The sequence below is a fragment of the Physella acuta genome, unplaced genomic scaffold, assembly GCF_028476545.2.
Source record: "Physella acuta isolate Inbredline_101_S28 unplaced genomic scaffold, ASM2847654v3 ptg000471l, whole genome shotgun sequence".
Taxonomy (NCBI): Eukaryota; Metazoa; Mollusca; class Gastropoda; family Physidae; genus Physella; species Physella acuta.
Window position 1 is genome coordinate 799 of NW_026731990.1, and position 72,089 is coordinate 72,887.

Sequence of the window (72,089 nt, forward strand, 5' to 3'; positions counted from 1 at the left end):
AAATACAAGAAACTCAAAATATTAATAAAGAAAATAAGTTAATTTGATTATACTCTCGGCGACGGTGTGGTAGGATCAGAGGCGTAGAGAGGTGGGGGGCGGGGGGGGGGCGGACCGCACCGGATGACACCATTTAGGGGGGTAACACCAAGGCAAAAAATAACAAAATATATAGAGAAAAACTTGAGGAGGGGGGGGGGTGCAAATCGAAAGTTTGAGGCGGGGGTGCAAATCGAAAGTTTGAGTGGGGGTGCAAATCGAAAATTTGACAGTTTGTCCCCGGGAAGGGTCGCTATGCCTCTGGAGGTGACACCATTTAAGTGCCGCACCGGGTGACACCCGACCTCGCTACGCCACTGGGTACAATTTATAACAGCTAACCCGGAAGTTTTGAGTACGGACCCAGGCATTGTGTCTGTAGGACGTCCCTTAGTATCACATGGGTACCTGACTCACGTTATGAAAGCTAAGGCTACTGAGCATTGTGCTTACCACAGTAGGCCTATCCGCCTGTATGCTGATGTCAGTGAAACATTAACTCTACTTCATCTGCCCCAAGTGTTATTGGCACGATCGGGAAAAGTTAATCATGCTTGTATTCTTAAATAGTAAATACTGATAGAAAATAATATGATAAGTGAACAGTCGTAATATACTAATTATACTTTATAACTAAAAAGGGCCGTTTTCAAATGCGTATACTGAGTTCAGCTCTATTTTTAACACAGCTTACTCAAACACATATTATTATAGACTAGAAACAGTGTATTGACTATCGTACTAAATAAAAACATGTAATCACGAAGACATTTCTGCTAGGCTGCTTATGCCATTACTAAATATAATAATGAAACCTTTACTAGTACCAGTTACAGTTCCAGAGGTGGGGAATTTCCTGAACTATAAATAGAGTTTAAAAGAATTGCGACACTTCATCGACAACGCGAAACTTGGTATGCATAAATATTCCTTGTAAGCAATTTAAAGATAAGGAAGAATATCTATATTAAGAAACTTAAACAAAATAATGTTGTTTAATATAGTGGTTTGAAAACACAACCTAAACCAAATAAAATCTAATAAAGCTGAAATTGAAAAGCAATGTAATATCGTTAGGATGTCTGTGTAATTTTACAATACATGGAATACGATGTATACAAATTAATTGTGTGTTAAAAAGAAGTAACGCCGTTAACTGAGAAAAGCTATATATTGAGAGAAAATATGTTTCTTCCAGACTTTATTCTCCGGGGGGGGGGGGGGGGGCACTTTATATTTTCGGAGGTGGTGGGGGCGGACACTGGTACAAGTATGTTTTCTATATAAATTCCATTTCGTTTGGGAGGGGGTAGAATTTCCTGGAAGAAACACTCGTTACGTTGAGGGTTATAGTTCAAGGTCATGTTATGGGGGGGGGGGAGGTGTGGGGGATGGATAGGTATATTTTTGTTTACCGTAATGTAAATTAAAATATGTCTCCAGTCCGGAGATCGTCTTCTGTAGCCTGGCACAGACCGTGGTGAAAACAAAAGGTCCAATTCAAGGTATTCTATGTTTCTTTATTCTACACAAATCCAGTCCGTGGTGAAAACAAACCCAAAAGTCCAATTCAAGGTATTCTATAATGTTTCTTTATTCCACACAAATCAATCTCCTACTGCTGCCTAACTAGTCTATACAATATACTTTACTCCTATTTAACTAATCTTCAGTCCGACTCAACAATCTCCTAACAATATCTAACTACGACTTTTTCTTCATATGCCGAGGTCACAGAAACAAGTGAACTCTACTTCACTTGCCCCATGGACCGTCAGGTTTGAAAGGGAACTTTTACTGTTTCCTAAAGACAAGCAGAGGCGTAGCGACCGAATCCGGCGCCCGGGGCGAAATATACATTTTTGCACCCCTCCCCCCCCCCTTATTCTATTTATAGTTATTCTTGTCTTTGAAAAAGCCCCCCCCCCCCCCCCCCATTTAAATAAATAATTAAATTAGAAAGGTTTGTGGAGCTTCTTACCAGTTACTATCCCATTAGATATCTATTTCGACGCCACAAAATTGATATAGAAAACAGTTAAATCAATGTGAAAAGCATTGAAGTCGTTTATTTTTTTAGCTTTAACTATATATAATTTAATATTTCAGCTTAAAATGAGCTTAAAATGAGCTTTTCAATTATTTTTTCTACCCCTTTTGGCGCCCCCTTAGGGTCGGCGCCCGGGGCGGCCGCCCAACCCGCCCTCCCCTAGCTACGCCACTGTAGACAAGTACCAGGGGTTAAACATGACAGTACTACAGGTTTAACATGAAATCGCAAGAAGTTTAAGTAACGTGAAAATACCTCTGGTTTAACATGAAAGTGGCCGAGGTTTAACCAGAGCGTAGCACAAATATATTACCAGTAATCAGTATTTCTTATAGAAATATTTCTTTTAGAACGTTTGAAACTTTCAATAGGGGAAAAAAAGGGCGGGGGGGGGGGGGGTCGGATTTAAATTTTTGCGGAAGAGAAGGGGGGGGGGGGGGGTTGGCACCGTTCAAAAATATATTTTGCACTTGAATTATATTTCTTTTTTAGTGTGGGGTGTAATAAAAGTGTTTAGTATGTGGGAAGGGGGGGCTGTGCCCCTCGAAGAGATGCGTGAAAGAAACCGCTAGTAAGCACCTGTGTACGTCATACTAGGTTCAACTAATAATTTTTCACGAACCTTTAAAAAACACTCTATGTAGTTCAAAACTAGGCAGTAAAGGATTCCTATAAATAAGTAAACAAGGGTTAGAAAAACATAGTTTTGCTGATAGATTTTGACGTTTAATTAATTGCATAACTTTTAATCACTTTTCAACACTGAGAAATAACATTTTAACTTTTCCCCGATCTTTGTGTTTAATAGAACTTTAGAGAAGCTTTTCTGAACTAGAATCTTCTAGAAACGTTATTTAAAACCTGTAAAATACCTGCTTTCAAACTACGACATTAAATTCCCCTAAACACTGATGAAAATCGGGAAAATCCAAAGATGTTACGTGCTTGCTATTTTTAGAAGTTTCGGTTTCACTTAAACTTAATACTATAAAAGGCTTAATTCGCGTAAAATGAGTTTCAAATCCAGTCTTGAATTGAGATTGTGTGATATTTTCCTTCGTAGGAGAGTAGTAAGTTAATTTTGTGATTTATTTAAAAAAGTAGATACAAAATTTAAACATTTTTAAAAAAATAGTATTTCAGTATTACACATTTATTTTCTTTTCGTTTTTTGTGAGTGTTAAAATAACAATAAAAGCTTCATGATATATAGGCAACGAGCAAGAAAGTTGTTATAATTTCTAAATCAGCTTTGCATATTTGAAAACAAAAACAAAGAGCTGCTGTTAAATGATGCGCATTAATGATCATTTTAATTTAGAGAGAGTGGTTCCGTTGTAACGATAATGAGTTTCGTGGGGGTGTGGGGGTATGGGGGTGGGTGAGGGCAAGAAATACAATGTGTACTCATTAACATTTACACAAAAAATAATGTGAATTAGGTGAGCGTGGGTTTGTTTCAGACTTTTTTCCTATGGTGGCTTTTAAAATATCTAGCTGGGGGGGGGGGGGAGGGCGAAAAGTTATCAAAGTATATCTTTTCTATATATCTTTTCAACATGAATTATATATTTTTTCAATATGGTCTGCGATGAGTAGTGAGGGTGGGGGAGTGATTTTCACTGAAATGCCTTAATGAAAATAACTGTGACTTCGATTTATGTGCAAATCAAATCTATTATTTTTTAAAGATAAGTATATTAGAGGAATAAAAAGAGCTAAGTTTTTTTAAATTGTATAAATAGCCTCGTTTTGGTAACTTTTGTGATTTTTTCTTGTTCAATTTAAAGAGTTTTTTTAATTGTTTCTGATTATAGTTGAGTTGACATTCACGCGAAGAAAGAAAGAACTTACACGATGAACAACGGAACAGATGGCACCAGCAATATGAGGATAACGGCTAGCATCACAGACTCACCGCGTGTGCTGAGAAGGACGCCTGGCAGTGCTGCCGGAAGTGTGACCGTGGCGGCACCACAACCCGGCCAACCACCCCAGGAGTACACGGTGGTGAGGAATGATCAGGTGGATGGCAACCAGTCGGGGTCTAATATATCCGTACACCAAGGGTCAGCGGCCAACCATTCTAATGTTATTGGTACCATAACAATTAGGAATGTTCCAGAACAGAGTAATGGAATACCACACGTTCCAAATGGCACACCTCAAAGACCAACTTGCATACCCGAAGTTCCAAACCACATTCCACAAAGACCACCATGCCATTATGTTCCCAGCACGTTTCATATCACGGTTCAAAACCACAATGGAAAACAGTATGACTTCGATGTCCGGTCCACAGATTCCGTTGATGACCTCATGAGAAAGATTGCCGAGAGGGTGGGCGTTCCCTGCGAACAACAGAGGCTTGTATACGCTGGTAGAAACATGAACAGTGGCATGAGCCTCAGTCACTACAACATCCAGGACGGGAGTAAAGTATTTCTAACGTTAAGACTGAGAGGCGGATAGACATACATAAACATAAACTTAAGTTATGTTCCGATCTCTCGAAAAGAAAACATTAACCCTCAAATACACAAGTCGTTGTATCATGTGTATTAACTTCCTATCAACTTGCAGTGCGTAAATATTAATTAACAACAAATATTAGTATTTGTATTATTTTTGAAGTATTATTTGTGTTATTTTCCAATCGCTTGCAAAAAGTGCAACTTTAATCACAAATATACAATTGGTTGCATTGATTATGCCATGCTCTTTGTGCAAAACAAAAGATCTTTTATGGCAGCTCTTGCAAGGCTTTGAACTAGTTTAAAATGTTTTTCCGAAAAAATAATGTATATGTAGATAATTGAAATGACACTTTTAAACTCTACAAACTGAGTATTTTAAAAATATATTTTGCTAAATGTACTTAAGAATTTCTGATGGTTTATTTCTTTTGTATATGTCTTGTTTTATATTTTTACTTTTATTAGACACAATTCTATTTACAGTACTTTCAAGATTATGGTCTATTTCAGATACTTTACATAAACATACACACCATTAACATATTGAATTAACTGTGATTGCTGGACACATTTGTAAAAGACTTGACACACCGAAAACATTGTGTTTTATTTTAATAATTTATTCATCTCATCGTGAAAAATATTTTTTTTTGCAAATTTATTCTTATCATCATGAAATGTGTTTTATAACAATAGACTATTTTGTGTTTCAAATGCAAAGAGATGGTAAATAAAATTAAAATAGTTTTCGGAAAAACTGACTTATTTAAAAAGTCTTCGAAACTGACCTATATTAAATAATGGCGAAAACTATTCGACATAGACCTACACTTAAAACGTATATAATTTTGAAAGTTCTATTCCAATTACTTGTATTTGAAAATGTATAATTTTAATTTAAAAATATTTAAAGAAATTTAAACTCTTGAAAGTCAAAGTTACCTTTTTTAAAGTTTATCCGTGAAGCTTCTGTAAAATTTCATAATGTAATAAAAACAAAAATTATTATATTATTTGTAATTACGACCTTAAATTGGAAATGCTTATTAAGAAGATCATGTATTGTCAAAAATTATATTTTTAAAAACCATATCAATGCTTGAACAAGAATTAGGCCTATTTATTTAAATTAATATAACTACACTTGTTAATCATTTTTGCTTGACAAATTTTGATTGTATACATGTTGATAGACCAATTTAAGACACAGAATAAAATATTTAAAATTATTCAAATCAACATTATATTTTATCGCACAATTTTGCCTCAAATATTAAACGATGTATTGTTTGACTTTTATAAAAATGACATACACATGACACTACTCATTAGCCATCCAAATGACATAAGTTTTCATCTGTCCCTTGTAATCGAATTCGGTGACTTCAGCCACGAACGCAGTCATTTAATGTAATTTAATATAAAGATTTATCTTTAGACATAGTGATCCATTTGGTCGATGAAGTAGAATTCCTACGTTTCTTGACCTCGGTATACGAAATGATTGTGTGGTCATCACTATGCCTAGCCGCCTTTACTTTCCCCAAAGTAAGTCAGGTACTCACCAGAGCTGGGATCTGAACTCGAAACCTTCGGGTTAGTAGCCAAACCCCCTACCTTTAGACCACAGAGTACTTCATAACTTGATGTATTGTAGTCAAAAAAGTTTATCGTTAGCTAGCAATAACTTGTTTACTTTCTTAATGAAAACGTAACACCAGTTACGCAGTTCAAACACTTTGTTTATGATGATGTAGCTAAATTTATCTCATGAAATTTATTGGAAAACAATAGGCCATTTTACACGACACTACCGATAAAGTATTGTAAGACGTCTTGCAGAATTTGTTGACATATGGCCAAACACACTAATTGTGAAATAATTAAGATTTGAATAGACAATCTTTAGTAAGAATAGCAGCCAGTACACACTTTTTAGCACGTATTTCGCTTGAACAAATTTTGGACAAAATTGTAAGAATAGTTAAATGAGTCTTGGTGCGTGTGTGTACGTGTACGTGTACGTGTACGTGTGCGTGTACGTGTATGTGTTTGTGTGAGTATGTATGTGGTGTATGTGCATATGTGTGTGTGCGTGTGTGCTTGTGTCTGTGTGTGTATGTGTGTGTGTGTGTATACAAGCGTTCATCTAAATATTTGATCGGCCTGTATACATATTATTTTATTTGACTAGAGCTATCATTTTGTGGGCCATTCCCAGTCCATCTAAAACATTTAACTAGCAGGATATTGACTATATAGTTGGAGCGTATGGTGTGAATATTCCGAAAGTCTTAGCTTGGACCCCTGTGTACGAGTCTCAAGGACGTTCATGAGACCATCATGCTAGGAGGAGTATCTGACCGTTATTTGGAAAACTATGACATAGGAGTACCTGACCCATGTTTGAAAAAGTATGACAGATGAGCATAATGCTGACTACACTATCCAATCCTAGGTTGAGATATTTGAAACAGATGATCTCTTCTTCTGTTTTATGAACACACTGGCACGTCTTTATGGGTGGTTCAGTGCGTCGCGCAACATTTAAGACAAACATCCACAACATAGTTACAAAACAAAACTAAATGAAACAAAGGCTCATTAACACTGAAAGAGTTAAATACTATCTACACTACCTACACAACACGGGCTATTCTAAATATAAATACATAAGCTCGTACACAAACTAAGATACAGTGGCTATCTAACGGTACAGAACTAACCTACACTAACCTAGTGGGAGAACTGGACTAAACCGAGCCAATCTTACACGTTCTCATTTCTCATACAGCTTATATACAGCTTATATACCCGTAGACAAACATGTACAAACCGGACTGGCACAACTCACCACACGAAGATTGAACATGGAACGTACGGGACATGATACAAAGTATAAACAACATTCATTCCCTTTATCTCTCTTCAATCATTTACTACAATCTGCTCCAAGGATCATAGAAGGCAAGAAAGGGAAAAATACGAAGACGAGGATGATGATGATGATAACGATGATAATGATGTTTTATTAATGTACCGTTTATTATCTTCAACATATACATCAAATAAAAATAACACTTAAAGAAATAAATAGATGCACACAGAAATATTCATTCTAAGACAATCGTGTGACCTACTTAGGTCGAGTCAGGTTCTATTTTTATTTTGACATTGTATAATACCTTATATGGAATGATTGTGTAACTCCTGGGGTTTTTCCACTGACTTATTAAGGTGTCTAAGACATAGAAATTTTCCATTAAGATCTGATTGAATGATTCTGGTCAGATGACTATCCCAACCAATGGCTACATGAGTTGAGGATAATCTCCCCTGTGGCAGAAGTCTTTAATTGCACCGCACACTCGCCACACGTGGCAGTTTTACCTTGATCAGGCAGCCGTCCATATTGTCCGGCTATAGACTCTGACCATTTGAACGTGAGAGAACTTAAGTCCTGTGTGTGCTACGCTTTCTTAAGTTGATTTAGTCTTCTAGTATAATATTACTTGTCGCCAAGTAATTCTTGAAGCTATAGCAGTGTTGTGTGGCCTGTGGCTATTCTTTTAGGCAGTGTAGAAATCTGTGATAGTGTTTTTTCCTACACTCTGTAAGTTGGGTTTTGATATTTTATACATTAAATATTTTATCTAGTTTAACCTTGTGTTCTGCCACAACTGTGTTCGCTTATTAAAGGTTGTATGTAGATTGGATGAGTGTTAATTACAATAGTATCACTAGTTTTCCCTAGACATCGAGTTCGAGCCCTAGTGTGTCGTTGTGTTAGTGTTCATCCATTTAGGCCGTAAGGCATTTGCATATGACCCCGAAAAAAGAATCCGGGGACGTTCACCTTCTATCTGGCTGATAGATAGGGGACGTTACAAAGTGGGGGCTCGCCGAGATTTAATCTGTCGTTCCAGTTGTTGGTTATATCAGTAAGCACTAAGTTTAGTTTGATTTGGTTGTTTTTCTATCCAGTGCGCCGTGTTCTTACAGCGCGCGCAAGCCTAGTGGTATCTAGGTCAACAGCCAGACGTGTCACGATAAGAGGTCAAGTACACGGCCCAACGCTCAGTGTTAAGTTAGTGAATCTAGGCTTGTTGTGTTTTTGAAAGTTAGTGTTATGGAGTCTTTTTTGGCTAATCCCACTTTTGAGGAGGTCGAGAAGTTGAGTAGAAAAGTTTTGATTAGTGTCGTTAAGGAATTGAAATTGGATTATTCTGTTACGCAGAAGTCAGAGGTGTTGAGAGATAAAATTGTTGTTCATTTTATTAATGAAGGGGTATTTGATGAAAGTTTGTTGGCTGGTGTGTTACTCCGTGAGGAGAAAGTTGCTTTAGAGAAGGCATTAAAAGAACAGGAGTTAGAGGTTAAAATTGCCTTAGATAGGAGGAGGTTGGAATCAGAATTTGGTAAAGTTAGTGATGTTACTTCTCTGGTAGATCCAAAAAAGTTGTCGGTGGGGCAAGTGATTGCCAAATTCGGGAAATTAGTTCCTAAATTTGATGAAACAGATTTGGTCGTTTTCTTTAACTCATTTGAGAGTTTAGCGAAGACATGTGAATGGCCCGAAACTTCCATTACTGCTTTATTGAGCTCGGTCCTTACTGGGAAAGCTGCAAAAACATACCAGGCACTCTCTCACGACGTTCAAAATAACTATAGTTTGGTCAAGACTGCCATTTTGAAGGCCTACGAGCTGACGCCTGAGGCCTATCGGACAAAATTCCGAACACTCCGCAAGTTACCCACTCAATCATATGTGGAATTTCTCTTTGAAAAGGAGAAAATATTTTCAAGGTGGCTACACTCGGAGGAAGTTTCTGAGTTTGAGAAACTCAGGTCACTTATCCTAAGGGAAGAATTCCTATCGTCCCTGCCTGAAGAGATACGACTACACATACTGGATAACAAGATAATTGACATCCGGAAGGCTGCTGAGTCGGCTGACACATATATGTTGGTGCATAAGAAACCACCAGTGTCAGGAAACCGCCTCAACCCCGTGCTTCCCCTTTTTGGCAGCAATCCTCCTGTTGGCCAACACGTGAAGGCATCACAGTCCAGAGAGAAACCAAGATCAACTCTCAATCGTCGAGCAGTATGCCAGTTCTGCAAAAGGCCTGGTCATCTTGTCAAGGACTGTTACAAACGTCGTCAATATAACAGAGAGGTGGTGCGTACTTCTGCGCACTATGCTCTATCCCCTCAAGCAGCCAGTTCAACTATGAACTCTAGAATTCTAAAGGACTCTAACCCTAAGTGTCCGCAAGAAGGTAGTCAAATCCCCACACAATATGTGCAGTCACATTTTGACTGTTCTCGCCACCATCCAGTTTCTTCCGAGTCTACCGATCTCGAGGGATCGAGAAAAGTTGACTTTTCATCTTTTATTGCCGAAGCCATCATTAGCAAACCAGGTGATCCGTTGTCTCAGAAGAATATCACCGTCCTAAGAGACACAGGAGCGTCACAATCACTTCTTTAGAAAAGTTCAATGGACATTACACCTGAAACGAACACCGGAAGGATTTCCATTATCCAGGGAGTGGGGACAAAATCTACTGTAGTCCCTCTACACAAGTTTGCCCTGAAACATCATCTCGTCGAAGGTGAGGTCATTTTAGGTGTGATAGATAGTATTCCAGTCCCAGGAGTACACCTACTTCTAGGGAATGACCTTGCAGGAAGCAAAGTATACCCCTGTACGGTTTCAGACCCTTTGTCAACAGTTCCAGATAATGATAATGAACTGTATCCTGCATGCGCGGTGACAAGAAGCCAAACCAAACAATTGGCTGACACAACGTCTGAACCACACCTACCATCATCGTCAAGAAATTCGACTCCCAAACTGGAGTCTATGCTTCCAGAAAACACAAGCCTGGGCTTACCCCTGAGAATATCTCAGGAAGACATCATTAAAGCTCAACAAGTCGACGCGGAACTCAAAGCAACGGTCGAAAAATCTCTCTCATCTGACGATGGAGAATATTTCTCCGAGAACGGCCTCTTCTTTCGTCGCGCTATACCAGTGAATGCCTCACCAGCCGAACCATGGTTGGGTAAAAACCAGCTGTGGGTCCCTCCACCTTATCGGCATGAAATACTTAAGCTGGCACATGACCATCCAATGTCAGCGCACCCAGGAGTCTCTAAAACGACGGCGAAGATCAAAGAACTGTTCTTTTGGCCCAAAATGAGAAATGATGTGTCGCGTTACTGTAAAAGTTGCACAAACTGTCAGTTGGCCGGAAAGCCAAACCAGACAATTCCTAAGGCCCCTTTGAGTCCGATTCCTGTATTAGAAGAACCTTTTTCTAAAATCGTCATGGACTGTGTAGGTCCCTTGCCTAAAACCAAGGCGGGCAACGAGTACCTACTTACCTTTATGTGTTCAAGTACCCGTTTTCCCGAGGCGATTCCCTTACGGAACATTAAGGCAAAGACTGTAGTCAGAGCCATGACCCGGTTCTTCACTACCTTTGGATTACCTAGAATCGTGCAAACAGATCAAGGCAGCAACTTCACCAGTCACCATTTTCAGGAAGCACTAGCCAAGCTAGGCGTTACCCACATCACCAGCTCAGCCTACCACCCTCAGTCTCAAGGCGTACTTGAGAGGTTCCACCAAACCCTCAAAACCATGCTAAGAACGTTCGCTAACAGTAACACCCAATGGGATGAGACTGTTCCTTGGATTATTTTCGCTGCGAGGGACTGTGTCCAGGACTCTTTAGGCTACTCTCCTTTTCAACTTGTGTTTGGACATTCTGTCCGAGGTCCCCTGAAGCTGATCCACGAACAGTGGACAGGTACCAGCGTTCATCCTGTGGAAAACTTTGATGATTTTCACGTTCGACTGAAAGCCGTGTGCGAAATGGCTCACAAGAACTTAAGAAAGGCCCAAGTGAGAATGAAAGGACTGTATGATAAGAGTTCTTGTAAACGAACATTCAATCCAGGCGACAAAGTTCTTGTGCTAGTGCCTAATCTGAACAATGCGTTATCCTTGAGATATTGTGGACCCTTTACTGTACATTCAAAATTAAGTGATTTGAACTATGTTGTCAATACGCCCGACAGAAGAAAGAAACAGACAGAGTATCATGTTAATTCACTGAAAAAGTATTATGATAATTGTAACAATTTTCATTCCACAGCTAAAATTACTTTACCTGTATGTTCAAATGTTTCTGATGATGTGATACATGATAAATTGAAAACCCCAAAATTGGTAAATTCTTCCTTTTTAGACAATTTGAATGTCCACCTTATGCATTTGTCCACAGAGGAAAGCCATAGATTGTCTCAGTTATTTGAGACATTTCCCTCTATTTTTGGGGATGTCCCCAAAGAAGCGAAGGTTCCACCTCATGATGTAGACGTAGGTGACGCAAAACCCATCAAACAACACCCCTATAGAGTTAACCCGGAAAAAGCTGCTTTGATAAAAGATGAAATTGATTATATGCTCAAGAATGATATCATTGAGCCCAGTTTCAGCAACTGGAGTTCCCCATGTCTCCTAGTACCGAAAGACGGTGGATCTTTCAGGTTTGTGACCGACTTTAGGAAGGTAAATGCGCTCACCAAAGCTGATTCCTATCCATTACCTCGGATAGAAGACGTTATTGATAAAGTTGGTCAGGCTAAGATAATTTCCAAAATTGATTTACTTTCAGGATACTGGCAAATCCCCTTATCTGACCGTGCAAAAGAAATATCTGCTTTTGTAACCCCTAATGGTTTTTATAGATACAAACGTATGCCCTTTGGTATGCGAAATGCTGGTCAAACTTTCCAGAGGGTCATTAACTCTGTCATTGCTGACATAGACCAATGTGAGGCCTACATAGATGATATAGTTGTATTTTCTAATACTTTTGAAGAACATATTGTTCAGTTGACTAACCTTTTTAGAAAATTGTCTGAAGTGAATTTTACTGTAAACTTACATAAAAGTGATTTCTGTAAAGCTTCAATTACCTATTTGGGTTACCAAGTGGGAACGAACCAAGTTCGGCCCATTGAAGCTAAAGTAGATGCTATTGTAAGGTTACCACCTCCCAAAAATTGTAAAGAGATCAAAAAGTTCCTTGGGATGGCTGGTTACTATAGGCGGTTCTGTCAAAACTTTTCAGCTATAGCTGAACCCCTTACTGCATTATTGAAAAAGGGTGTTGAGTTTGAATGGTCAAATAAATGTCAAGAAGCTTTTTTAACCATTAAGTCATTTTTATCTAATGCTCCTGTTATGGCTGCACCAAATTTCAGCAAGCCCTTTAAACTTGCCATTGATGCTAGCAACTTAGCCATTGGCTCAGTCCTATTTCAAGAAGACAACATGGGAATTGACCATCCCATTGCCTTTTTTTCCAGGAAGTTAAATGAGAACCAAAAGAATTACTCTACTATTGAAAAAGAAGCTTTAGCTTTGGTTTTGTCATTACAACATTTTGAAGTCTATGTCTCTTCTTCAACCAATCCAGTCAGAGTGTTTTCTGACCATGATCCCCTGAAATTTACCTCTAAGTTAGGACAGACAAATCAAAGAATATTGAGATGGTGCTTATATTTCCAAAATTTTAATCTGGAAATTTCCCACATTAAGGGTAGTGATAATGTTGTGGCTGATTGTTTGTCAAGGATGTAAAATCTTATTGTACACATTGATCATGTGACATGTTTTGTGGTTCATTGAGACCATACACAAGTGTTGTGTTTTCACATGTAGATGAGTGGTTTGAGTTTTGAATTTTTCAAACTCCAATTCTGTTGAATATTTTGTTTATTTTCAGGTGAACCTTAATTAAAGGTGGTTTTTGATTATATGTAATCTTTTATAATAATATGTCTCATATGATTTAGTTGATATTGTAGCTAGTCATTGAAATAAAGGTCTTACCCTGGCGGGTTTACCACCTTTAATATCCACATGGAAATATTGTAATACCCTTTTTTGAGGGATTTTGATGTATAAGTACCTTTTGAAGGGTTACTTCCCTTTCACCAATTGTAAAAGTTTGAGTTACTTCCCTTTTGTGTTCAGGGATATTTTCATCTGGTATTATGATTTTGATTGCCTACATTTGTAAAACATTTTTTTTTGTATTTCATTGCCAGATTGGTTCCTTATGTATGCTTTTGTGGAACCTATCTGTCACTTCCAAAAAGGGAGGGGATGTGACCTACTTAGGTCGAGTCAGGTTCTATTTTTATTTTGACATTGTATAATACCTTATATGGAATGATTGTGTAACTCCTGGGGTTTTTCCACTGACTTATTAAGGTGTCTAAGACATAGAAATTTTCCATTAAGATCTGATTGAATGATTCTGGTCAGATGACTATCCCAACCAATGGCTACATGAGTTGAGGATAATCTCCCCTGTGGCAGAAGTCTTTAATTGCACCGCACACTCGCCACACGTGGCAGTTTTACCTTGATCAGGCAGCCGTCCATATTGTCCGGCTATAGACTCTGACCATTTGAACGTGAGAGAACTTAAGTCCTGTGTGTGCTACGCTTTCTTAAGTTGATTTAGTCTTCTAGTATAATATTACTTGTCGCCAAGTAATTCTTGAAGCTATAGCAGTGTTGTGTGGCCTGTGGCTATTCTTTTAGGCAGTGTAGAAATCTGTGATAGTGTTTTTTCCTACACTCTGTAAGTTGGGTTTTGATATTTTATACATTAAATATTTTATCTAGTTTAACCTTGTGTTCTGCCACAACTGTGTTCGCTTATTAAAGGTTGTATGTAGATTGGATGAGTGTTAATTACAATAGTATCACTAGTTTTCCCTAGACATCGAGTTCGAGCCCTAGTGTGTCGTTGTGTTAGTGTTCATCCATTTAGGCCGTAAGGCATTTGCATATGACCCCGAAAAAAGAATCCGGGGACGTTCACCTTCTATCTGGCTGATAGATAGGGGACGTTACAAAGTGGGGGCTCGCCGAGATTTAATCTGTCGTTCCAGTTGTTGGTTATATCAGTAAGCACTAAGTTTAGTTTGATTTGGTTGTTTTTCTATCCAGTGCGCCGTGTTCTTACAGCGCGCGCAAGCCTAGTGGTATCTAGGTCAACAGCCAGACGTGTCACGATAAGAGGTCAAGTACACGGCCCAACGCTCAGTGTTAAGTTAGTGAATCTAGGCTTGTTGTGTTTTTGAAAGTTAGTGTTATGGAGTCTTTTTTGGCTAATCCCACTTTTGAGGAGGTCGAGAAGTTGAGTAGAAAAGTTTTGATTAGTGTCGTTAAGGAATTGAAATTGGATTATTCTGTTACGCAGAAGTCAGAGGTGTTGAGAGATAAAATTGTTGTTCATTTTATTAATGAAGGGGTATTTGATGAAAGTTTGTTGGCTGGTGTGTTACTCCGTGAGGAGAAAGTTGCTTTAGAGAAGGCATTAAAAGAACAGGAGTTAGAGGTTAAAATTGCCTTAGATAGGAGGAGGTTGGAATCAGAATTTGGTAAAGTTAGTGATGTTACTTCTCTGGTAGATCCAAAAAAGTTGTCGGTGGGGCAAGTGATTGCCAAATTCGGGAAATTAGTTCCTAAATTTGATGAAACAGATTTGGTCGTTTTCTTTAACTCATTTGAGAGTTTAGCGAAGACATGTGAATGGCCCGAAACTTCCATTACTGCTTTATTGAGCTCGGTCCTTACTGGGAAAGCTGCAAAAACATACCAGGCACTCTCTCACGACGTTCAAAATAACTATAGTTTGGTCAAGACTGCCATTTTGAAGGCCTACGAGCTGACGCCTGAGGCCTATCGGACAAAATTCCGAACACTCCGCAAGTTACCCACTCAATCATATGTGGAATTTCTCTTTGAAAAGGAGAAAATATTTTCAAGGTGGCTACACTCGGAGGAAGTTTCTGAGTTTGAGAAACTCAGGTCACTTATCCTAAGGGAAGAATTCCTATCGTCCCTGCCTGAAGAGATACGACTACACATACTGGATAACAAGATAATTGACATCCGGAAGGCTGCTGAGTCGGCTGACACATATATGTTGGTGCATAAGAAACCACCAGTGTCAGGAAACCGCCTCAACCCCGTGCTTCCCCTTTTTGGCAGCAATCCTCCTGTTGGCCAACACGTGAAGGCATCACAGTCCAGAGAGAAACCAAGATCAACTCTCAATCGTCGAGCAGTATGCCAGTTCTGCAAAAGGCCTGGTCATCTTGTCAAGGACTGTTACAAACGTCGTCAATATAACAGAGAGGTGGTGCGTACTTCTGCGCACTATGCTCTATCCCCTCAAGCAGCCAGTTCAACTATGAACTCTAGAATTCTAAAGGACTCTAACCCTAAGTGTCCGCAAGAAGGTAGTCAAATCCCCACACAATATGTGCAGTCACATTTTGACTGTTCTCGCCACCATCCAGTTTCTTCCGAGTCTACCGATCTCGAGGGATCGAGAAAAGTTGACTTTTCATCTTTTATTGCCGAAGCCATCATTAGCAAACCAGGTGATCCGTTGTCTCAGAAGAATATCACCGTCCTAAGAGACACAGGAGCGTCACAATCACTTCTTTAGAAAAGTTCAATGGACATTACACCTGAAACGAACACCGGAAGGATTTCCATTATCCAGGGAGTGGGGACAAAATCTACTGTAGTCCCTCTACACAAGTTTGCCCTGAAACATCATCTCGTCGAAGGTGAGGTCATTTTAGGTGTGATAGATAGTATTCCAGTCCCAGGAGTACACCTACTTCTAGGGAATGACCTTGCAGGAAGCAAAGTATACCCCTGTACGGTTTCAGACCCTTTGTCAACAGTTCCAGATAATGATAATGAACTGTATCCTGCATGCGCGGTGACAAGAAGCCAAACCAAACAATTGGCTGACACAACGTCTGAACCACACCTACCATCATCGTCAAGAAATTCGACTCCCAAACTGGAGTCTATGCTTCCAGAAAACACAAGCCTGGGCTTACCCCTGAGAATATCTCAGGAAGACATCATTAAAGCTCAACAAGTCGACGCGGAACTCAAAGCAACGGTCGAAAAATCTCTCTCATCTGACGATGGAGAATATTTCTCCGAGAACGGCCTCTTCTTTCGTCGCGCTATACCAGTGAATGCCTCACCAGCCGAACCATGGTTGGGTAAAAACCAGCTGTGGGTCCCTCCACCTTATCGGCATGAAATACTTAAGCTGGCACATGACCATCCAATGTCAGCGCACCCAGGAGTCTCTAAAACGACGGCGAAGATCAAAGAACTGTTCTTTTGGCCCAAAATGAGAAATGATGTGTCGCGTTACTGTAAAAGTTGCACAAACTGTCAGTTGGCCGGAAAGCCAAACCAGACAATTCCTAAGGCCCCTTTGAGTCCGATTCCTGTATTAGAAGAACCTTTTTCTAAAATCGTCATGGACTGTGTAGGTCCCTTGCCTAAAACCAAGGCGGGCAACGAGTACCTACTTACCTTTATGTGTTCAAGTACCCGTTTTCCCGAGGCGATTCCCTTACGGAACATTAAGGCAAAGACTGTAGTCAGAGCCATGACCCGGTTCTTCACTACCTTTGGATTACCTAGAATCGTGCAAACAGATCAAGGCAGCAACTTCACCAGTCACCATTTTCAGGAAGCACTAGCCAAGCTAGGCGTTACCCACATCACCAGCTCAGCCTACCACCCTCAGTCTCAAGGCGTACTTGAGAGGTTCCACCAAACCCTCAAAACCATGCTAAGAACGTTCGCTAACAGTAACACCCAATGGGATGAGACTGTTCCTTGGATTATTTTCGCTGCGAGGGACTGTGTCCAGGACTCTTTAGGCTACTCTCCTTTTCAACTTGTGTTTGGACATTCTGTCCGAGGTCCCCTGAAGCTGATCCACGAACAGTGGACAGGTACCAGCGTTCATCCTGTGGAAAACTTTGATGATTTTCACGTTCGACTGAAAGCCGTGTGCGAAATGGCTCACAAGAACTTAAGAAAGGCCCAAGTGAGAATGAAAGGACTGTATGATAAGAGTTCTTGTAAACGAACATTCAATCCAGGCGACAAAGTTCTTGTGCTAGTGCCTAATCTGAACAATGCGTTATCCTTGAGATATTGTGGACCCTTTACTGTACATTCAAAATTAAGTGATTTGAACTATGTTGTCAATACGCCCGACAGAAGAAAGAAACAGACAGAGTATCATGTTAATTCACTGAAAAAGTATTATGATAATTGTAACAATTTTCATTCCACAGCTAAAATTACTTTACCTGTATGTTCAAATGTTTCTGATGATGTGATACATGATAAATTGAAAACCCCAAAATTGGTAAATTCTTCCTTTTTAGACAATTTGAATGTCCACCTTATGCATTTGTCCACAGAGGAAAGCCATAGATTGTCTCAGTTATTTGAGACATTTCCCTCTATTTTTGGGGATGTCCCCAAAGAAGCGAAGGTTCCACCTCATGATGTAGACGTAGGTGACGCAAAACCCATCAAACAACACCCCTATAGAGTTAACCCGGAAAAAGCTGCTTTGATAAAAGATGAAATTGATTATATGCTCAAGAATGATATCATTGAGCCCAGTTTCAGCAACTGGAGTTCCCCATGTCTCCTAGTACCGAAAGACGGTGGATCTTTCAGGTTTGTGACCGACTTTAGGAAGGTAAATGCGCTCACCAAAGCTGATTCCTATCCATTACCTCGGATAGAAGACGTTATTGATAAAGTTGGTCAGGCTAAGATAATTTCCAAAATTGATTTACTTTCAGGATACTGGCAAATCCCCTTATCTGACCGTGCAAAAGAAATATCTGCTTTTGTAACCCCTAATGGTTTTTATAGATACAAACGTATGCCCTTTGGTATGCGAAATGCTGGTCAAACTTTCCAGAGGGTCATTAACTCTGTCATTGCTGACATAGACCAATGTGAGGCCTACATAGATGATATAGTTGTATTTTCTAATACTTTTGAAGAACATATTGTTCAGTTGACTAACCTTTTTAGAAAATTGTCTGAAGTGAATTTTACTGTAAACTTACATAAAAGTGATTTCTGTAAAGCTTCAATTACCTATTTGGGTTACCAAGTGGGAACGAACCAAGTTCGGCCCATTGAAGCTAAAGTAGATGCTATTGTAAGGTTACCACCTCCCAAAAATTGTAAAGAGATCAAAAAGTTCCTTGGGATGGCTGGTTACTATAGGCGGTTCTGTCAAAACTTTTCAGCTATAGCTGAACCCCTTACTGCATTATTGAAAAAGGGTGTTGAGTTTGAATGGTCAAATAAATGTCAAGAAGCTTTTTTAACCATTAAGTCATTTTTATCTAATGCTCCTGTTATGGCTGCACCAAATTTCAGCAAGCCCTTTAAACTTGCCATTGATGCTAGCAACTTAGCCATTGGCTCAGTCCTATTTCAAGAAGACAACATGGGAATTGACCATCCCATTGCCTTTTTTTCCAGGAAGTTAAATGAGAACCAAAAGAATTACTCTACTATTGAAAAAGAAGCTTTAGCTTTGGTTTTGTCATTACAACATTTTGAAGTCTATGTCTCTTCTTCAACCAATCCAGTCAGAGTGTTTTCTGACCATGATCCCCTGAAATTTACCTCTAAGTTAGGACAGACAAATCAAAGAATATTGAGATGGTGCTTATATTTCCAAAATTTTAATCTGGAAATTTCCCACATTAAGGGTAGTGATAATGTTGTGGCTGATTGTTTGTCAAGGATGTAAAATCTTATTGTACACATTGATCATGTGACATGTTTTGTGGTTCATTGAGACCATACACAAGTGTTGTGTTTTCACATGTAGATGAGTGGTTTGAGTTTTGAATTTTTCAAATTCCAATTCTGTTGAATATTTTGTTTATTTTCAGGTGAACCTTAATTAAAGGTGGTTTTTGATTATATGTAATCTTTTATAATAATATGTCTCATATGATTTAGTTGATATTGTAGCTAGTCATTGAAATAAAGGTCTTACCCTGGCGGGTTTACCACCTTTAATATCCACATGGAAATATTGTAATACCCTTTTTTGAGGGATTTTGATGTATAAGTACCTTTTGAAGGGTTACTTCCCTTTCACCAATTGTAAAAGTTTGAGTTACTTCCCTTTTGTGTTCAGGGATATTTTCATCTGGTATTATGATTTTGATTGCCTACATTTGTAAAACATTTTTTTTTTGTATTTCATTGCCAGATTGGTTCCTTATGTATGCTTTTGTGGAACCTATCTGTCACTTCAAAAAAGGGAGGGGATGTGACCTACTTAGGTCGAGTCAGGTTCTATTTTTATTTTGACATTGTATAATACCTTATATGGAATGATTGTGTAACTCCTGGGGTTTTTCCACTGACTTATTAAGGTGTCTAAGACATAGAAATTTTCCATTAAGATCTGATTGAATGATTCTGGTCAGATGACTATCCCAACCAATGGCTACATGAGTTGAGGATAATCTCCCCTGTGGCAGAAGTCTTTAATTGCACCGCACACTCGCCACACGTGGCAGTTTTACCTTGATCAGGCAGCCGTCCATATTGTCCGGCTATAGACTCTGACCATTTGAACGTGAGAGAACTTAAGTCCTGTGTGTGCTACGCTTTCTTAAGTTGATTTAGTCTTCTAGTATAATATTACTTGTCGCCAAGTAATTCTTGAAGCTATAGCAGTGTTGTGTGGCCTGTGGCTATTCTTTTAGGCAGTGTAGAAATCTGTGATAGTGTTTTTTCCTACACTCTGTAAGTTGGGTTTTGATATTTTATACATTAAATATTTTATCTAGTTTAACCTTGTGTTCTGCCACAACTGTGTTCGCTTATTAAAGGTTGTATGTAGATTGGATGAGTGTTAATTACAATAGTATCACTAGTTTTCCCTAGACATCGAGTTCGAGCCCTAGTGTGTCGTTGTGTTAGTGTTCATCCATTTAGGCCGTAAGGCATTTGCATATGACCCCGAAAAAAGAATCCGGGGACGTTCACCTTCTATCTGGCTGATAGATAGGGGACGTTACAATCGGGATAACTACTGCTCGACTAAACGTCAAGCTAAAACATATTGTTATGTCTTTTGTTTGTAGACTGCTAACGACGAACAACATTACCCAGTGTTCTAATGCAAAATGTTATTCTGATATGCTGGTTAACCTTAATTGCAGTAAAATATAATATTACAGCAACAACAAATTTTTTTTTAAAAAAGCTAACAATAAAGATAATAAAATAAGACAAAAACGACGAGATAAAAACTCTTATACTTAATTTTTAGTTCAGCTGTCAACAAAGATAACATATTTTCATATATTTAAAAAGAAGTTGTTAGAATGGGGTAAAAACATATTCAATGTGAAAATATTTGAATGTCCGGTCTCTAAGCCAGTGTCCATCACGAAAATTTGATATTTTTGTGTCTTCATTTGGATGAGGCTACTAAATTTGAAAAATAAATGCATGCGTAAAAAATGTTTTTCTGTGTGCTTAAGCATTTGGATAAACAAATAATTTTATATATATATATATATATATATATATATATATATATATATATATATATATATATATATATATATACATACATATATGTATATATACATATATATATATATATATATATATATATATATATATATATATATATATATATATATATTTATATTTATATTTATATTTATATATATATGTTTACATTATACATACATGTATATGTATAGATATATTAAATATTAGCTGCATACCCGTGCTCCGACACGGGAAATCTTTTTAAATGTACCAACTATGGAACAGAACACAACTAAACACAAACACAAAAGAAAACACAAACACAACGCAAACACAAAAACAAAAGGAAACACAAACTCAAAAACAAAGCAAACACAAACACAACAAATAAGCACAAAAGAAAACACAAACACAACGCAAACACAAACACAACACAAACACACACAAAAACGCAAACACAACGCAAACACAATCGCAAAAAACACAAACGCAACAAAGTAACACAAAAGAAAACACAAACACAATCACAACGCAAAGTAAACACAAACACGCGCTTTTTTAAAATATTGCCTTTTTTTTAATGGATAGTTGGGGTATTATAGTCGTTTACTAAGTTGAATTAGGCGGTTCCGCCGTCGCCTCGGCGATTTAGCGCCCCTGGCTTAACTTTCAGCACTATGTATTTATGTTTGCATTTAAGTTGTGTTTATGTTATGCGTTTGTGTTTTCCTTTGTGTTTTTTGCGTTTCATTTGTGTTTGCAGTGTATTTGTGTTTGTTTTTTCTTTTGTATTTGCTTGTATCATTTATGTTTTATGTTTATGTTTTCTTGCATTTGCGTTTGCATTGGTTTTGTGTTGTGTTTGTGTTTTCTTTTGTTTTTGTGTTTGCGTTTTCTTTTGTGTTTGTTTTTGTGTTGTGTTTGTGTTGTGTTATGTTTGCGTTATGTTTGTGTTTTCTTTTTATTTGTGTTTAGTTTTGTTCTATTCCCAAGATGGTGCATTTAAAAAAGATTCACCGTGGCGTATGTATGTATAATACTTGAATGGTTGCAATATCACTAATTAACTGCCGTAATTAAATCGTTAATTTCTGTTATACTCACGGGTCGTAGTGTGGATTGCTGATACTGCACACATTGGGGAACAGCTGGCATTGCAGTTTTTCCTTCACTTTTGTTAGAAATAGAATGCAAAAAATCTTTTTAGTAGAGAATGTCTTACATTTTTTTTAAAGTCATTAGGTTCTTTAACCATTGCACTGGAAAATTGTAGTAAATAACATTTATTTTTTTCTTATTCAAGGAATTGTTTAAAATATGTTTTTTATATATTAAAATGTTCTTGCCTTTTTATAATAAATCAGAAACTTCATGACCCCTAAGTATGCTTCCTCGCGTTTTATATACATAGTGATCACCCATTATGCTCAATTGTTTTTAAGACTCATAATGCCGTTTTCGTTGTGTTGGTAATTGGAAAGAGCCACAACGGAAAACATTTTAGCATGAAAAAAAAAACGTGTTTCCAATAAATATGAGAAAATTAAACTGTATTAGTATAATTAGTCTGTATTTGCGCATTTTTCTGTTCGTACATTTTCCGTTGCGTCGGTTTCCTTTTGCGCAATTTTTGTGAACCAAGTCTAGCTAAGTATGAACAAAATTATTTTAAACTGAAAACTTACTCGTACAAGAAAACAGATCTCTTATTCCCGAGGTCCGTCACACGGCTCATGTTGTCTGTATACGTGGGGGGTGAAGGACAGGTTGGGGGAGGGCAGGTTGGGGGCGGGCAGGTTGGGGGCGGGCAGGTTGTGGGAGGGGGACAAGTAGAGGGAGGGGGACAGGTAGTGGGAGGGGGGCAGGTAGTCGGAGGTGGACAGGTAGTGGGAGGGGGACAGGTCGTGGGAGGGGGGCAGGTAGTGGGAGGGGGACAAGTAGTGGGAGGGGGGCAGGTAGAGGGAGGGGGACAGGTTGTGGTTGGCGGATCCGTTGTTGTTGGCGGATCGGTTGTGGTTGGCGGATCGGGTGTGGTTGGCGGATCGGGTGTGGTTGGCGGATCGGGTGTGGTTGGCGGATCGGGTGTGGTTGGCGGATCGGGTGTGGTTGGCGGATCGGGTGTGGTTGGCGGATCGGGTGTGGTTGGCGGATCGGGTGTGGTTGGCGGATCGGGTGTGGTTGGCGGATCGGGTGTGGTTGGCGGATCAGGTGTGGTTGGCGGATCGGGTGTGGTTGGCGGATCAGGTGTGGTTGGCCGATCGGGTGTGGTCGGCGGATCGGGTGTGGTTGGCGGATCGGGTGTGGTTGGCGGATCGGGTGTGGTTGGCGGATCGGGTGTGGTTGGCGGATCAGGTGTGGTTGGCGGATCGGGTGTGGTTGGCGGATCGGGTGTGGTTGGCGGATCGGGTGTGGTTGGCGGATCAGGTGTGGTTGGCGGATCGGGTGTGGTTGGCGGATCGGGTGTGGTTGGCGGATCGGGTGTGGTTGGAGGATCGGGTGTGGTTGGCGGATCGGGTGTGGTTGGCGGATCGGGTGTGGTAGGCGGATCGGGTGTGGTTGGTGGATCGGGTGTGGTTGGAGGATCGGGTGTGGTTGGCGGATCAGGTGTGGTTGGCGGATCGGGTGTGGTTGGCGGATTGGGTGTGGTGGGAGGACAGGGTATACAGGTTATGGACGGCGGACAGGGTGAGAATGGACCAGGTGTGGGGGGGCAATTGGGACAGGCTTTGCAGTTCTTGTCGTCAGCGCCTTCTGTAAACACAGGGAGGTATTAGAACGTGTGTTGTATATATAGTGTTGTTACATAAAATTACGACACTGTCAGTTATCCCCAGTTCAAATCGGAGTCAAGGGGCCTTATGACACATAAAATGTTGACACGTAATAGTTGATTGTGCTGGAGGAAATCCCTGGAATATTAAAGACAAGGAAAGAAAACGTTCCACATGACTGATGATGAATGTATAACCGTTCATTCAGTGGCGCAGCGAGGTCGGGTGTCACCCGGTGCGGCACTTAATGGTGTCACCCCCCCAGAGGCGTAGCGACCCTTCCCGGGGACAAACTTTCAAATTTTCGATTTGCACCCCCCCCCCCCTCAAATTTTCGATTTGCACCCCCCCCCCCCTTCAAACTTTCGATTTGCGCACCCCCCCCCCCTCAAGTTTTTCTCTATATATTTTGCTATTTTTTGCCTTGGTGTCACCCCCCTAAATGGTGTCACCCGGTGCGGTCCGCACCCCCCTCCCCCCCCCCCCTCGCTACGCCCCTGTGTTCATTATTAATAAAACATGCTAAAACATAAAAGCTTGTTATTGAAACGTTTTTTAATGAATTTTTTTTCAGTACTTTATTTGTTTTATTTACAACAGTTACATGACTAAAAACCATTGTCAAGTTTCAGTAGCGTACGCAGGGGGGGAGCAGGGGGAGCGGCCGCTCCCCCTCTGGCCATTTTCAGCAAAGTGGCGCCTTTTTGGAAACTTTTTAAACTCAAAGTTTTAAGCAATGATATTTGTTAAAAAAATATTTTTGGTCGTGCCGACCAAAAATATGTTTTTAACAAGATTTCTTTTAACAAGATTTCTTTTAACAAGATTTCTTTTCCTGCAGCAATTAAGCATTATTGTACTAGTCTAGTAGTGTCTACGTTTACAACACGTATTAACAGCTGCATCAGTTTGCCATTCTAAAAATAACCATTACGATGAATTGCAATGTTTAAAAAACCTCTACGGTAGTACTACTTGCAAGAGGGGTGTTAAGTTTAAGGCAACTGTATAATGTATTTGCTTACGAATAATTGAAGTAAAAAATGTTATACATAAAACTTCACACATAATTACTTTATATTTACAGTTTGAATCGTATGATTATTTTTTTTAAAATTACAATACATAAAACAAATACAACTGATGTGGCACCTCTATTTAAATTTACTTATGAGCAAACTGCGTAGTGGTGGGGAAATTTTGACAAGGTCAACAACGTTATTACGATGAAATAGTAGTATTCTTACAGTTTGGGCGATAGTGATTACGATTACAAATTATATGAAACAGTTACAACCCCCTCCCCCATGGACCCCTCTGTAAAACAAATATTGTCATAATATTTTAATACCACTGCTACTTATTTAAATTTATTTCTGTTATATATATATATATATATATATGCATGTAATATATATTTGTATAATATATATGTATGTTTCGAACAGTCATCTAAAAACTGACGCTATGTTAACTCTGAGTTGGTTATCTCCCCCCCCCCCCCACACACACACCTCACCACCACAATTGTGTAGAGCGACATTAATGTCACACCTAGGTATACACTGGGTTGGATAATTGACCTAAAGTGAACGGACAGTAGTGAATGAAGTTGAACCCAACCCCCCCCCCCCCAACCCACCCCGAACTGATCTGTTAAGTACACGTAGAAAAACGCGTAATAATGTACCAAAGTACCATGCCGCCAGTAAAACTCTGTGAATATTGTTTTTGCAATTACCAGTAAAAAGGTGTGTGATCAATACAGTGATCTAACCCACACCTATCACTATGTTAAAAAATGATCTTTAAAGAACACAAAGAAACAGTAGTTAATTAAAAATATATGATCTGAACGAAAACGCCCGTATATAGTTAAATGTAGGCTATTATTCCGAATGAATTTCTATTATATCGAAAAGCGTGCTTTTATACCAACTCTGATTTTAAAAACTTTCATTATGCTGTAACACTTTAGCATTTATGATGACGATATATTAAATTTTGATTATAGACAAAAACATTTTGTAAACACGAATAGTGTTAAACAATTTCATCATATTCTAAAGTAATTATTTATTTGTTTTGACATTTGTAATTAAATGTGTAGATATATACATATTTATATTAAGAGTGATTATTTCCCCTATTTCACTTGTCTTATTAAATAATTTTACAGGAATTATTATGTAAGAAATTTTTTTACAAGAATTACAAAACAGATTGTGTTACATTCATTGTTTTTGGTTGTAGTGTGTATATATATATATTTTTGTGTTTGTTTAGATTGATACAATTTTTGTTTTGTCTGCCTACATTGTGTTTTTTCTTATTTCTTCAGAGTGCTACTTTCAATTTATTTTACATCATAGCGAAGTAATGACATACAGCTAGTAATTATATATATATATATATATATATATATATATATATATATATATATATATATATATATATATATATATATATATATACACGTATATAGAACGTGTTAAAAATTCGGCGCCTTTTTTTGCTCTTTTCGCTCCCCCTACAACGAAAACCTGGATACGCCTCTGTCAAGTTTATAGCTAAAGTTTCAGTAAAATATTATGGGATGGCGTAGTCTAGTGGTAAAGAACTAGACTGCTGACCCGACTAAAAACCATTGCGCGCCTATTGAACGTGATGACGCGCTTTTGTCGTAGAACCCCCCCCCCCCCCTTTCGCTCCACGCCCAACACGGCCGTGATGACGCGAGTGGAGAGAACTGCCTACTAATTCGGTCCAAATTTTAATTAATTCATTACAAAATTAATTAGGAGACCAATAAGGTCACGATGCATTGTCTTCATGTCTTGACCCACGTACCAACTACGAACCGTATCTGTCAGTTAGAAGTGCCTGCAACTTCACACGGGCGTTTCGATCTAGACAGACAGACTGACGACAGACTGACTACAGAAGAGGAAGTGAGTTAAATAAAAGCTTGTAAAAAGTGTGACAGAAGCACATGGAAGGAGGTTAAATAATACATTGTAAAAAGAAAAAAAGTAATGATTTTCATATATACATAATTTTTATAAATATATATATGTATATATATATTTTTGCTGGTGGGGGGAGGGGTGAAGCATGTGTTCCAGTTCTGTCCCTGCATCCTTGTATTTTTATTGACAACGGACCATTTTAAAATGTGCAATACCGAGTTCAGCTCTATTGTTAAAACAGCAGAGACAAGCGCCGGGAAAAATAACACAATGAGGAAGTTCATTGAAGGTCTCATTGAATAAAAATATTTTGAATGACTCTAAACAGCAGGGCAGTAATGCTCTTTGTGATTGCAAGATATTTTTTTTCGAAATAGAATGGACGTTTTTTACAGCTACAAAGTGTGCATTGAGCCAAGAAACCGTAACGCAAACTAAAAATTAAGCACGAAAGCAATACCAGCACATAACTGACATTACAGATTTGATACACATAACTATTCATCTGAATATAAGGAATTCTTTATATATATATATATATATATATATATATATATATATATATATATATATATATATATATATATATATATATATATATATGTATAGATAAAGAATTCGAAACTAAAATGAAGAAATGATGCTTTATACAGTGATTGGAAAACACAACATAAAATAAATGTCATTTTTCCAATTCTAACTGACCAATTTCTCTGAAACTTTACGTGTCGGTCAAGAACCGATGCAATCTAACATCAAATGTTACTTTATTGGAAGATTTACTAAATTTGCAGAAGGAAAATTATTTTGCCAGTTCAATGTACGAATAATTTAAGCTAAATATTTTTTTTAAGTACAAAGAGGGGGTAGGGGATCACGCCGTGACGTAAATTTATTTATCCTATACATACTATATATATACATATATATATATATATATATATATATATATATATATATATATATATATATATATATATATTAGCCGTCCAGGCCAGGCCCTGCGCTAGTCTCCTGTTAAAAAACCTATCTGTAAAGGACCGTGCCTTGCGTTTTTATTAAGCCGTATGTACCAGCACCCGCATTTTCCGGGTTTAGGAAATATATTACTTTTCACATAAAATGGCTACTTGCAAGTATTTGCTTTTGTGTTTGCGTTTGCGTTTGCGTTTGTATTTGCGTTTGTATTTGTGTTTACGTTTGCTTTTGCTCTTGCGTTCTCTTTTGTGATTGTGTTTGCGTTTGTGTTTGGTTTGTGTTTCAGTTACGTTCTGTACAACATTATTAAGCTTTTAAAATTGTGTATTAAGAGAATCTTCTAGAAAAGTAATTTAAAACTTGTAACAAAAATACTTGCTTTGAAACTACCAATAAAATCATTCTTCATCCTGGGAAAATCCTAAAACATCAAACACAATTGTTATTTTTAGTAGTTTTGGTTGGCCTTTAAAGTAACAATAAAAAGGGAAGTAATACGGTTAAACTCAAATTTTAAAAACACTCTAACGTGATCTTGTGAACGTGTAAGATCTCCTCTTTACTGAGAAGCAGTAAGTTATTTTTTGTGGGTTTTTTTTAATATTAACATATAATTTTATATGTAAAAAAACAAATACTACGTGTGTTTTTTTTTATATTTTTGTTTACTTTTTTGTTTGTAAAAAGAAATATAAATAAATGCTGTATAGCATGTTCCATTGAATTAATTTTAATGATTTTTAATTAGGATTGTGTATAAGAAATTATGAGAACTATCTTTACGGTGATGTAAATTAATAACTACAAATATGAATGAGAAAAAAAAGGTCGCTTTTTTTAAAGATAAGTATAGTATAGGTAAATAAAAAAGCTACTTTATTTATAAATTACCTCTTTATTGCAATTGTTAATATCTTTTGTTCTTCAAGTTGAAGAAAGTTGTATTTTTATTTTCGTTACCATAGGTGTGTCGACATACAAAGAAAGAAAGAAGAAAATTACACAATGAACAAAAGGACAGATGGCTCCAGCAATATAAAAGCTGGCATCACAGACTCGCCGCGTGTGTTGAGAAGTATGCCTGGCATTGCTGCCGGAAGTGTGGCTGTGGCAACACCACAATACGACCATCCACATCAACTTAACACAGTGGTGAGCAAAAATGATCGAAGCACTGGTTACCAGTCCGTGTATCAAGGTTCATTTGCCAACTATGATAATGATATGGATACCATAACGATTGGGAATGTTAAAGATCAAAATCATGGAATCCCACAAGTTCCAAATCCTATTCCACAAAGGCCACTTGGCATACCGGAAGAATCAAATCATATTCCACAAAGGCCATCTGACATACCGGAAGAATCAAATCATGTTCCACAAAAGCCATCTAGCATACCGGAAGAATCAAATCATATTCCACAAAGGCCATCTAGCATACCGGAAGAATCAAATCATATTCCACAAAGGCCATCTGACATACCGGAAGAATCAAATCATATTCCACAAAGGCCATCTGGCATACCGGAAGAATCAAATCAAATTCCACAAAGGCCATCTGGGATACCGGAAGTATCAAATCATATTCCACAAAGACCAACAGGGCAACATATTCCCGGCACGTTTCAAATCACTGTTCAAAACATTTCAAAAACTTTTAACTTTGAGGTTCGTTCCACTGATTCCGTAGATGATCTCATGATGAAGATTCATGACAGAACGGGTATTCCCTCCGACCAACAGAGGCTTATGCACGTGGGAAAACAATTGACCAGCAAAATGACCCTTAGCCATTACAACATCAAGGAAGGAAGTGTAATTTTTATATTATTCAGAATGCGTGGAGCTTAGACCAGTGGCGTATGCGGGAGGGGGGGATAACCAACTCCGAATGAACATAGCGTCAGTTTTTAACTAACTATTCTAATTATACATATACAATTATACATAGATACTGATTCGGAAATATATTTAAATTTAAAAAAAATGACCCCCCCCCCCCCATTTGTTTTATTCTCTAATCATCTCGCAAAATAAAACAAGGTTTACGACAATATAGTAGATGTTGCAACGCTTTAAAATAATTTAAAATGTTTTTTTTTCAAGATCAAATTAAAAATATATTGATTAATCAAAAGACACTTTTATAAAATTGTTGGATATGTTGTTTATTTATTTATTTGCCAAATGCTGGATTATTGTTATTCTAAATGTCACATTTTTTCTTATCTTTAATAAACTTGTACTCATTGTTAGACATAAAATTATAAGCAAGATTCTATCATAGTTATGTTCTAATCTGTTATCAAAACCTAACGTGTTAAGAAACAAATATTATCTTGAAATATTTTGAAATAGTTCAGTACTATTTCAGACCTAAATTATTTGAAAATAAAATTTGTTTCTTAACATTGAAATAGGTTAAGTTTGGATATAATTTAATAAAATCTAACATCGGAATGGATTAAACTAGGATATTATAATTTAATTAGAACAAGATTTTACAATGTGGTTACGGAGAGTACGCTTACTAATTCAAAATATGTTCACTAATTGATAGGAAGGTTCCAAGCCAAGATGATAGTGCGTTTGCTAAACACTCAGGTGGCATGAGTAAGGTACCGAAGCACTCGTGAATTTTTTTTAATGTTCCCATCCAGACAGTAGACAGAGGGAAGTCTCAAAACACGTAAATGGCTCTAAATCATTGCTATATTTTGACGTTTGGTTTAGTTTTAATAATCTATTCATTTATTACTCATATGCGATTGACGCTAGAAATAAACCGGCTGATCTTTTTTATGAATCTGATTCAGAATAAGTGAATCAAGGGTTTTATGCGCCCATGCGACGCATACACATGGGCTGTGCCACCGCCACCCGTGCGCAGCGCAGTGCGCTGAAGGCCTATCCATATCTACACCGATGCGACGTATACACAAGGGAGGTTCTACCGCTCTGCTAGTCTAAATCTACAAAATCAAAGCTGATTCTGTCACGCTCTCTGTTAGCCACACCGTGAATTAAATTGTGTATTTGCAGATACGCTGTATAGGAATTTTAATTGCCAAGCTGTGTGGTCCATTCCAATCCAACAATCACACCGGAAATCTAAAGTCATCTCTATAATCGCGTTTAAAGTGACCACAAACTGACCTAGACTGGCGGCCTTCTATAACCTATACATTTTATACATTTTTTAAAGTACTTTGAGTAGTTTACAACTCTATGACGAGACACTAAAGTGATATTTTTAAGGAGATAGCTCAAGTGCCGTAAGCACCTGGAAAAATACCAAATTCTCAGGGGATGCCATTGGACATACATAATTTCTCGGTTTTATTTATTAATGGAATGTAACTGCGTACTGAGGTTAAACGTTTAATCTCCCACGTTTTGACAATACAAAAAATAAAGAAAGAAAACGTTTGTTCTAAAGAAAAATCATTTAAAATGTATAGGGAACTTTTTCTTAAGTAGGTGTGATAATTAATAAAAAACAATTTATAAATAAGATTTGCTTGATCGCTGATGCAAACAAAGCAAATAGGCTACTTCACGGGTAATCAGTGCCGTTCAGTAGTGCGTTGGTGTGTATTTTCTGATGCAAAGTTATTTTTAACATTTGTTGAATAGTTAAAGAGGTACAAAACATTACTGAAAAAACTCAAAGAGAGAGAAATGAAAACTGTTTCGACCTAAAGTCTTCAACGGTTAAAAAAAATTGAATAATTACTTTACTAAACTCTTGCTATCTAGAAAATTAATTTTAAAAAAAACTACCGCTTTAATTTATTTTTATTGCAAAAAAAAAGGTTTTATATCCGGAAGGTGAAGATTTAGTACTTACACAGTTAAACTGGCAAACTTACCACTATCTGCGATAGTCCACAGAAACACCGCCACCATCACCAAAGCTGCAATACTCTTCATTTCTAAAAGTAAATCATTAAAGTGGAATCGGTATCACAATGTAAATTATTTAAACTAAATGTCATTAGAATTTTATATTCCTCCTAAATATATTTGAAAATTCGTAATTTTAATTTAAAAAAAAATAAAGTTATTATTTTCTAAATTTGTCAGTAAAGCTCAAATCATACTACATCCATATCAGTAAAAGCAACGTGGATTATGTAAATCTGTCTTAATTAGATCGGATATTTAGAGATAAGATGCAGAGGAATTTTTCTTGCCAAACTGTGTGGTCCATTCACAATCCAACAAGATTTTATTTTGCTAGACATGGACTACTTTAAATTAAGGCAACAAAAAGTTGACTAGACTAATGCAAGAAAATACTATTTAATTAGCTATTTTATTAAACATTATGAGGAGAGCGTTTGCCAGTTTTATTTAAGCAATACGAAAACAAAATGCACTTTATACCACAGAAAAAAATGTAATAAAAAAAATTCATAAAAAACGTTTTAATAACAAGCTTTTATGTAATGATGCACTAAAAAGTAGAAAATAAATTATAGACTACTATTTAAATAACTATAAAGAAAAGCGTGGGTCACTTTAGTATCTATTGGATACCTTTACTAATGTTAAGGAAGACACCCACGCTTTTCTTTATAGTTATTTAAATAGTAGTCTATAATTTATTTTCTACTTTTTAGTGCATCATTACATAAAAGCTTGTTATTAAAACGTTTTTTATGAATTTTTTTTCAGTACTTTACATGTTTTATCTACAATAGAGTTACATGACTAAAAACCATTGCGCGCCTACTGAATATCACGTTCAGTAGGCGCGCAATGGTTTTTTGAACGCAGCCATTACGTGGTCGTGATGGCGCAGCTATTGATGACGCGTGTGGTGTGGTTGGCTAGACATGCCTACTAATTCGGTCCAAATTTTAATTAATTCATAAAAAATCAATTAGGCATCCAATTAAGTCAAATTTAGTTTCAGATTGCATTGTCTTCATGTCTTGACCCACGTGCCAACTGTGAATCGTGTCGGTCAAGTAGAACTGTCCGAATTTTCACTCCTGCGTTTCCGTCAAGACAGACTTACGACAGACAGAGGAAGTGAGTTAAATAAAAGCTTGTAAAAATGTAAAAAATAAAGACAACTTTTTAAAAACAGAACTTAAATGTTTTGAAAATTGTGATAATATTCTCATCTTTGTATCACCCTTCATCTATCATAGTTATCTAGAGCTGTTTACTATTTCTCACCAAAAAAAGTAGTTCTTTAGTTCCTATACATAGACAGTTCTCTATTTCATTGACTAGCTACATACTTCCGATTCCTAAAGTAGAAATAATGATTTTAACTTTCAGTGTTTTCTTTAAAATTTTAAACTACTTACTACACTGAAGTTCAAGTTTCAAATAAAGATGTGCGACCCAACCTATTATTTATAAACCGCTTTACATATATTTTTTTTTACACTTAATCGTTTTAAATCATGACTCGTTTGCTCCATATTGATGAGTTAATGTAGATGTAGATTGATACCACGAATAGCCACACTTTATGGCATAAACAGTTTAAAATTATAGTGTCATTATTCCCTGGCTTCAAGGCAAATCTGTACAAGTTTATAAGGTATGATAAACGTATTATATGGGACACAAGCAACAGAGAGATCATTCGACAGATTTGCAGGTAAAGGGAAATAGCCTTAAGCCATACATACATACATTATATAAATATATATATATATATATATATATATATATATATATATATATATATATATATATATAAATATATATATATATATATATATATATATATATATATATATATATATATATATATATATATATATACTTTTATAGAACTATAAACATTGTGTCTAAGTGTATGTAGGAAGTGGATAGTGTTTTGTGTGTGCGTGTGTGAGTGTGGTTGCCACGAGAGCCTTCTTATCTGTATCTGTGTTGTTGTTAATGATTATGTACGTGAGTATGTGTGCATGTACGTGAGAGTGTACGTGCGTGCGTGTGTGTGTTTGTGTGTGGGTAGGACAAAACGGAACAAATCTAGCAGTATCAGTCTTCAAGTGTTCACATACATACACACAGACAAACACACACACCACTGGCTATCTCCATGGACCCCGTCTGACAACGTGACGCGAAACAACCCATAACTGTTCCTGTATTGACTGCAAGTATTTTAAAAATAAGTAATCTCAAACATACGTATGACAAAACGAAACAAATCCGGTCTTATAGCTGAAGACATAAAGATCAGCGCGATACTATCTATAAGTGTATATGGTAAAAAATTTCAAAATATCGCTAAATTATTCTTTTGGTTGTAGTACAATCATGCCATTTTATATATTCATGATACTTTTTTTTTTTCTAAGTGGGTGTGAGGGTGTCGAAAAGCACCACCAGTTGTGAGGGTGGGTTTTCGTGGTTATAAGCATGTGTCTATTTTTATACCGTAATGTATACTGTAACACACTTCTAGTCCGGGGATCGTGCCGTGTTAACGTCTTCTTTAGAATCGTAGCCTGGCACAGTTTAGTGAAATCCAACACAAGTCCAATTCAAGATACGAGCTGACCCGCGCCGTAAGCAAACGCCGAGATTTAGTTGTTTTATTTTCTACTTTTCAGTAATTCATAATTTGTGAATTCAACGCTAGGCCTACCTATGCTGCGACAGAAAATATTTTGCTGTAAAACACTATCAGTAGCTGGTGAAGGACGATTATGCCCTCCCTCCCTCCCTTTCCCCCCACTCCACCGCCCTCGCCACCGCCCCCAACACCCCGCCCGCGTGAAAGCAGTCGCCCGTGAAGACAGTTTACTGAAGTCAGACAAAGATCAAGCAGAACGTGTTATTACCTACGCTTAGTTTCAAATCGTTTAAAAACTAAATTATCTGCCCCTAATAGCGATTGTAAATATCCGAGTGAACCACAGCTCACCAGACGTGGTGTCTCGCATGGTCCCCATGAAGAGAATGATATATATATATATATATATATATATATATATATATATATATATATATATATATATATACAGAGAGAGAGAGAGAGAGAGAGAGAGAGAGAGAGAGAGATTCAATAATGGTTCTTTATTTAACACACATCAATGTCCTACTCCTACCATAACTACGTCCTAAGTTTTACTGTCTACTACCTCTATCTAACTGCTCCATAACTCTACATATCTCCAGCTGTCTCTACAGCTACCTATCACAGACTCCTGACCCACGCTTCAGTGTCTGTCTGTCTGTCTGTCTGTCTGTCTGTCTGTCTGTCTGTCTGTCTGTCTGTCTGTCTGTCTGTCTGTCTGTCTGTCTGTCTGTCTGTCTGTCTGTCTGTCTGTCTGTCTGTCTGTCTGTCTGTCTGTCTGTCTGTCTGTCTGTCTGTCTGTCTGTCTGTCTGTCTGTCTGTCTGTCTGTCTGTCTGTCTGTCTGTCTGTCTGTCTGTCTGTCTGTCTGTCTGTCTGTCTGTCTGTCTGTCTGTCTGTCTGTCTGTCTGTCTGTCTGTCTGTCTGTCTGTCTGTCTGTCTGTCTGTCTGTCTGTCTGTCTGTCTGTCTGTCTGTCTGTCTGTCTGTCTGTCTGTCTGTCTGTCTGTCTGCTTGCCTGCCTGACATTTGTATCAGATCTTACAACTTCTGACACCATTGCAACAGCGTTTAATGGTTGGTAAAACTGTTTTGCGGGTTCGTGATATCACCGTGACAGTAATACTTCCTTGATGAACTTTGTAACTTTATTACAATTATGTGCACTTTGGAGTTGAAACAATAAATACTACATCTATATTTAGAATAATACAGATATAATCCACAAACGATCTGACCTAGTCACAGTTTACATTCTTCAATCGAGGCACACCTGTCAACCTTACAATCCCCGTTTTATACCGCTGTCTTCTTTCTGCAAAGCATTGCGCGTTGGGGAGGGGGGGGGGGGGGGTGGAGGGGGGCGGCTGAGTGGACGAATTTCACTTAACAATTAAATTTGTTTTTTTTTTTTACTATAAAAACCAATGTTTTAATGTATAAATCACGGAAGGACACACTACCAGCCGGCTTATTATATATATATATATATATATATATATATATATATATATATATATATATATATATATATATATATATATATATATATATATATATATATACGAGAAAAATGGCACGTTGAGGAAGGATACAACGGGCGCTAGGTGATAGTGCTGTCTATTTTCTCTTAACTAGAACCAAAACCAAAATCACCACCTTTATTCAATTTAACCGGAAACGAAAAATGACATGGGAAAACGGATTTTTATCCAGAATCGCTACTTTAAACGGATTTAAGCTTAATCTCCACGTAGTTACTGCACATTGATACTAAATATAGTTGTAGCCATACTCCTAAACCTTGCAACTAATCTCAATCATGACAAAGTTCGCATTTAGGCGACTCTACTTGCCCCCCCCCCCCCCTGCCCCCAAACACACCCCAAAGCACATCTACCGTCCCATTCAACGAAATAGAATGCATATAGAAAATATACTTCACCAGTGTACGCCCCTGCCAGAAAATTTAGTCCCCCGAAAATTTGAAGTACCCCCCCCCCTCAGGGGAGGAAAAGTCTAAAACTAAAAGTCGTTTTTTTAGGGGGAGGGATCAGACGTTCTATCGGGAGGGGGGGGGGTGGGTTAAATGGGCTTCGCCCCTACCCGAAGAGATACATGAAAGAAACTCTGTGTCTCGAACCCGTACCACCCTCATGGTATAAATTACACTATCATCTCAGCTATTTAGACACTGTGAATCTTTTGGAGAATAAAAGAGGTCATAAAGAAACTTAACTTACTCGAATAGGCCTTATTCTTTCAAATTAAATTTTATCCCAAATTAGCCAATTCCATAGCTAAACAAACAAAGATTTCAATAAAATAACTAAGTCCTGAAATAGCTTAGTATAGAAATTTATTATTGGAATAGTTTCTAGATCTATATAGGGTCTAGATCTAGATCTAAGTTGTTTTTTTTCCGTAGATCTGTAGATCTTGATCTAGATCTAGATCTAGAATATCTAGACCTAGAATCCAAATAGATAAATTAAAATTTATAAGTTAAGGTCGTGAAAAGTGTATTGTATACATTTCATAGCGTACGTAAATCTAAATCAAACTTGAATGAAATAGTTTATTTCTTTATATTCTAAAATCAGAAGATGACGCCATTAGTTTGGTGTTCTTTCTTAGTGAAAACATTTGTGACGTCATTGAAAAATATGCCTTTTTTCTTATTTACATAAAATTTTGTTTACACATTTAAAACATCTAACATATTGTTCTCAACAAAAGTCCGTATCAAGTTCTCCATAAATCGCTGAAGATACTTATATGATAGCATGTGAAAATATTTTGTGGACAGAGAGAGAGAGAAAGAGAGAGAATTGTGCACAAGGACTTTTATAGATTAGGATTACCTTCAGATATTGTGTCACATTTGAGAGTTTTTGAAATACATTGACAATATATTTTCTCGGACGTCCGCGTTAGATGCTTAAAGATTATTTCAGCTCAAAATGATTCAACCAGCAGAATAGTGATAATATCGTGATGTAATATAGTGATGTAATATAACAATATAATATAGTGATGTAATATAGTGATGTAATATAACAATCTAATATAGTGATGTAATATAACAATCTAATATAATAATGTAATGTAGTGAATGTAAATATAACAATCTAATAAAGTGAATGAAAAATAACAATCTAATAAAGTGATGTAACATAGAGAATGTAATATAATAATCTAATTTTGTGATGTAATATAACAATTTAAAATAGTGATGAAATATAGTGAATGTAAATATAACAATCTAATATAGTGATGTAATATAACAATCTAATATAGTGATGTAATATAGTGGATGTAAAATAACAATCTAATGTAGTGATGTAATATAGTGAATGTAAAATAACAATCTAATGTAGTGATGTAATATAGTGAATGTAAAATAACAATCTAATGTAGTGATGTAATATAACAATCTTATAAAGTGATGTGATATAGTGAATTTAAAATAACAATCTAATATAGTGATGTATTTTAGTGAATATAATATAACAATTTTTTAAAATGATGTAATATAACTATCTAATATAGTGATGTAATATAGTGAATGTAAATATAACAATCTAATATAGTGATGTAATATAACAATGTAATATAGTGATGTAATATAACAATCTAATATAGTGATGAAATAAAGTGATGTAATGTAGTGGTGTAGTTTACTGATATAATATAGTTAAATGATAAGAATCTAATACAGTGATTTAATATTGTAATGTAATATAATAATCTAAAATAGTGATGTAATATAGTGAATGAAATATAACAATCTAATGTAGTGATGTAACATGGTGCTATAGTATAAAAATATAATAAAGTAATATAGTTATGTTATGTAGTGGTATAGTATAGTAATACAATATAATATAGTGATATGATATAAGAATCTAACATAGTGATGTAATATAGTTATGTAATGTGGTGATGTAGTATAGTGATATAATATAGTGATATGGTATAAGAATCTATTATAGCTATGTAATGTAACAATTTAATATAGTCATCTAATATAGCAATGTCAAATATAGTGATGTAAAATAGTGAATGTAATACAACAATCTAATATAGTCATGTAGTATAGTGATGTAATATAGTGATGTAATATATTTATGTAGTTAAATTACGATGTAATAGAGATATAATATACTTATGAAAAAAAGTGTTGCAATATTGTGATGTTATATAAAAATGTATTAGTGTTTTAGTATTGTGAGATTTTTTTGCTAATGTAATAGGGACATGTAATATTTTAATGTAATATACGAATGTAATTTAGTGATGTACTATTGTGAGGGAGTTTTGTTATGTAGTATAGTGGTGCAATATATTGTTATAATTATTGATGTAATAAAATGATGATATAGTGATGTAATTTATTGATCTAATATAGTGATATAATGACGTAATATAATGATGTAAAGTATAGATGTCATAAATAATCTATTCCGATGTTGTATACTCATGTAATAGAAAGATTTAGTGATTTAACGATAAAAGGAGATATATAGTGAGTTAGAGATATTGTGGTATATAGATGTAATATAGTGTTATGATATAGGTATTCGAAATAGTGTGTAAAAAGTTAAGTAATATAGTGAAGCAATAGTTATTTAGTGAGAAATTGTGTGATGTAATAGTGTGAAGTAAAATACTGATAAAGTGTGTATGCAATATAATGATACAGTGATATAGTGATGTATTATGATGATCTGATACAGTGGTATCCAATAGTGATAAGTTACGTAATGATACAGCGATATCGTGATATAGTAATATGCTAAATTAGTGATAAGTTAATGAAGAGATATTGTGATATTTTTATTAACTTTTTTTTAGATTTGGTGATATAATGAATTAATAATAAGTGATACAGAGGTACAGTGGTACAGTAGTGCAGTATTAGAGTGGTACAGTGGTACATTGGTACAGTTATACAGTTGTACAGTTGAGCAGTGGTAGAGTGGTAGAGTGGTACAGTGGTACATTGGTACAGTGGTACAGTGGTACAGTGGTACAGTGGTACAGTGGTACAGTGGTACAGTGGTGTTACAGTGAAATAGTGATACATTGAAATTGTGAGATGTGAGATAATCATAAGGTAATGAATTATTTTTTTTGTGATTTAGTTTAGAGATTTACTGATTTTGTGAGGCAGTGGTATATTCATTTTGTGATCTAGTGATTATATATAGTAATGTTGACGTACTGTGACCATTTACAGCCAGACCCACAATCTTCTACAGACTGACCTCAATCTTCTACGAACTGACCCCAATCTTCTACAGACTGACCCCAATTTTCTACAAACTGATTCCAATCTTCTACAGACTGACCCCAATCTTCTATAGACTGACCCCAATCTTCTATAGACTGACCCCAATCTTCTATAGACTGACCCCAATCTTCTACACATTGACCCCAATCTTCTACAGACTGACCCTAATCTTCTATAGACTGACCCCAATCTTCTATAGACTGACCCCAATCTTCTATAGACTGACCCCAATCTTTTATAGACTGACCCCAATCTTCTATAGAATGACCACAATCTTTTATAGACTGACCTCAATCTTCTACACATTGACCCCAATCTTCTACAGACTGACCCTAATCTTCTATAGACTGACCCCAATCTTCTATAGACTGACCCCAATCTTCTATAGACTGACCCCAATCTTCTATAGACTGACCCCAATCTTCTATAGACTGACCCCAATCTTTTATAGACTGACCCCAATCTTCTATAGACTGACCCCAATCTTTTATAGACTGACCCCAATCTTCTATAGACTGACCCCAATCTTCTATAGACTGACCTCAATCTTCTACAAACTGATCCCAAACTTCTACAGACTGACCCCTATTACTATTTCCCGCGAATCCTAACCCAATATGTACCACTATTGCGTAATGTACGTATTAGTCCAGAAAATCAAACACTTTAGCAATTAATTTAACTGGCGGTTAACTACAAGTCTAATGCAGATGAATTCCCAGAAGGCTACGAAAGCTACTTCAACGAAACTATATAATAATGCATTTAACTAAACAATGTTGGGAGCACAATTTGTCCATTTAAAAGCACCAGAAACAAATAAAAATAAACTTGTTCAATTAGACGCTTTTAAAGGTAAATAAATCGCTTGTATTGTTTATGTTTTTTTTAAATGCTACACTTATTGATATTACAGCAGTTTTCAACATACCACATTGAATGTGTTGGTGGTACGGTATTTCAGTAAATCCCCCTTGGAGTTATCCCCCATATCATATCTTTACAAAACTACTAACAGTTACCCTGGTGTACTGAGACATACTATGCATCGTGGGCGTCGCTATTTCAGCGATTGTTTCAACAAAATATGTGTATGGGAACATTTCAATCTATTTATCTCTGGTGTTCGATGTAAGCTATACTTATTATTGAACAACTATAATTAGATAAAATATTTGGCTGAATTCATATTGAATACGAGTAATAGTCCTTCATTAATTTTGAAGAAGCACCGTATCGCTAAATTTAACACAAGATATCTACTTTTAAATAAATTGTGTTTCAGTTTGATTAGGCGACTTTAAAAGTACAAACAGTATTGGTGATGTAAACATAAAGCCTATACATTAACACATCGTTCCATCTATCTATCTATATACTACTAAAAGTCAAGTTTGTTTACATGTTTGAATATTTATTTTTTTGTTTTTTTGTTTGTTTTTTTGTTTGTCCGATCGAGTATTGTGATATGTTCGACTCTATCTGGAGAGCTGTAAAATAGTATGTAGGTAGAGAATAATTTTTTAATGCAGACAGACTGTTAATCACAAATTTATTTAAAGACGTTAATTAATTTATTGATTTATTCATACGTAGAGTAACCCTATTTTTTTTTTAAAAGTTTAGAACGACCACTACACTCGACGGGACCGTGACGTCACAGTTTTTTATTTACTCTTTAGTACAATAAAATGGCGGCGTCTATCGAAGAAAAAGGGGAGGCGGGGGGAGGTGGAGGGGGGAAGGGAAAAATAAATTGAAAGGTTGAGAGGGGTTCAAATCGAAAGTTTGAGTGGGGGGGGTGCACATCAAAAGTTTGAGGGGGGGGGGGGGTTGAAAATCGAAATCTTGGGGGTGGGGGTTAAAATCGGAAAGTTTGTCCCCGGGCGCCGGGAAGGGTCGCTATGCCTCTGAGTGACAGACGTGATGTTTTTTGATGGATGACCCCCGAAACCCACAGTTATCCAACGGATGACGGTATTCTAGTATACTACTAAAAGTCAAGTTTGTTTACATGTTTGAATATTTATTTTTTTGTTTGTTTGTTTGTTTGTTTGGCTGATCGAGTTTTGTGATATGTTCTACTCTATCTGGAGAGCTGTAAAATAGTATGTAGGTAGAGAATAATTTTTTAATGCAGACAGACTGTTAATCACAAATTTATTTAAAGACGTTAATTAATTTATTGATTTATTCATACGTATATCAACCACAATTTTTTAAAAAGATTTGAAAAACCACTAGACTCGACGGAAACAGTGACGTCACATGAGGTGTTTATTTTTTTACATCGGTAATGGCTGCCTATCGAAGAAGATTGTGTTCCCATTCCAATGTTTAACGCGTTCTAAAGCAAATTTTCTGTCGGCTTTAACTTTAACAATACGTCCGTTTGCTGTATTTATACGTTCCAACACTTATATCAATTTTAAACTGTCTTTTTTCATTTAGTTTTACAATAAATGTCTCTAGATCTAAAGATCAGCTGTCGAAGGAAAGTTATGAATCTAGCCTAGATCTAGATCTAGCCTAGATCTAGGTCACTAGACTCGATGTAAATTCTAGATCTAGACTTAATGTAAATTCTACATCTAGAATCTATCTCAGGCCTTAATACATCTAGAATCTATTTCAGGCCTTAATTATTTTATATAAATCTTTGTTTGGCTAATTTAAGATAAAATTTAATTTGAAAGTTACTACTACTAGACTTAGATCTAGATCTATGCGCGTAAATCAAGTTACATAAGGAGACTCAAAGTATAGTATAAAAATTCATTTGTGACGTCACGAGTAAATAGCTAAGTTGGTAGCGTAGTCGGCTCTCATGCGGGTGGCACAGGTTCTAGACCAATATGTCAATGATATTTTTTAGACGATAAAAACATGTTGTCTGAGACTTGGCGGGACACTGGGCAGGTGAAGTAGAGTTGAGTAGGTCACATGTGACGTCAGTATATGAAGGGATAGTCCGAAATCGGTGTTTTCGGTGCTTTTAAAAGATAAAAAACATATGTTTGAATGTGGGGTCTGTTTTTTGTGACGATAAGTGACACTGCAGTAGCGTAGCGAGGAGGGGGGGGGCGGGAGGGGGAGGGGAGGCGGGGGGAGGTGGAGGGGGGAAGGGGGGCGGGAGGACATATGTTGGGGCGCCAAAATGGTTTTGGAAAAATAAATTGAAAGGTTGAGGGGGGGTGCAAATCGAAAGTTTGAGTGGGGGGGGGGGGGGTGCACATCAAAAGTTTGAGGGGGGGTGCAAATCGAAATCTTGCGGGGGGGGGGGGTTCAAATCGAAAAGTTTGTCCCCGGGCGCCGGGAAGGGTCGCTATGCCTCTGAGTGACAGACGTGATGTTTTTTGATGGATGACCCCCGAAACCCACAGTTATCCAACGGATGACGGGTATTCTAGTAAACACTTAAAAACATTGGAATTGGGAGAGAGACATTAGTTAACCACACTCTTGTTTAAATATGCAACACATGGTGCGCAAAGGTTGTAATCAATTTAAACCAATCGAATGTACCAATCGAGATCTCAGCTCGCGACTAGGTCCATATGGATTTGTTGTTTAAATATTGATTCGTTTCGACCTATGATGGGGAGGATCGTATTTCAATAGCCCTCGTTGTTAAATGTTGACGGGATCACGTTCATAACAAGTCTGTTTTTGCCGGAATGAAATTGGGAGTATGCAAACGTTTCCAGGGGAACGAAAAAAATGTTGTCTTTATCAAAGGACTATAACATTGGACAATACAACATATGTGTAAAGCTGTTGACTTTTCACGTTCACATAGATAAGAATCAATGTAACAAATTTAGTAAATATTGCATTGTGCTCTTTGAAAAAAAAGCTAGAAATTTCTAAAAGGGCGTTTAACCATGAGCAATAACGCCACAATTTCTTCTGCGAATTTTTCAGCGTTTTCGCTAAAGATTGACTTTATTTTCAGAGATTGTATCACTCCATCTGTGATTATCATTGGCGTCATTGGCAACATTCTAAGCAATATTGTATTGAGCAGGCAAAAGCCTCAGAAATGTTCGACCATTTTTGTACTAGCACTAGCAGTAGCAGATATTGTGTACCTTCTTGCAGCTGTTAAAATCTCACCAATATTCTACACAGACTCAGAAAACGGGTTAGGATTTCATTACTCAAAAAGTGTGGCAATTTGTTTATTTATCATGTCGTGTTTGGAAGACACCCTTAAGTTTTGTGGGACGTTCACATCACTATCGCTTCCAATTTGTGTAACACTTGAGCGATTTCTAGCCGTGTATTTCCCGTTTCATTTCCGGCGTATTTTAACATCAAGACGTGCCAAATGTATCGTTGTGGTTATTTTTACCGTTTGGATTCCTCAAGCTGCGATATCGGCCTGGTTTGTTAGATTCGTTTACACCGAACAAGGTGTTGGAGTTATACAAGAAATCAAACGCTCTACTGCAGTTGAAGGATTGTATTATTACACCATACAAATCTGCCTAGTGTTTATCGGACCAATATCTGGTGCTATTGTTTTGGTTGGGAGTTTATTCATCGTCATTAAAATATTCCAACAAGGAAGAAAACGGAACACGTTGACGCTTTCTTCTACGGTATTCTTCACACCAACATCCGCTGCAAATATTCATGTTTGCGATTTGAAATTCAGACGCCAAGAGACTTGCAAGACTTCGGAGCTTGAAAGACAAAAAGAGGCGTCACCTACTTGGGAACTGGAATCAACTGGTCCAGTTGTTAGTAATGCTGGGAAGAATTTTGCATTTGCTAAAAAAATGCGTTTACCTAAAATTCAAAGCCATGAAGTTTTCAGAAATGCTAAAATAAATGAACCGAAAATTATTTTAGTAAAACTTGAGGAATTAAAAAGTAAACTAAAAACAAGCAGTGGGGCACGTTCTAAATATAAAAAACGAACCAAAACTTCCTTGAATCGAACAACAAGGTCTATGCTTGCTGTCAGTGTGATGTACTCTATCACCAACATATTCGCCTATATCTGCACAATAGCACTGACAAAGATCACCGAGGATGACGACATTAAAATAGTTCTTATAACGTGCGGGGAACTTGCTCTGTGTGTCAACTGCGCCATGAATTCATTTGTTTACGTGGCAACCAATAGGAATTTTAGGAAAGATTACTGGAAATTGGTAAGCCACTGTATTACATGTAATAACAGAAAACAATAGCAGGTTAGCCTATCGCCCTCTAGTACATGGGCAAGTGTCAATAGCTCTTTAAAATCGTTTATCACGGCAGTATCAAGACGTAGCAAGCAATAGGAATTTTAGGAAAGATTACTGGAAATTGATAAGCCACTGTATTACACAGACACACAGAAAACACTAGCAGGTGATTCTAGCGCCACTAGTCAAGATCTCTATAGAATTGTTTTTCACGACAGTCTCAAGACCAGGGACCATTTAACAGATTTATGTTTGTAGGCAGTAGACAGAGATGCTAAATGATAATAACGCAGACAGTGAGACTAAAATTTGCATCAACATTTCCTGTGAGTTATCCATGGTTTGTCGCCTACATTTGGAGTGACGATTTAAAAAAGAAAGAACGTAGAAATGTACATGGTTCTCGTGGGCATTTGAAATTTGGAGATTATCGAAAGATGGACATTTTCTTACCATTGGATAATGACATGTTTAAGTAAGTAAGTAAAGTTCCCTTTCAAACCTGACGGTCTACGGGGCAAGTGAAGTAGAGTTCACTTGTTTCTGTGACAGCGGTACATGAAGGGATAGTGTGATAAGGACATGTGATTATCATGAATTATTATGTGACATATGTTGACTATTCTTTGATTAATGTGGGTACGGCCAACGTATGCTGTTAATGAGACCAAAGTGTGCATGAACATTTCCTTTGAAAATCAGTAGTTTTCTTATGAAATTGAAAGTGAACGTGTTAAATAATGAAAAGAAAGAACATGAAAATGTTGGTGTAATGAAAGACATGGATTTCGGGGACATTTGAAAAGTCAGAGATTATCTAAAGATGGAAATTTTCATATAAAAAATTTTCTATTGGATATATGATAATCCTGAGATTACTCTGAGACATATGTGATTATCCTGAGATTATTCATTTGCCTGAGGAATGGTAGACAAAGCTTTGTGTTATGACGAGATATTTTGTTTCACCCTGTCGGTGTGAGGAATGTCAAGCTAGCGAAAGCCCGAAACTTGAATGGGAACTGATACTAGTATATACATCAAACACAATCCGTGTTTAAATGTCATGTCGTCTAGTGAAAAAAACAAACAAGTGTTGTGGTACAAAGAAATATCAGCTGATGTGTTGGATTTAAGGTCTTCAACAAACAGCTGAACTAAATATTCGTGAAGACACAGTCGTGATTAATTATTGGTTTACTAGTTTTAAAATCTTACACTATGTGAGATCTATGCTAGTCAGAGACGCAAGGGTGATAACAAACGTGTGGGGATTATCTGCCATCTACAAGGGCTCATCAAGCATTCACTTTTAATGAGAGCGAAGTGAAATAAAATAAGTTCCCATAAAAGATGCGTAAACACATTTTTCTATTATTACTGTAGTCAAATTTCACACACATTTTCGATCACTTAAAACTTTTTGGTTTATTTTAACTAAATATACCACATATTTATGTTTAATTTAACAATATAAACATGTCTAATACTTAGTCAAAAAAAAAAAAAAAAAAAAAAAATTAATTGTAAAAATTAGTCTGTTAATCAGATTAGAAACGTAGAATAAAGAAATACTGAACACAGAATAAGCTAAGAAGATTTCTGTGAAAAAGGAAATAAGTAATATATTTTGTTTTGAATTTTTCTTTAATATGCCTGTTCTCTGTCTGTCTTTGTTGTATCCTGTTTTTACAAGCTTTTATTTAACTTGCTTCCTCGTCAGTCTGTCTGTCTAGATCGAAATGCCCGTGTGAAATTGCAGACACTTCTAACTAACAGATACGGTTCGTAATTGGTACGTGGGTCCAGACATGAAGACAGTGCATCGTGACATTCAATTTGACTTAATTGGTCGCCTAATTAATTTTTTATGAATTAATTAAAATTTGGACCGAATTAGTAGGCTGTTCTATCCACACGCGTCATGACGGCCGTGTTGGGCGTGGAGAGGGGGGGGGGGCTCTACGTCAAAAGCGCGTCATCACGATAATATAAATGCACTAAAAAGAAGAAAATAATACAATTGATATTAAATATAATTTTTTTTTTTAAATGTAATAAATCTGCGTTTACTTTATCTATAAAAAAATACTTTCTTTAAATATATTAATGCACTACTATTTATATCACTATAATTAATAGCGTGGGCCGCTATAATAATAAGTATTTAAACAAGCGGCCCACGCAGATTTATTACATTTTTTAAAATTATTTTATATTTAATAAAAATATTTTCTTCTTTTTTTTTTTGTTTTTTTCAGATTTAAACATTTACATTTTTTGTTCTATTCTAGCCTATCGACTTAAGGGCTCTGCTGATATATGTAAATTTCGTAATTAGGCATAGGTGTAGCGAGGGGGGTGCGGACCGTACCGGTTGACACCATTTAGGGGGTTGACACCAAGAAGAACAACTGCAATATATTTAGAAGAAGAATTCTTTTTGCCTGTTAGTTAATAAAGAATTAGAGTTTAAAAGTCTTTAACAACACATTGACCATCCCGACAATACATACATAATCTCACACACACGAACATACCCCCATATATACCCCCATATATATATATATATATATATATATATATATATATATATATATATATATATATATATATATATTATACTTTTTTCATTTGGTGTGTGTAAAGAAGGGGATGGGGGGTGACACCATGAAATGCAGCAGAGGGTGGCACCCGACCTAGCGACGCCACTGTATTTAGGAAATCTATAACATACTTTAAATGGGTCAGAAACACATGAGATTAATCATATTACACACTACGTCAAGATATTTAACGCTGAATTGTTACGGATATGTTGTTTTTTTTTTAATGTGTTGTATTCACTGCGTGGTTGCTAGGAAAGGGAAGATAAACACAGTAATAAAGGGGCATCAAGATGACATTTGGATCAACTCATACTGCACTTTATATTCAAAAGTTGTGCACATAAGTATTTATTGGACGGCGTGGCCTAAGCGGTAGGGCAATAGGCTTGTAATCCTGACAATTTGAGTTCGAATCCGGATCCAAGTCATTATAACGTCCTTGAGTATACCTAGCTCTGATATATTTATTGGACGGTGTGGCATAAGCGGTAGAGCGCTAGGCTGTTAACCCCGAAGGTTTTGAGTTCGATTCCTGGTCCAAGTCAGTAGAACGTTGCTGAGTCTACCCAGCTCTGATAGGTACCTAACTCATTTTAGGGAAAGTAAAGGCAACTGGGCTAAGTGCTGACCACACCTTCCCTTTAATATGCCGAGGTCAAGAAACATATTAACTCTACTTCATCTGCCGAATGGATCGCTAGGTGTAAAGAGGATTCTTTACTTTAATTTACATATGTATTTAGTTACTTTATAATTCTATCTTCACTGCACTATATAAATCTCACCAATATTTTATACACACTCTAAAGCAGATTAGGATTTCATTACTCTATAGGCGTCGCCCTGTTTTTTATTTGATTCTGTCGAGTTTAAAAAATACCATCAATGACATTGCGTCATACAGTGAAATTACTTTCTGTATTTCATTAAAGCGGTCTATCACTGATTAATGTTCAGGGTAAAATCCAATAGTTTTCGTTGTCAACAAGGCGCTTTTATTTGATCTGTGACGCGCTGTTGTGTACGCGAGCAGTCAATTTGGGTTAATTGCATCCGCTTTGTTTAATGAGACGCCCCCAATCAATATTGTAGACACGGAGGATAGCTATTTTTGTCTATTTTCTATACGGAGTGCTGGTGAGAGGAAAATAAGAGGTTTAATATTCTAAGACAAATAAGAATCAATGTGATCAAAGCAGAAATAGTCAAATCACCTATGGTCAAACCATCCATGGTCAAACCATTTATGGTCAAACCACCTTTGGTCAAAGCACATGCGTCAAAATCACCAAGGACCAGTAATTGTACAGTTGTCGAAAAAACTGTACATAAACCCCCAGGAACCCCCCCTCCCTTCCACGATATAAACCCCCTGGAATAAAAAAAAACCCAATGGTGGTTTATACCAGAAAAAAAACACAAAGAAGATGAGAACCAAAAATTAATAAATTATTTAAAAACAAAACAAACATTAGAAAAAAACATTATAATAATAATTTTGAAAAGAGAGATTGTGAGCGATGCCTCGCAAATACTCAATTATGGTGTGCTCGTTATAGCGTTGAACAACAGTTGAAATTTGAGCGCTGATATGAAGATTCTTTTTTTTCTGTTATGGTTAACGGGGGGGGGGGGGGGTTGTCCTGGGGGTTTATGTCCAGGGTTTTTTTTACCTTTAGCCGTCGAGCACTTGGATATTTAGGCAAGCTCTCTAGAATGTTAATCGAATCTATTTGTATGTAAAACATTAATAGCCACTTTATTACTCAAATATAGAACGAGTGCTTCAAAAGCATTTCTATGGAGCGGATTTTCAAGTGTATTTCCATTTTCGCTAATATTGTTACAAATGTTTAAATATTGGAAGAGATTTGTTAGTAATTACTTTTTTGTGTTAGTTAATGGATTCAGATTTTTTGTTTAATTTACGGTTCTCATTTATGAAACGATTTTTTTGTACAAGGCATGCTGGGTAATAATTATAATAAAGCAAACTTCTATAATTGAACAATAAATACGATAAAAAGCAAACTAACATTAGTCAGATTTTAGATCCTACACATTATGTTGATGGATGCTCTAGGAGACGCATCTATAGCTCCATATACGAAACGTGTTTTTTTACGGATTGTGTGGATATTTCAAAATGTTTACGAATACGAGCAGTAATTCGACAATTTTCAGTACGAATTTCACGGAGTTAAAGCTATCTTTTCCACTCGCTTTCCGATTTTACATCTTTCCTATTGTTGCTGTTATCGGCGTCATTGTCAACGTTCTTGGTATAATCGTATTGAGGAGACAAAAACCACAGAAAAGTTCCACGATTTTCATCCTAGCTTTGACCGTAGCCGACATAGTGTACTTAGTCGGTGCTATTAGGATATCAACGACTCTTTGCTACAGCTCTGAAGACAAGGTCTCATTCCAATACTCGGAAAATGTCGCGATGTTTTTATTTATTTTATTTTGTTTTGAAACCTCCATTCAGTTTTGTGGAACATTAACAACATTTCTGCTACCAATTTGTATAACGATTGAACGTGTTTTGGCCGTGTATTTTCCTTTCCAATTCCGTCGTATTTTAACACCAAGACGGGCCAAATGTGTTGTTGTGATTATTTTTCTACTTTGGATTCCTCTAATAGTTTTCATAGCTAGCATGGCTAGATATACCTACACTGAGCAAGGGATTGGAGTTGTAGAAGCAGTGAAAAGTTCTGAACTTGTTTTGGGCGTGTTTAACTTTATGCAGGATAGCTATTCCGTTTTCGTTGGACCTGTTTCTGTTGGAATTGTTTTGACAGGAAGTTTTCTTATTGTAATTAAAATATATAAACAAGAACAAAAACGAAAGCAATTGACTCTTTCTTCCAAGACGTTCGCTACAGCAAAACTTTACACAAATGAGACTGAGATATCAGTAGACTCACACACATGTCCAACATCAGATATCGAAACACAAAACACAGTTGTAAATATTAATGTGGAGTCGACTGCGTCTGGTGTTAGTTATGATGATATTAAAGGTTTGTTTACCATAAATGTCACGAGATATGTGAGCATTGATCATCAGGAAACATTTAGCGATATAAAACAAAGTAAAACCGAAGCTAGTGTTGTAGTTTGTGAGGGATTGAAACCAAACGCAAAAACAAACTATCGCGCAGGTACAGATTATAAAAAACGAAACAAGACTTCTCTGAATCGAACAACTAGGTCTATGCTTGCTGTCAGTGTAATGTATTCCATCACCAACATTTTGGCATTTATCTGCTCTTTTGGAATAAGGGAGATCACTGTTGATAGTGACTCAAAGTTATTGTTTTCTACATGCATCGAATTATCTCTGTGTATCAACTGCGCCATGAATTCTTTTGTTTACGTAGCAACCAATAGGAATTTTAGGAAAGATTACTGGAAGGTCATAAGTCACTGTTTTACACACAATACAAGAAAATAACAGTAAGCTAGCATTGTTACGATTTGGGTACGATTTGAGGTAGTTCGGTACGAGTGCATGTTCGTGCGAGAGTTAATATGAATTCGTGGAATAATGACTCGGATGAAATAGAAACTGGTTTCTATGGAATAAAAATTAGGCAGTTCGAGTTAAGTTTTTGATGTGAGGGGTAATCCCTGTCTTGTCAATGACCATTGTAATCGTATATTGAGCTGATGTTTGCAGTTTGAATAAACCTAAAATAAATATATAAAAAGTATTCTGCCATGTGTATTATCCCTGTGTATGACCAACTTTATTGCTATTTTCTTTTTACTTTTGGTTTAATATTTTATTATTTTATTATTCAAATTAGGTGCGCGCTAAAAAGAAACCGCCAAATAATTATTATGGCTTTGATTCAGACTAAGTATCCTATATTTCGTGCATATAGATATTTTGTTTAGAAAGTTTGTTTCCCAATAATACAAAAAAATACGAATGGGATGCATACAAAGGGACATGCTACCACCACCCTCGCGCAGCGCGGTTCGCTGAAGGAATATCAATATCCACACTTATACAACGATACACAAAGAACGTGCTACCGCCACCCGCGAAAAGCGCAGCGCGGGCGCTCTGCTAGTTCCTATTATAATTAGACCTATGTTCCAAGAATAATCAGAATTTTCGTTTTTGTACGTTTGACAGATTTACCACTTCCAGGCTAAATATATAAATGCTTATATTCATTATATTATTATTTACTGATGAAATCATGGAATTTAAGAAATCATTTTTTTTTGTCGGGCAAAAACAAAATAGGTTTTTTAAAAAATATACCAACAAATAACCAGGTTTTTATCGGAATTATTTCAAGCAATGAGTTTATGTATTTAATATCGTAATATGGTTTTTTGTTGATTATTATGTAAATATGTTGTGTTTTTTCATAGTAATATTCGAATGATGTGTGCTTATGATCGGTAATTCCTATTTAATTATATCTTAAAACGGTTATTAGTAAACCAAAATACGATAAAAATGAAACATTGACTTGAATTGTACAATAATGTTGTATATTCGCCCTATTAGTAAGTGTCCAGTTGTCGTGCATATGGATATTTATTTAACTCGCTAGTATTTTCAACGAATCGATTACTGTCACAAACCTAATTAGTAGCCACTTTATTATTCAAATATAAAGAGTAGTTCAAAAACATTTTTAGCGGTACCAATTTTCTAGAAAAATGTTTAAATTAAATATTCAACTATATTGAACGGTAAAATTTTGTATTTGTTTTGTTTTAGAAAATGGTTCCAGCCTTTTTAAAAAGTGGCAGTTGTCCATCATGAAACGAATAAATTTTTCCAACGCATGCGGGATGTTATCAAAAATCAAACATCAGTTATCAAACAGTGAACAAGTTAAAAGCACACTATCATCCATTAGCTTTTAGATTCCACTTAGATTCCCCACATTCTGTTGAAGGATGCTCTAAGAGACATATTTACCGCACCATATACGAAAAGAACACGTGCGCTTTTTTAGGATTTAACAAATGTGTGAATAATTTAAAATGTTTACGAACACGAGCAATAACTCATCAGATTTTAGTACAAATTTGACGGAGGTTAATCAAACGTTTCCACTCGCTTTCCGATTTTATATCTTCCCTGGTGTGACTGTTATCGGCGTCATTGCCAACGTTCTTGGTATTATCGTTCTGAGGAGACAGAAACCACAGAAAAGTTCCACGATTTTCATCCTAGCTTTGACTGTAGCCGACATAGTGTTCTTGGTCGGTGCTATTCGTGTATCAGCCACACTTTGCTACAGATCTGAAGACAAGATTGTATTTCAATACTCGGAAAATGTCGCCTTCTCTTTGTTTATTCTGTTTTGTTTCGAAACCTCCATTCAGTGTTGTGGGGCGTTTACCACCTTTTTGATCCCAATTTTTATAACTTTTGAGCGATTTTTGGCGGTGTATTTTCCTTTTCACTTGCGGCGTATTTTGACAACAAGACGGGCTAAATGTGTTGTTGTCATTAGTTTTATACTTTGGATTCCATTGATAGCTGTTTCAGTGAGCTTGGCTAGATTCACATACACAACACAGGGTGTTGGAATCGTGCAACTACTTAAAAATTCTGAAGTTGTGTTCGGCGTGTACGACGTTATGATGAACAGTTATTCCATGTTCGTTGGACCCGTTTCTGTTGGGTTTGTTTTGATAGGAAGTCTGTCTATTGCAATGAAAATATACCAACAGGAACAGAAACGGAAACAACTGAATCTACCTTTGACTACAGTCTCTCCGAGAATACCAATCAAACATTTTACTGAGATCAAATCAAAAGATCAACAAAATTGTCCGAAAAAAACAACCGAGGTTATACCTGACGATATGGAGGCGACTGGTCCAGTAGTTAGTGGTGATGTCACTGGATTTGTTAAAATTCATCATCCAGAAAAATGTAGTGATACCCAACAAACTAAAACAGAAACAATAACTATAAATTGTGAGGGATTCAAACCAAATTCAAAAACAAGCACTCGCGCAAGTTCTGAAAATAAAAAACGAAACAAAACTTCCTTATATCGGACAACCAAGGCTTTGCTTACTGTCAGTGTGATGTACTCTATAACCAACATTTTGTCATTTATCTGCTCTTTCGGAATAAGGGAGATCACTGTTGATAGTGACTCAAAGTTATTGTTTGCTACATGCATCGAATTATCTCTGTGTATCAACTGCGCCATGAATTCCTTTGTTTACGTAGCAACCAATAGAAATTTTAGGAAAGATTACCGGAAGCTCCTAAGTCAGTGTTTTATACACAAAGTAAAAACTTGAAATAGAAAGTAAAAAAGCATTCTGTCAAGTGTATTCACCCTGTCCGTGGACAAGTGATAACATTTAATAAGGGACATCGGTAGTGGAACGTTTGGGTCAACGACAAATTCCCGAAAGAAACCTGACCCAATGCGACAAATACCCAAATGGACATTTGCCCGAATGTGACAAACACCCGAATGGACACTTGCACGAGTAATATTATAAATTAAAACAAAAAAAAAATATCCTGCACCCTACTGTTCTACAACAATAAAATATGTGTATAAGGGTAAACAAACGAACATTTTAAAAAAATTACAGTATTTTTTATTTGAACTGTTAGTCTATATTAATCATCACGATTCACCCTTTATTTCATAACGTGTGTAAAACAGTTATTCATACACAATTTTATCATTTTCAGCATGTTATATTAAACAGCAATTTTATTGAAAAAACATGCAAGCTTGCTAGAAATTTTAGACGAATCGATTTCTGTGGCTACAATTAGTAGAGACTTTATTATTCAAATATAGAACGATTAGTTCAAAATCATTTTTTTTCGGAGCAAATTTTCAAGAGTATTTCCATGTTTTTAAATGTGATTTCAAATTTTTAAATTAAAAATGGAGAGAAGAATTATAGGTGAAAAAATATCGTTGGCTATTGTTTTAGTTAATCGATTCAGATTTTTTTAAATTGACGGTTGTCCATTATGAAACGGTTAACGGGATATCTTAAAACAAACCTTTGTTATCGATCAGCGAACAAGCTAGAAGCAAACTAACATTAGTGAGGTTTTAGATCCAACACATGCTGTTGAAGGATGCTATTGTAGGATCATCTACCGTTCCATATACGAAACTAGTGTGTGCGTTTTAGGGATTTAACAATTGTGCGAATATTTTAAAATGTTTACGAATATCAGCAGTAATTCGACACTTTTTGGTGCAAACAACACGGAGTTAAAGCTATCTTTTCCACTCGCTTTCCGATTTTACATCTTTCCTATTGTGGCTGTTATCGGCGTCATTGCCAACGTGCTTGGTATAATCGTGTTGAGGAGTCAGAAACCACAGAAAAGTTCCACGATTTTCATCCTAGCTTTGAGTGTAGCCGACATAGTGTACTTGGTCGGTGCTGTTAGGATATCAACGACTCTTTGCTACAGCTCTGACGACCAGGTCTCATTCCGATACTCGAAAAATGTCGCCCTGTTTTTATTTATTCTGATGTGTTTTGAAACTTCGGTCCTCTTTTGTGGAACATTAACAACATTTTTGCTACCAATTTGTATAACGACTGAGCGATTATTGGCCGTGTATTTTCCATTCCACTTCCGACGTATTTTAACACCAAGACGGGCCAAATGTGTTGTTGTGATTATTTTTCTACTTTGGATTCCTCTGATAGCTTTCGTTGCTAGCATGGCTAGATACACCTACACTGAGCAAGGGGTTGGAGTTGTAGAAGTAGTCAAAGGTTCTGAACTTGTTTTGGGCTTGTACGATGTTATGCTGAAAAGCTATTCAGTGTTCATGGGACCAGTTTCTGTTGGGATTGTTTTGTCTGGAAGTTTTCTCATTGTAATTAAAATATACCGACTAGAACAAAAAAGAAAACAAATGACTTCTTCTTCTACCGTATTCCCAGTAAAATCTAACATAAATGTGCGTGAAATGAAATCAAAAGACAGGCGTTCAACTATAGATGTACAAAATCAAAACACAGTTTTGTGTGATGTAGATGTGGAGTCGACTGGTCCAGTTATTAGTGCTGATTTCACGAACTGTTCCATTGCTATAAAAGTGACGGAATTTACAGAAATTCATCATTCTGAAACATTTTGTAATACTCAAGAAGCTGAAATGAAAACGATCGTCGTAAATAGTGAGAAATTAAAACCAATTTATTTAACAAAAAATTGCACAGATTCTATCTATAAAAAACGAAACAAACCTTCCTTGAATCGAACAACCAGGTCTATGCTTGCTGTCAGTGTGATGTACTCGGTCACCAACATTTTTGCATTCATCTGCTCTTTTGGAATAAGGGAGATTACTGTTGATGGTGACGAAGAGTTAATACTTAATACATGCACCGAATTATCTCTGTGTATCAACTGCGCCATGAATTCCTTTGTTTATGTAGCAACCAATAGAAATTTTAGGAAAGATTACTGGAAGCTCCTAAGTCGCTGTTTCATACGCATTACAAGAAAATAACAATGCTGTCGTTCCACCACGGGCCTGTATTTGTTTCCACCCCATTTTGAAAACGAGTTATTTCTTCGTCAGACGACCCAAATGTTCACTCTTTAGCCAGACGCCACCAGAACATGATCTTCGTCTCCCCAACCCCATCAACACAATGGTGGTTGAGGGGTGAGACCATAGAGGCGCCCCTATGGTCTACCAACGAAGGAGTGGGCCTTTTTCGACTACGCCAGGAATCTCCTTTCAGCCGGGTTAGTTACAGGGCTTGTCTATAACAAAAAATGCGAGTGTTCTAAGACCTTAACTCTCTGGTCATTCGTATTCACAGGTTGTTTTAGTCTATATCTTCTGAACCTCAATGAATTTCAATATTACACCAAATAAAAGTGATAGAGCGTATTAAAATATTTTCAAAATAATGTACTCATTTCTCTGGGACCATAAACTGAGTAATTTTTCGAGAATTGATTTTTGTTCATGTGACTGGCAGTTTAAAAATTGTTTATTATTTGAGTCTCAATTAGTGTTATAATTTTCTAATTTAAAAAAAAAAATTAAATATCTTGCATTTATCGTCAAAGGGAAGTTACCAAAACTTTTTAATACAATGAATATTTATGGTCAAAGGGAAATAACTAATAGAAAATTTCTAACTTTTATTTTTACTCAGTTTTTTCCCTTTATGTATTCAAAGCGCAGGTTTTCAACAGGAATTTGTGCGTACATTCTGTAATACGGCTTAGCACATGAATGTCGTAGTGTGTATAAAATGCGAAGTAATTATACTTACTCGACGTAAAAATGTGTTAAATAAGTAAAACATCTGTATTTGTTAATTTACGATTAACAAAAACAAATGAACGTCGTCATATTCTTATTTAATATTTTCTCTAGCGAGCCTTAATAAACTCTGAAGACATCCCAATAAAAAATAGAAAAGGCAATAATAACATAAAAAATAAATAAAAGCTCACAAATAAATAAAGGGGAATTATCTAGTAATTACTAAACGTAGAACATTTATTTGGTTCTTTCCCATTGACCGTAAACTGTTATGAATTTTTCATGACATCTGATTATTTCCCTTTGAATTTTGACTATCACTCCTAGAAAATACAAAGGGTTATTTCTCTTTGACCGTAAAATCTAATACGTTCAAATATTTTCAATTATTTATTTGTTTTAGTTCATTCTTTTTCTCACAGATGTTATGAGTTAATGTTGTTACTGGTTAGAACTTTACATACACAATTGCCGATATATTTATATACAACAGCCTCAAAATTGAAAGGAACGCTACTATACAAAAGGAACAACAAATATTTTTTCAAGTCTCATATTTTGCAGTCTAAAAGATATTAACTCGCACGAATATAATCTAAATCAAACGTATTCTTCTTTTTTAAAATGTTCTTATTACGTGTAATAATATATAGGTTATATATGGTCGTGTGTGTATATTTATGTATATTTATGTATGAAAAAAAATAGTACTTTCGTCAGTTACCTTTGAGTCTCTTTATATTATTGTATTGTTTACAAAACTGGATGGGAAGATCGATCGAATGCTATCCCGCATGCCTCGTGTTCAAATCCCACGCAGGTGCCTATAACACCACCCTGATTCCAACCATCGTGTTGGCTACAGGAGTTATTTTCAGTGAAAGTAAATGCAGATGGGCAAGGCATATATCCTTACATCAATTCACACTCCGCGTTAAAAGAATCAATTTAACTCTACTTCATCTACCGAATTTCAGATCCGAACCTGTCCATGCACTCTATTATATATCCACTCTCTCGTTTTAGTTATAAGATAAGCATATTTTTTTACAATTAAGCTAATAATTTTAATTTACAAAATTGGTGTAGGTTGATTTCGCAAAGCGCTAATTATTGTAAACCATATAGTCACATCAAGTCCTGAGTTTTCTAAAACGACTGACTGAAACTTTTTAGTTTAGACTTGCCTGGTATCTTGTTTGATAACATAATTAAACTTGATGAAACATGACGTAGCCATGGCATCACACACGTGACCTCCAACAATGGGATGGTTGAATCAAGTTTGTTATCTGTTACAATGATGACATGTTCCTAACATTGGGATCAGATACATGTAAAAAGTAAGTACATTATTGGTTCGTTGTTTTTATATATATTTATGTGTTTATTTTTTTTTTAATCTTTTTTTTAAAAACCAGTAAACCTATGTAATAGCAATGTGAGACAGCGTGGTCGAATTGTTGAGCGTTTGTTAACTAACCCCAAGGTCTCGAGTTCGGGATTGTGACTGTACTACGTCCCTGAGCCCATTAGCACTAATTGGTACCTGATTTACGTTGGAGAAAATAAAAGCGGCTTGGTATACTGCTGACCATACCATCCATTCATCTGCCCAATGGATTCACAAGTCTAAAGAGGAATCTTTACTTTTCTTTAAGTAATAGAAAACATTTGAACAACAAGGGGCACATGAAACACATGTATTATCTCTTCAAAAACGGAATAATGGCGCATATCGAAATCTTTCGAAAACTATTGATCAGGTTTGAAGCGAAGAATATAATTTTAGTTGGGAGATGTTTGAACCTATTTAAAAACAATGTTCATGTAAAATTATGCCAAGGCTAGTTTAGTACTTGTGATGTTGTATTCACTTACAATTTAAGATTAAACAGTTCAAGGAAATGTTTCACGTGTATTTAATGCTAAGCCTAATATGAATGTAAGATAATCAATTTTTAAAAATTGTATAAGTCAGCCATAAACCTTTTATGAATCTGCTGAACGTCTGAACAATTTTTGTCTTGAAAAAAAAGAGTTTATCGCCAAACTGTAGCCACCCATTAGCCAATCGCCCAGTTGTCGCATACTCGGTTAATGTTATAGGCTTTCGTCTTATCGATTTGTGGGAAAACTATTTGTCAGTCAATTTATTGCTCATATTCAGAACAACTTGGTCTATAGATCAAATACATAACAACCCGTTTATATATCAAATACATAACAACCCATTTATATCTCAAATACAGAACAACCCACTGTATAGCTCGTTATAAAACAACCCACTCTGTATCGCAATGCTAAGCAAACCTTTTTACCAAGTCCTTTATCAGAAAAATTATCAAGCGGAATTTCAGAACGCGCTTAATTTATATTAAGTGTTGTTTAAAAACCCGTTTATATATCAAATACATAACAACCCATTTATATCTCAAATACAGAACAACCCACTGTATAGCTCGTTATAAAACAACCCACTCTGTATCGCAATGCTAAGCAAACCTTTTTACCAAGTCCTTTATCAGAAAAATTATCAAGCGGAATTTCAGAACGCGCTTAATTTATATTAAGTGTTGTTTAAACACTATTACCCGTTTTTGGTGAAAATCGATGGCTTTGTTTTTATAACTAATGCATCCATTTGTTTTCTGAAATTCCGTTTTGTCTGTATGGAATCGATTATAGTTCAACACGTACAGAATAATTCACAATCAATTATTTGTTATCGGGAAATGTACAAGCCAGTTTGTATCAAGATAACTTCAGTGTAGACTGCATACACCAAATAGCATAAGTAGCATTTCAAGTGAAACAAATCTAAACTATTGCTACAATTTAAATTACTGTATGCTTTGCTCGATACGAAAGTTACTGTTTTTAAAAAAAATCGTGTGCTTTGTTGGTTTGAAAAAAAAACATTGCGTTTTGCTAGTTCAAAAATTTACTTTGCGTTTTTTCTAATTTCAAAAATGTGCTTTGCGCTTCCTGAGATTCAAAAAATAATGCGCTTATAATTTCAAATATACATCTGTGAATTATAGCACAAAGTTAATAAACATGAGCAATAACTCTTCGGATTCTGGCACAAACGTCTCGGAGTTGCCGGTAAAAATTCTGTTCGGATTTTGGACAATCGTCATTCCTTCTGTGATTGTTATGGGCGTCCTTAGCAACGCTCTGTGTATCGTAGTGTTGAGCAGACAGCGACCACAGAAATGCTCCACGATTTTTATCCTAGTTTTGATGGTAGCCAACACTTTATATTTACTCGGAAGTCTTTCCTTCACCATCTCCGTCATCCCTGCATTGGCGTTTGGATTCGACAGCTCAGAAAGTCTCGAAATATTTTTATTTATTCTTATATGTTTAGAATTCTTCATCCGTTTTTGTGGAACATCTGCAACATTATTGCTACCAATTTGTATAACGATTGAACGTGTTTTAGCCGTGTATTTTCCTTTTCATTTCCTGCGTATTTTGACACCAACGCGCGCTAAATGTGTTGTTGTGATTATTTTTACGCTTTGTATTCCTCAAATGGTTATTGGAACTATACATACGGTCAAAACGTCAGAAGCTGTTGAGCGGTTGAATAAATTTGTTGAGAAAAGTTACTTCACTTTTTTGGGACCTGTGTCCCTTGCAATTGTTCTGACAGGAACTTTTCTTATAATCATCAAACTATACCAACAAGAGAAAACAAGAAAACGGTTGACTGTTTCTTCAACTGTGTTTATCACAACATCCGAAACAAATGTCTGTGTGTCTGAGATTCATTCAAAATGTCAACAAACAAACCAAGGGTGTAAAAACAATGTTGTTAATGACATGTGCCAAAACTTACCTGTTCAGGTAACCAGCAGTTCAGCCGGAAGCGGTACCTTTACTAACCATGTCGTGGAACTTTCAGAAATTCCGGATCAGGAAAAAAATAAAATAAATGATCCTGAAAGTATTCTGGTAAGGGACGATGAAATGAAAACAGAGCCAAAAGAAGCTCTTACAGATGGTAGAAAGCGGAGAATGAGTTCGTTGAATCGAACAACAAAGTCTATGCTTGCTTTGTGTATGGTGTACTCCATCACCAACATCTTTGCGTTTATCTGCTCTATCGGCATAAGGGAGATCGCTGAAGATGAATACATTCGTGCCATTCTATTAACGTGTGGCGACCTCGCTCTCTGTGTCAACTGCGCCATGAACTCCTTTGTTTACGTGGCAACCAATCGGAATTTTAGGAAAGATTTTTGGAAGCTGATATGCCCGTGTTTAAAAAAGCGCTAAACTCTAACAAAATCCAATCTCACTATATGTCTTGGTGACCGCCAAGATGAGAAACGGAAAAGTGCGCACAAACAAAGTGTGCAATGGCATTTTTTTTAATTCGAGCTTTCATAAATATACTTTAGCAAAAAATTGACCACATGTACATTGTAGCATAATAAAACACTGTAAAAGAAATATAACAAAATTCAAGTTTATTATTATGATTAGTTTTTATTAGCGCATTGTTCTATTTGCGCATTTTTTTGGGAACTATATTTCTTAATACTTGCTAAAGTAAATACATTTTAATAGAGCAAATAAAAGTTCTATAGTATAAAAAAAGACAGTCACGAAAATAGGTAAAGTTCCGATGGGTACTTGACTCCAGTTTAGTAAATTTAAGTCGGGTAGAGCATTGTGCTAACCACTTTAACACTTCACATGCCGAGGTGAATAAAACAGATGAGCTTTACTTCACCTGCGCCGTAGACCGCATTGTTCAAAAAAGTACTTTATTTTTTTTTTACTTTTATAGTAGGTCTTATAGCGTCAAATTAATAACTGGTACACATTACTATAAACAGATGCACTCGGAATATTTTAAGTAAAGCTTTTGATTAACATCAAATAGAAACAAAAATATGTGGTCGAATCGTGCTTTATTTTTATTTATTTTTATTTGGAATAAAAAATGTCACAGTGGTTGGCAGAACATTGTTTAAGGAGAACTTTTGTTTTGTCGCTCGTTTTACCAATGGCAGGTTATTTCCCTTGATTCATCATTGATTGCTTAAAAAAAATAATTAAAAGAAACGTTAAGTATAGCCATCAATGCAATCGTTTATCATGTGTCTGTGTATAAAAGAGAAAAAGAGAGAGAGAGAGCGACGTTTATAAAGAACTGTGTTTGTGTATGTATATGTGTGTATGTGTATGTGTATGCATGTGTATGCATGTGTATGCATGTGTATGCATGTGTATGCATGTGTATGCATGTGTATGCATGTGTGTGCATGTGTGTGCATATGTATGCATGTGCATGCATGTGTATGCATGTGTATGCATGTGTATGCATGTGTATGTGTATGTGTATGTGTATGTGCATGTGCATGTGCATGTGCATGTGCATGTGCATGTGTATGTGTATGTGTATGTGTATGTGTATGTGTATGTGTATGTGTATGTGTATGTGTATGTGTATGTGTATGTGTATGTGTATGTGTATGTGTATGTGTATGTGTATGTGTATGTGTATGTGTATGTGTATGTGTATGTGTAGGTGTAGGTGTAGGTGTAGGTGTAGGTGTAGGTGTAGGTGTAGGTGTAGGTGTAGGTGTAGGTGTAGGTGTAGGTGTAGGTGTAGGTGTAGGTGTAGGTGTAGGTGTAGGTGTAGGTGTAGGTTTAGGTGTAGGTGTAGGTGTAGGTGTAGGTGTAGGTGTAGGTGTAGGTGTAGGTGTAGGTGTAGGTGTAGGTGTAGGTGTAGGTGTAGGTGTAGGTGTAGGTGTAGGTGTAGGTGTAGGTGTAGGTGTAGGTGTAGGTGTAGGTGTAGGTGTAGGTGTAGGTGTAGGTGTAGGTGTAGGTGTAGGTGTAGGTGTAGGTGTAGGTGTAGGTGTAGGTGTAGGTGTAGGTGTAGGTGTAGGTGTAGGTGTAGGTGTAGGTGTATGTGTATGTGTATGTGTATGTGTATGTGTGTGTGTGTATGTGTGTGTGTGCGTGTGTGTGTGTATGTGTGCGTGTGAGCGACGTTTGAACGCTAGTACAATAGGGAGTTGTGAATGTATGTGTGTATCAGTGTGTTTGTTTGCACTTATTTATCTATATGCTTTTGATGTATTTGTTTTGTGTGTGTGTCTGTGGATGTGTGTGTGTGTGTTTGCGTGTGTCTCAATGGATGATTTGTTTTTGTATTTGTGGGTATGTATATTTTTTATTGCATGTTCGAAGATCGAACGCGTCTGTTGCAACTGTCTTAGTATGTATGCGTGCGTGTGAGTGTGTGTGTGCGCCCTTGCATGTGTGTTTACACGTGTGTTAGTATATATCCTAATGTATGTTTTGTTCCTCTCACCGGTGGTCTTGAAGCTGTGGAAAACTCCAGGCACTGTGGTTGAGGAGGCAGCAGAGTTTTCTCTACACTTTAGGTTTGGAATAAAAAAAATGTTTCTTTTATCTATTCATTATTTAATCATTAATACACAAAATTTGTAAGTAAAGTTCGCTTTTCGAACCTGACGGTCCATTGCGATAAGTCAAGTAGAGTTCACCTGTTTCTTTGACCTCGTCATATGAAAGGATAACATGGTCAGCACTATACCCAGAATGCTTTGTTTCCCTAATATGAGCTAGGTACCCATTAGAGCTGGGTGGACTCAGGGAAGTCCTGCAGTCACGCATTCGGACCGAGATCCAAACAACTTCGTTGTAGGTCTTTTTAAAACAAGTTAATTAAAAAAGTCTAGTGACATTTATGCGCAATTTCCTTATGTTATCTAAAAATAGCTCTGACGTATAATGCTGGGGTGCGTTCAAGCTAGTAGAACGATCGGTTTCTAGGTGTTTATGTAATTTTAAAATTTGTGCCCGAACGATAGGATATTTTTGAAAACTTTCTTCGGCAATATTGTTCTAAATTATGGCAGGAATTGATTGGTACATGTTTCAAGTCGCTAAGTGGTCTGGTTGCTGAGATATGGGCAAAAAACTGCATTTTTTCGAGGTTTTTTGGCTTTTCCGGGAAATACGTGAAAGAAACCCGGAATTTTTATGGCCTATGCTCATCCTCGTAACTTGCTTAACATAATTGCTTTTGGAACTAGTCATCGATATTGCTTCGTTGAGGAGGAGATACGACTTAAAGCTGCGGACACACATCCATCCATCCATTCATTCATACATCCAGAAATGACGGGTTAATAAACGCAATTCTCCAGAATGGAAATTGCGCTAAAAATAACATTTTGTGATACATACCGATGAAGATATGTGTGAAGTAAAACGTCATTTGCAGATGAAGACACCATCTATCTTCTTCTTCTTCGTTCTTAATTTTTAGTGTTGGGAGGGATCGAACCTATTCTACCAGAGAGTTTGAACTCGAGACTTTTTTTTCGAATTAATCAACCATTAGCTTTGCCGACTCGACCTTGTTTCCAATTAAGGATACGTGTCAACTGGTTATGTGCCATTGAGGCCATTGACTCCGATTTCAGCCTGCTTTTCTTTTTGGATTTGCTTCCATAGCCTTTGTCCAACCAAGAACAAACTACAAGGCAGCAGTTTTTTTATTATTTTGGAGTTGTCTCTCCTAGAAGAGTGGCTGTTCCCAGCTCACGAGCCTCATCTGCCCGAGGGTTCGAACTCGAGACTTTTCGGTTTAGCAACACCATTTAATAATGTCATTGAATGTGAAGGAAAAACTTACTCATACAGGTAAATGCTTCTGCAGTTGACGAGGTCAGTGACCCGGTTCAAGTTGTCGGGGTAGGTGGCTGTCGGTGATGGGGCGGGTGGGGCGGGTGCGACTTGACAGAGAGGGCGAAATGTATATTACATCAGGGAGGGGGTTATACATGACACCACGCTTCCTTGTCAGCTCTCCCTCCCCACTCTCTATTCACACACAGTCATACAAATAAAAAATTACGCCTAATGCCTCCACACACCCCCCCCCTCCCATTTCTGCCAGTGAGTTTATTTGAAACAATGATAACATTCTCAAATATTAAATTCGCTTAAAGATTAATTACATTATTTAAATGTTATGAAAAATGTGAATTTACTGCAAAGTTTAGTATCAAAATTGTCTTTTTACTTTCTCGTATATACGAAGTATAGAGAAAGTATTGTAATCGTGCAAAAAAAAAAATCGAGATTTTTACAGTTCTCGACGTTTTACACCTCACTGATACGGAAAAACATAATTTTGCAATCTTGTCCGTATGTCTGTGTGTGTGTGTGTCTGTCCGTGTGTGTGTCTGTCCGTGTGTAAACACGATAACTTGAGTACCGTTACAGCTAGGTTGATGAAATTTCATATATAAGTATTATATCAAAATCGTAGATCCGTATCAACTTTTGAGCGATTTCCGACAACCGGAAGTGGTACTTTTCCTACTTTGAATTTTTCAAAAGCCAATAACTTGAGTACTATTTCAGATAGATAAATGAAATTTCACATGTAAGTAAAAGATCTAATTCTCTACCTTCTGTTAAATTTTGAGTAATTTCCGTTGACTGGAAGTAGTAATTTACGCTACTTCCGATTTCTCAAAAAACTAATGTAAATTTTTAAAGTACTAATAATATTGCGCACTATTATACGCGTTTTTATTCGGCGTTTGCTTGGTGCGCAATGTTTTTTTTATGAGATTCTATTCTATTTTTAAAAGTTTAAGTATTTAAAATGGATTAAAAATCATAGCTATATCCCCAGTTACCATCCCCTGTTGTTTTATATAAGAATATTCGAGAAAGTTTAGGGGAGATCACTACCGGTTTATTTTAAATGAATGTGTGCATTTTACACCCCCACAACCCCCTCTTCGTTTCACGTAGTCACTAAACTCTAAACCCTACTTATTCCCTACAGATTTATGATTGGGTTTCTATAAAAATTGGGTTAGATCATGTTCAAATTAAGAAAAAATATAAGTTACCCTTTCTAAACCTAGCGGTTTATGGGGCAAATGAAATAGAGTTCACCTGTTTTTATAACCCCGGCTTATGAAAGGATAATGTGGTCAGCACTATGCCCGGCCACCTTTTCTTTACTTTGCATTGGTCAGGTACCCATCAGAGCTGGGTTGACTCAGGGACATACCACGGACTCGAAAGAGGGGTCTATACTCCAACGAGTCTAGCCTAAACATAACGTGAAACACTAACCTGAATATGAGAGTGTCGAATGCAGCATAAACGCCAACACAAACACACTGGGAAAAACCATTTCTAAAAATAAAGTTATTATATTGACGTTAATAGGGCTGTTAAGTAGGTCACCAAACGGTTCTACGGCTCAATAAAACGTGCATAAGCCATAGAATTGGTTGGTGACCTATTTACCAGCCCTAGGGTTAGGGTTGACAAGAGATCTCCCCAAAACATACTATATAGCAAGGTTTTTGCATTTAAAATAAGAAAACATGTTTCTACTTTTTTTTTACTTTATAAGGTTTAGTAAACATATTAAGCGTAACTTTTGTAGATATTTTCTTTATAAATTTGTAATTTGAATTCTTTATTGCGGATGGGGTCGGGTGTAGAGCACACGATTGCTAACCCAAAAGTCCCGAGTTTCGACCCCCCCCCCCCCCCCCCCCCCGGCATGTTAGTTAGGAATAGCATTTAAAAATTTCGGCATTGCTGATTTTTTTTCTATCGCAAGTCACAGAAAGTATGGAAAGCTCTTGTCGGCGGCCTATGTCCCAGTAGGTACGACAGGCAAACCTAACCTAACCTAAGTCACAGAAACAAACCCAGAAAGGTAAGGAGGCTATAGGCTGAGTTGTTTAGGCCATATGGCGGATGACACGTTGACAAGTATACTTAACAATGGTGGGTTAATACAATGAGAAGTTCCATTTATTAACAGTACCCTTCTTGCTCATTGTGTTGGTCATGGGTCGCTTTGTACCTCACGCTGTTTAATCACATTTTTATCCCCCCATCCCCACACGGCATCACAAAGTTCAAATCCACCCCCCCCCCCCCCCCCTTCCCTACCAAATAACGACATCTCTAGCAAGTGTTAGCCTTTTCCCGTGTTTCTTTTAAACATAAAAGACTAATGCTACTTCACACTACACTCTCCCCTCGCCAAGTCAGTCACACTAAGTCGGAAAATTCACAACAAATAGCCAGGCAGATATCACAGATCTCGCCATTTATTTAAGGAATAAACTTTACCAACCGTACTCAGGTATAATAAATTTGTAGTTTCGATAAATTTCGAAAGCTTCTCTATCTAATAAAAGTCTTTGCTCTTTTTGCTGTTTAACATTATTAAATTATAATACTTGTTGGTTAGGTCTGTGATAGTATTAAAACACGAAGTTAGTAAAAGCTAACTATAGTTAAACTTTAGTATATACATAAGAGTTTGTGTACATATCCATTATATATATATATATATATATATATATATATATATATATATATATATGTGTGTGTGTGTGTGTGTATATATATGTATGTATGTATCTCTCTCTCTCTCTCTCTCTCTCTCTATATATATATATATATATATATATATATATATATATATATATATATATATATATATATATATATATATATATATGTTACGGTCAAAGCCCGAAGTGCGGCCAAAGCGCGGATTGGCCGGCCAATCCGCGCATTGGCCGGCTCTCTTGGCCAAAGCCCGAAGAACTTAGCACTAAGATCGTATTTCGTACATTGGCCGGCCAATGCGCGCACTGGCCGGGACGTACTGGCCAAAGCCCGAAGCCCTTAAACTTGACAGCGTATTTTTGTACATTGGCCGGCCAATGCGCGCACTGGCCGGGATGTCCTAGCCAATGTTCTATCTAGAATAAGTTGTGATCGCATTTTCATTATTCTGGGTGTGTTTTCATCGAGAGTAACGTATTTTTTAGCTCTTGTTTGTATAGCATTCTATATGCAAGGCGACATGGATCAAAAGGGCCGTCAGACCATGAGACAGATATAGCAGATGGCTGTCAAAAGAAATTAATGTAAATCCATGTTAGTTTCCATATATGGGCTCTCTATAAAATAGTTACTGAGGAAGATCTTGAGAACATTGAACAAGAAATGGACGTTGCCATAAATGCAACGACATCCTCAGCTAACACATCTTCTGCCGTGACGGAACGTCCAGACCAGTTGCGTGACAATAATGTGGCCAACAGATTCTATATAGTTTGTGAAAAGCATTGTAGCGCAGCTCATTCTTTTGGATCCTGTGGCAACGATGTCCATGCTATTTGTGGAATACCCAATGAAGCAGACGAATGGTACGGAGGGGACATTACCTGCAGATTGTGTCACAACAAACAAGACATCATGGAACCCAGATCAGCAGCTCATACTGGCTTGCAAACTCAAGGTGCTAAGATGTTTAAAACATCAAATACAAAATTTAAAGATGGTGAAGTGGGTGACAATGTACGCATCCGTTTTCCAGACGTTGACAGAGGTCACGGTGATCCCCGAAGCGTGATTGCAGTTGTCATGAGCGTCGAGGGCGGTTTCTACAAATTAGGAACGGAACATGGTGTTCTAAAACAACTGTATGCTAGAAGTGAGTTTTCAATTCTTCACGAAAAACTGCTCTTATTTTCGTCAGTTGGCACTGAGGAAAAATCACTACGAACCATCGCATCTTCACAATCAATGACTGGGGACCAAGGCTACACTCGCTGCAATTGCACAACTAAGTGCACAAAAAATCGCTGCAAGTGTAAAAATAACAAGCTGCTATGTAATTCTAAATGCCATAAAAGTTCAACTTGTTGTAACAAATGATGATATTGATAGATTGAGACTATAGTACAATAAAAAATTTGAATGTTTCTGTCATTTACTTTAATTAATAATCAATAAAGACTTAATTTCATGATCCTTACGGCATAAAAAAAACCAAAATCTGCTCATGATCTTCTAATTCGGACTTTGGCCAGTCGTCCCTAGCTAGATGATCTTCTAATTTAGACTTTGGCCGGTCCACCATGGCCAGTCCACGGACTGGCCGGCCAAAGGCCGAAATCAAGAGCTTTTTCAGACTTTGGCCGGTCCACCACGGCCAGTCTGCGGATTGTCCGGCCAAAGGCCGAAATCAAGCAAAGTTTCGGACTTTGGCCGACCTATGGGAGGCGATATTGGTCAATGCGTGGATTGGCCGGCCAATCCTAGCATTGGCCGACTTCGGGCTTTGACCGTAACATATATATATATATATATATATATATATATATATATATATATATATATATATATATATATAATATATAGAAAGCAAAAATGAATTTCTATGTCTCTGTATGTATGTGACAGCGAACGGGCGGACGGACCGTGGTAGACATACATATAGTAAAAAAGTCGACTTGATAGACATAGTGTAATATTCTAAAAGTGTTTATTTCCTAAATTAATGATTAAAAAATGAATATGGATGGTTTTGTAAAACAAATTTCATTTTTCAAACTAATCGTTTTAATTAACGACGTTTAGAATTTTAAAAAAAATCAAAGAAAATATATCATTCTCAGAAAATGTAAAAAGTGTACAAATTACGTACCTTTCTTTTTTTAGTACCGATTACTTTTCTTGATGGATCACAAAAAATATAATACTTCCCTTTTAAAAAAACATTACATGGGGGGGGGGGGATAGTTTTTATTTGTTTGTTTGTTTTAGTGTTGGAAAAAATAAGTATATAATTAGCATGGATTGATAAAATGCAATGTGGTAGGTAAAACACGGATATTTTAAATACAGCCTTTTATTCATTCTATACACTAAACGTACTGTTTACTAAATATTATTTTAAATCATTAACAGTTGTGAAACCGCTCCTAAATATCCTCTGTTTCCTTCTATCTTTCCGTTTGCACACAAGCTGGGTGTATTATAGTCGTTCACTAAATTGAATCAGGCGCATAAAAACAAAACTGCTTACTTCTGCGAACACAAGTGACCGACGTCCAAATGCTAGACACTGACTACCTGACCACCATTTATAACGTGCTGTACATTTATTTTTGTATCCCCCCCCCCCCTATCTGTACGGATACATTAAAGTTGTTTCTGTAACACCCTCAAGCATATATAGTGAACTTACACTATGGCTAACCTAAAAGCTGAGGCTTGTTTAAATATCTGTCATTGATCGGTAGCTTAATCAGCCCGTTTGACTTATCCTCCTTCCCTGATTATCAGAGATAAACGGTGCAGATTACAATACAATCGATTTAATGAGTATAACCCCGCAGCAAGCTAACATTCCTTGAGGTAACAATGAAGTTCTGTTTTGAACATGACGGGCAGGTGAAGTAGATTTCATCTGTTTTCTGTAACCTCGGTATATGAAAGGGATAGTGTCGTCAGCACTATGCCCAGCCGTCTATACTTTCCCAAACGTGAGTTAGGTACCCATTGGAGTTCTGTGGCTTTGGGGACGTTCTACTGACTTGAACCTGGATTCGAACTCGAGACTTTCCGGTTAGCTAGGCCACATGAACATTACGGTGGTAAATGTAGAAAAAAGAGACCACAGAATAGTTTTAGAAGTGCATAATTTTCACTGAAACTAGTATGATATGCTGTTATACCGTATTAATGTGATAACTTCTTAGCGTATGTACATGTCTTTACTACTTCGTACTTTTTGTAATGTTTGAATGAATACTCCTCCAACACAATTAAGTAATACGTGCCAACATGTTATGCGCCATATGGGCCTTGTGACACCTATCTGAGCCTGTTTTTCATTGTTACAAGCTTATATTTAGTTCACAACGTCGGTGGGTTTGTGACATATCTTGTTACTAAATTTTGACCCACTTCCAGTGCAGCGATTTCGTTCAAACTTTTTAGATACGTTCCATTTCGATGACAATACAAGTCGATTTATTGTTAAATTAATTAGATGTTTAATTTGTCATTAAAATCAATTAAACGGTTTCGGTACTAATTGGAGATAGCAAAATTAAGTCACTCGATAGATTACTATATTCTATAACTAAAAGGAAGATAGCTAGCTAGCCGCGATCACCCTAACACGAAAATGTTTACAATCGTAGAGCCGGTGCATATAGTGGCAGATAATAAAGTATTTAAACGATCTAAAACTAAGGGGAGGTTAAAAAAAATAAGAACTTGCTGTCGCAAGTACAATAAGGTCACGAACGGCTGCTTTTCAAGGAGCAGATAATCGTCTTTTAGATATCTCGAGCTATTGATGATGTTTTAAAGCAAATGTTTTTACACGTGTCGACTTCATAACTTAGGAATCACTAAATATTAGAAAATAAAACAAATATTTTTTTAAAGTTTATAGCGTATTTTATTGTACTAAAAAGTTTGGAGCGTTGCTTTCCTACCTATGTTATTACTGCTCTTATTGTATTAGTTGTTTGTTGCATGTGATAGATCATGTATGCTGAGTGTAAGCCTCGCTGGCTTTGCCAGCATGTCAAAGAAAGGGGGAAATGTTATAACTGCGTCCATTGTTGAGGCTAGTGGGTTACCCCCCCCCCTCCCCGTCTCCCGCCCCACACCTGATTAAGGACTAGAGGGTTAAGCTTGGGCCGTGAGAATAAATTAAGAAAGTTGAAGTTTCGCTTTGCCAGGATGTAGTCGTGTTTTGTTTTGTAAAGTGTGGTAGGGCTGGCCCCTAATGCTGGCCGTTATTCATGTTCAAGATTATTTCCTATACTATCCAATGCTAAATTATAAACCATTAAAATTAAGGAGTTGAAATTGCGTTTGTGTTTTCTTGAACCTCTCACTGCAGTCTCAGTACCAACCATACAGATGACGCTTCATAACAATGATGATGGTGATGATGATGATGATGATGATGATGATGATGATGATGATGATGATGATGATGATGATGATGATGATGATGATGATGATGGTGATGCTGATGGTGATGATGATGATGACGATGATGATTGTGATGATGATGATGATGATGATGATGATGATGATGATGATGATGGTGATGATGATGATGATGATGATTAGTTTTACAATTTTTTAACTTAAAAAAAGTGTTCGTTGCTGCACACGCTTTAGTTATTTTAAGCAACATTGACCGAATAAAATCCATGTTAGGATCTTTATCAAGAACATTATCCCCAGAAGTTTATTGTAGTAGACACATTAACATTAGGAAGATGTAATCTCAAACGCATGTGCCTACTTTCCTATCACGACATGACACTGTGACAGAAATAGTTTTATAGTTTACTAGACTACCCGTTATCATTAGATGACTGTGGATTTTAGGGGTCATCCATAAATGACATCACGTCTGTCACTTATCATCACAAAATAACCAGACCCCACATTCAAACAGACGTCACACCTCAGACGTTTTTGTCTTTTAAAAACAC

The 72,089-nt window shown here is 36.6% G+C and overlaps 1 protein-coding gene across 1 annotated transcript; it reads left to right on the top strand.

The window, feature by feature from the left end:
- Positions 1-28,784: 28,784 nt before the first annotated feature.
- On the top strand, positions 28,785-29,630 carry LOC131943870 (uncharacterized). Its single transcript, XM_059304170.1, has one exon. It carries the CDS (start codon positions 28,785-28,787, stop codon positions 29,628-29,630), a length of 846 nt encoding a protein of 281 aa, XP_059160153.1.
- Positions 29,631-72,089: the final 42,459 nt, after the last annotated feature.

Excerpts from the sequence above, each read along its gene's own strand:
- LOC131943870 (XM_059304170.1), top strand. The coding sequence starts at position 28,785 with ATGAACAAAAGGACAGATGGCTCCAGCAATATAAAAGCTGGCATCACA.